Source organism: Oncorhynchus masou, chromosome 28 (genome assembly GCF_036934945.1).
Source record: "Oncorhynchus masou masou isolate Uvic2021 chromosome 28, UVic_Omas_1.1, whole genome shotgun sequence".
NCBI classification, from domain to species: domain Eukaryota; kingdom Metazoa; phylum Chordata; class Actinopteri; order Salmoniformes; family Salmonidae; genus Oncorhynchus; species Oncorhynchus masou.
The window spans coordinates 14,215,999-14,288,087 of NC_088239.1; the positions used below are offsets into that span (position 1 = coordinate 14,215,999).

Below are 72,089 nucleotides of genomic sequence, written 5' to 3' on the forward strand. Positions count from 1 at the left end.
GCCAAATCTGTGTACTTGGACTTTGATTGAGCTTTTACAGTATTGTAGCCATATTATAAGTTCAACATTTGCAAAACAGCCAGTTTTCATAACTTCATAACTCTGAATATTCTTATAATTTTTGTCCAAAAGGAAAAGGCATTTAGCCGTACAAGGTTATTAGCTACATGTTATGAGAAATACACGGTTTCCAGATACTCCCATAAAGCCCAGCTCATTGACTATCTAGCTAGCTTTGTTAGACCCCGATTGGTGCTTATTTGACAAAGTTAGAGTCGTTCAAGTGAAGACCGCCCGCATCATCGGCGTGCCATGAAGGCATCGGTCTCTGACCAAATATGGTGTCCTATAGGATATACTACACCCCTAATGATATAGTGAAGTCTGGTTAAGTTATCTCTGGAACCCTTTGGATGATAAATCGGAGCAAGATTTCAGAATGTAAGTACACATTTCACCTTCAGAGTTGAATTTATCAAACCTATCGCGGTGAAAAAAATATTTTTGTTGTTAGGAGCTCTCACACAATAGCATGGCAATTTTTCACAATAATAGCTACTGTAAAATTGGACAGGGCAGTTATATTAACAAGAATTTCAGCTTTCAGCCGATATAAAACACCTATATGTACCGTCATTTGTTGTTTCTCAAAATCTGCGATCATGACACAAGGCACTGATTTATAACTAGCCCGTTGACGGGACGCCTATCCCTAAGAAGTGCTTTAATAACGTAACATAATACAAAACAAGAAACCACAAGCAACATACAGACAGGAAACAGAAACAATGACACCTGGGGAAGGAACCCGAAGAAGGTTAAACCAAGGCCTTATACCTTTTAAATGGTTAATAAATTATGCTATGATAAACTGTAACACCTGTTTTGAGTGTTGTGACCTTCAGACACTATCAGAAGGTGTCTACATTCAGACTCCTCCTGTCTGGATCCCACCGTGGTTATCTGGTTGTCCAACAACACAAGGCTGCCACAGACCTAATGAAAAAAGACAGCTGTCAGAAGACGCTTACACTCGTTTACATTTTTATGACTCTATACTTGTGATGAAAGGTCAAGTTTCGGTCAAACCCACTTCTGAGTTTTTACTTGTTGATAAGATGTTTCCTGCTGTCAGGGGAGGTTAGATTTATTAAAATGTTGTTGCTAGGGAAAGTTACATAAGGGTTGGGGAGGCTATATGAGCTACAGGATGTCTTAGATATTTTGCAGAACTTGGGGAGAACTATTATATATTGTTATACTGTACTCTGTACCAACTTCTGCCTACAATTGTATTACTAAAACAAGTATTTTAATACTTAAACAAAGAGTCTGTGTTTCCTTTCCATTACTAATGTATGTTTGATAATTATGTAGACCTGATCATTTGTTGAAGAAATTGACCAACAAACCAAAGGGAGTGACATATAAAGGGCAGGTGATCAAGGAAGTGATGGAGTCCAGGTGAGTCTGACGACGCACAGGTGCGCGTAATCATGGTGACAGGTGTGCGCCATAACGAGCAGCCTGGTGACGAGAAGCCCGGAGAGGGAGCACACGTGACAAACGGTCATATCTCAGTTATTGTTTTCATATCTACAAAAAATAAGCTATTTTCTTTAATTTAGGAGTATGAGCTGATCAAGGGGTCAAAAATGTAGATATTGCTAGATGTATGTTCACTGTCTGAGGAACAGGCCATAGAAGCTTTATTGCTGGCAAAAGTGTCCATAACCAGAAGTAAACTGTTCAGTGTTCCTTTTCTCTATTCCTCGCCACCTGTCTTGTTGTACATGGAACTTGTCTCACATTCATTCATTAAAAAACCCTTAAGATGTCAGCTGCTAATTTTCAGATTTACACCACAAACACTCAGCCATTTTCACTGAACTATCAAGCCCCTGTTGCTGCCAAGTCATGATTTCCCTAGAGATTAGCCTTGCAATAACCAAGTGGTGAGACACAACGCTCTCTATGTTTAAATGTTTCAGGTACACTCAGATAGGTGTCTGTGTCACATACAGTCAGTAACCACTCACAGAGGCACACACAACTTGCATTTCTATAAACTCTGACCCAACTCAGTGTTCATTCTTCATGGAGGAAGACCACAGGACCACAGAGATTAGGACCCCCCCCACAAAATCTTTTATTTCTCTATTAGGGCGGAACGCTTATAGAAAAATAGCACAGATAGAGATGTAGTAGTCCCAGAGGTAATGATCCAAGGTTAGTTTTGCATTTCACCTCCTGATGATTATGATGACTGACCATGATAGAATAAAACCAGCCATTACTTAAATCATGTTTCTAGTCTATTGCATAGTTACAAAGTGTAATCATTTATGTCCCAGCCAGGAGCAGGAGTGGTAAACACTGTTGAAGTGTATAATTGTAATACATACATGCAGACACAGCATCATTCAAATAATAGAGTTTGATACACCTGGTATTGGATATGACTGAAAAATACTGTCTCACAGAGATTCATACCTGAACCCCACCTTTATTTGCCAAGGAAGAGTACATGATCAGTGAATATATTCAATGTACAGGCTATAATGTTGGGATCTCATGTGTGGTAATAACTACAGTAAATGTATATAGGACTTGCATCTTTGGCAAAATAAAGTAATATTCAACTCAATCCATAGGCTTCGTTAATGCCATTCAGATTTGAAGTCAATATATCAACTATGATATCTGAGGTTCATAGGTTCTGAACTAATATGCATACCAAATGTATTAGGGTCCATAAACAGATCGTCTACATACTGTAGCTACACATCCATAGGCATACAGTTATTTTCAACCTCAACTACACAATAAGCAAATAAATAGTTAGTTAGCTAAGTTACTTCAGCTGCATTGCATGGCAAATATCAGCAAGGCAAGCTTACACAATTGTACATTCAATTTGCAGTAAATGCTTTAGCTAGCTAGATTCTTTACATCCACTGTTTCACAAGACGACAGCCTGGTTTGCTGGTTTTCTCAGGAGTCCTTAAAACATGAAACAACACAAATTACAATTTCATACTCATGTTATAACACTAGCTATCTAGCTGGCTAATGTTAGCTAGTCAGCTAACTTGCTAAATATTTTCATAAATTAACTTTATGGCAAAAAAATGCTGGCCGTTTTCATCCAATCTACTCAATACTGCCCCTGCAGCCATTTGAAGTTAACTAACATATTCCTCTCAATTGTACATTTTTTGCTTGACTCGTTATGACGTTATAATTACTTATATTTGCTTCCACCATAATGTTTTGTCAGTCATCTTTACTGAAGAAAGTCACCAGCGATGAATGGCTCACGTCAAATTCGTCATTGGAACTACTCGATATGATTGGTCATATGTACACCTTTGGACCCAAATGCATAATGAGTACTCTAACTTCCCCTTGCGTTGGTCTGGAGCAATGAAGCCGTGACGCTGGATACCTCTAAGTCCCGCGGTGTAAGCTCGCAACTTTCACAGGAGGAACCACTGTACACACATACACACACAAACACACACAATGTGCTTGATCAGGATAATTACAATTCTAAATGAAGACCCTTGATTTAGACTTGAATAGTTTAATTCCAAAACACTATATCCACACATTTTTTTCATAATAAATGAATGCTTATTGTACTTTTGTGTGTGTGTAAAATATTACTGTTCTCATATTTTTTTATTCATGGAATTTAGATTGAAAAACAAATCTAAATTCTACTTATCCATTGTTTAGCTGGAATGGTATGTTGGTGTATTGTTAATTGGACTGTGATGTGGTTGTCTCACCTAGCTATCTTAAGATGGATGCACTAACTGTAAGTCAATCTGGATAAGAGCATCTGCTAAATGACCATTTATTTTTTGCAAAATGCTATTTATCCACCTCACTCTCAGAGAAATAAATGACTAAAATGTCAAATGTAAATGTTTTACATATAGATCTCATATTACTGTTACGACTCACAACGTTTCCCTTTTGGGTGTATATCGTGGCTTCCCCCCCTCTCTCACTCTCTTTCCCACCGCAGGTTTGTTGGGGAATAATCAGAATTAGGTGGTAACATAGGTAAGATGTTTTATATTCATCATATGTTTGTAAGTTACTTCTCATCAGAATGTTATTTTTGTATAATACTGTGACGGGGTTGCAGTATCTGTTATGTCAAGACTAAGTTGTTTGGGCCGGAGAGAGGGGAGAGGTCAAGCGTGGATCTCTTGGCTCCACAATGTCTGTGTGCCAGTCAGTGTGTCTCTGTGATCTTGTCAAGATAGGATGGATTTGATATATGCCTGTTGATATGGAGGATTGGTTTATGGTTCTGAGTTTGAGAAAAGAACATAGTTTAGGAGACAAAGCTGAACGATGAATTATGCCGATGCTGAGGTATCCTGTGTGTGTCTTTGCTATGAAGGATCTCAGTTGAAATGTGGAGGGGACTCTCAGAGAACTCATTGCTAGACACTGAATTGATCTGAGAGTCACAGGGTTGTGATAGATCTCATATACTTAAAGATGGACTTTGATAACTAACTCTGACTTGTGTGTGGTTTGCTCTCATGATTTGGTAAATAGAGGAAATTTCCACGACAGGTTTTACAACGGTCATAAATTCCTGGGAGAAACTCTCTTCGCTGCCAAGGAGTATTGAGGGAGAGAGCCTATGGAGAACAAAGACATTCTTCTTGACAAAAATACTAACACAATATTTATATTTTTGAGAATGTGGGAATGGTCCGTGGACACTTAGTGGTTGGAGCGTTGGACTGGTAACCGAAAGGTTGAAGTTCAAAACCCCAAGCTGACAAGGTACAAATCTGTCGTTCTGCCCCTGAACAGGCAGTTAACCCACTGTTCCTAGGCCGTCATTGAAAATAAGAATTTGTTCTTAACTGACTTGCCTAGTTAAATAAAGGTAAAATAAAAATAAAAAAGACAGTCGTGTAGAGTTTGTTTAATTTGGTGATCTCATTGAAGGAAAGGAAACACACATTAGTGTGTCTTTGGTTGTGTAAACATCTGATGGTTGTATAAAATATATTATTTAAAATGAAACTATTTGTGAGAAGATGTAATGTGATGTTGGCCTTCTAAACGAGATACGTGTTTAGATATTAAGTTTTAACTAGTCAGTGGCCACGCCCCCGTGATCCCAGACATTACATCAGGCGTCATGGAATCACCCTTTCTTCCACAGAGTATAAAAGCACTTGTGACAAAATGTACATTTTATGCCGAAGAGAGCCACGGTAAACCGTACCTCACGAATGGTTAAGAAATCTACAAACTAGAGTCAAGATAACGCCAGGACAGGGTCCCCACGTGGAAATGCCTAAACTCTGAAACTAATCAATCACTACCAAAGAAGTAAATCCTTGACCGTAACCTTTATCAGTCTGCAGCTGAAAATATGAGTAAGTCTAGGACGAGAATACCGAGAACCTTGGAAGCATCTATTCTAACAGAAAAACTCTAAGAACGACAGGGTACGCTGACATATCTATTATAACAGATCCACAAAGGACACGGCGACCAGCGTTAAACAAGCAGCGACTCTCTGATGAACTATTATCCAGCAGACGGACCGGCGATCGAAGAGAAGGACATCAAAGGCATACACTCGCAAATATGTAAATTGCAATTCATTTTCGAATGAGCAGTTGTTCATGTTAAAAGTATTAGCATTTCCATGAGTGTAGTTACAAACTCTGAGTTTCCTGCTCTTCAACTGTCCCCACCCCTTTCCTTTGTCTACAAAGGACACAGCGACCAGCGTTGTTCCTGTTCTTGGTGTCTTAACAGTCAGATTTGAGGAAGATGTCCTTGCAGATCGTTTCACACAGACAGAACATGCCTTATCTCAGTTCACTGGTCACGATGGCAACACCCATCCATAGCACGCGCTCCAGCAGGTGTATCTCACTGATCATCCCTAAAGCCAACACCTCATTTGGCCACCTTTCGTTCCAATACTCTGCTGCCTGTGACTGGAACGAATTGCAAAAATCCCTGAAGTTGGAGACTTTTATCTCCCTCACCAACTTCAAACATCTGCTATCTGAGCAGCTAACCGATCGCTGCAGCTGTACATAGTCTATTGGTAAATAGCCCACCCATTTTCACCTACCTCATCCCCACAGTTTTTATTTATTTACTTTTCTGCTCTTTTGCACACCAATATCTCTACCTGTACATGACCATCTGATCATTTATCACCCCAGTGATAAATGATAATAAAATTGTAATTATTCGCCTACCTCCTCATGCCTTTTGCACACAATGTATATAGACTCCCCTTTTTTTCTACTGTGTTATTGACTTGTTAATTGTTTACTCCATGTGTAACTCTGTGTTGTCTGTTCACACTGCTATGCTTTATCTTGGCCAGGTCGCAGTAGCAAATGAGAACTTGTTCTCAACTAGCCTACCTGGTTAAATAAAGGTGAAATAAATAAAATAAAAAATGTCTGGAACCGTGTGGTCACATGACTTAACACATGTAACATCACACCTAGAGCCTGCTCCCTGTCCCCTTGGCTGTTCCTCCTTGAAACATGTTGGTATTACAGACTCAAAACTATCAAAATAAGGAAAGTCACACACTCCATATATAAACTCCCAGCAATTCAATTTAATCATTATGACACACCCTACACTATTGTCTACATAACCTGGTTCAAGTATTCATGACATTACCCTGAGGAAGGCACAGTGATGCTGAAGCGTTGGTAAATAAAATTGTTGGGAGTTTATATATGGAGTGTGGGACTTTCTTTATTTTGATAGTTTATAGTTTATTTGCCGTTAGTCAGCACCTCCACACAAAATAATTTTCTGGGTGTGTGCCAGCTCATGTTTTTTAATCTAGTATTACAAACTCAGTCAGGGACTGGTGAAAAATGTCAGTGAAGACACTTGCCAGTTGGTCAGTGCATGTCCTGGTAATCCGTCTGGCCTGTTGACCGTAATGTCTTACTCAAATCGGATACGGAGAGCGTGATCACACAGCCATCCGGAACAGCTGGTGCTCTCATGCATATTTCAGTGTTACTTGCCTTGAAGCGAGCATAGAAGTAATTTAGCTCATCTGGTAGGTTTGTGTCACTGGGCAGCTCGCGACTGTGCTTCCCTTTGTAGTCTGTAATTGTTTGCAAGCCCTTAGTACGATTCAATCTTAGTCCTGCATTGACGCTTTTCCTGTTTGATGGGTTTGTTGGTGGGTATAGCGGGATTTCATATAAACTTCCAGGTTAGAGTCCTGCTCCTTGAAAGCGGCAGCTCTACCCTTTAACTCAGTGTGGATGTTGCCTGTAATGCATGGCTTCTGGTTGAGTATGTACGTATGGTCACTGTGGGGACGACGTCATCGATGCACTTATTGATGAAGCCAGTGACTGATTGGGTGTACTCAATGCCATCGGAGGAATCCCGGAACATATTCCAGTCTGTGCTAGCAAAACAGTCCCGTAGCTTAGCATCTGACCATTTCTTATTGACCGAGTCACTGGTGCTTCCTGTTTAGTTTTTGCTTGTAAGCAGAAATCAGGAGGATAGAATTATGGACAGATTTGCCAAATGGAGGGCGAGGGAGAGCTTTGTACGTGTCTCTGTGTGTGGAGTTAAGGTGGTCCAGAGTTTTTTCCCCTCTGGTTGCACCTTTAACATACTGGTAAACTCTCTCGGTAAATATTGTGGTCTACAGCTTATCATGAGATACTCTACCTCAGGGGAGCAAAACCTCAAGACTTCCTTAGATTTCGTGCACCAGCTGTTGTTTACAAATATACATAGGCCAATGCCCCTTGGCAGAAGCCGCTGTTCTATCCTGCTGAAAAAGCTTAAAACCCGCCAGCTTGTATGTTAATCATCGTCGTTCAGCCACGACTCAGTGAAACATAAGATATTAGTTTTGAATGTCCTTTTGGTAGGATAGACGTGCTCATAATGCGTCTATTTTATTATCGATTGATTGTACGTTGGCTAATGGGACCGATGGTAAAGGTAGATGACCCTCTCTGCGACGGATCCTTACAAGGCACCAGGACCACCGTCCTCGATATCTCAGTCTTTTCCTCCTGCGAATGACGGGGATGAGGGCCACGTCGGGCATCCGAAGTAAATCCTTCCGGTCCGACTCGTTGAAGAGGAATTCCTCCAGTACAGGGTGGATAATCGCTGCCCTGGTATCAAGAAGATCTTTTCAGTCATAAGACATGGTGGCAGAAACATTATGTACAAAATAAGTCACAAATAACGCAAAAAAACATACACAATAGCAGAATTGGTAACGGGATCGTAAACCAGCAGTCATCTCCTTCAGAGCCATATATAATCATGTGTCTGTCCTCTGATCTGACACCCCCAGACAGCCAAGCTGAGTTACGTCCACCGCCTGAGGACATTCTTGAACTGTCACATGCGATCTGCGTCTTTAATCAAAACAACATGCACACACTACCTGATGAGACAGAGATGGTAACCCACTTGTCTACAACACGCACAGCAGTTTATACAAGCAAGAAAACGGCAGCCTGCATGTGTGTTGAGGAATGTGTGTGTGTGTGTGTCCAGCGCTCTGATGTTCACCCAGACTAATTACCTGAATCAACAGAGTAAAGAGCAGTGGAGGGGCACTGACACACACAAACAATGCACACATGTGGGGTGGCAGGTAGTGGTTAGAGCGTTGGACTAGTAACCGAAAGGTCGCAAGATCGAATTCCCGAGCCGACAAGGTAAAAACCAGTCATACTACCCCTGAACAAGGCAGTTAACCCACTGTTCCTAAGCCATCAATGAAAATAAGAATTTGTTCTTAACTGACTTGCCCAGTTAATTAAAATAAAATGTGTGTGTATGTTTGGGTAGGTAAGGTAGTCTGAGACAGAGTAACTGATAGTGTGGCTCTCCCTACCCCTAGGGTGACAGGTTGGTTGAGTTTTTTTTATTTGATTAAAATCTGCACACATCCATAATCTTCATCTTTAGAACACTGGAATATAAAAGTCTGTTTCACTTTCCTGGAGATATGAAGTCCAGAAACTGTCTTTATGTCATCAGAAAGAAAGACATCTAAAACAGGAAGGAAGGCCACAGTGCGGGGTTGCCATAGAAACCTTGTATGCTCACACACACACTAACAGCAGGTGAAAGTGTTCCAGGTATTTTGAGTAGCGGGGAGTCAGACAGAGTACTAGTGAGGCTATGCCCTTGATCCAGAACACTCCAATCAGATAGCAGGAAACAAAAAAAATAAGCAAGCCTTTTCAACACAAACAGACAAGAGGGGATTGGAATCGTCTGTCATTGATGTTGATTTCTGGCACAAACTAGTTTGTCTGAACTCTGCCCCGGGATGATGTCACACTCTGGCTCCAGCGTGAGGTGACGTCATCAATATGCGCCGGGGAGGGTGAAAAGTCATTTAAATAAACTCCTCTTAATCTTCTCCACCTCCATCTGAAAAAGACAAACACCAAATGTAATGTATAGCTAAGATGAAAAATGTAGCAGCGGTAAATGAAATGTTGTTCAGCACTAGATGTGTTCACCTGCATAGTAAGGCGGAACCTCTTCTCCTCGTCCAGGTCACTGGACAACTGCTTCATCTCCTGCCTGGGACAAAGACACCAGTCACTCACACTATTAAACAAACAAACAAACAAACAAAACAAACACACACCTGTGTTGGCTCTTCAGCAGTTCTACAGAGGCTCTCAGCTCTCTCAGTTGTCCCCTTAGCTCCTCCAGGGTGGGTGTCGGCCTGGGCTCAGGGGAGGGGCTTATACATGAAGAGGTGGGTTTTGCGTATGAAGGGGAGGGGCTTATAGGGCGGAGGGCTAAGCCTTCTGTCGACGGTGGGTGAAGGACAGCAGGCTTGGGTGGCAGCACACCCTTACTGTCAGGTACCTGTGGGGTATGTCACAAATCAGGATTCATGAGTTAGCCAGCTAACTTACTTAAATGTTTGGAAATAACTTAAGGAACTTTTTAGGAAGATCTGCTTGAAATGGGCATGGATTGATTATATTGTTTCAACCAGCAACTCATACACAGGTCTAGGTTAATTAATAAACCAGAAATCCTTTTTTATTTTTTGCAAGCCAACTTGATGGTCCGGGAATACACAAACACACACAATATACTACACACAATATACTCTAATTACATTTTAGCAGTGAATCAAACACATTTAAATTCAACAAATTCTTACAGTGATGGTGGGAAGCGCTTTCCTCTGAGAGACATCTACTGTTCTAGGACACAAGGAGTCCTGCAGCTCCTCCTTTTCTCTGTCCTTCCCCCTTCTCTGCTCCTCTACCGCAGGAGAGTCCAGCAGGTCAATACTGGACAGAGAAGACTGCGAGAGAGAAGAGGAGAGAGGTGTCACCCAGACATGTTAAAGAAAAGAACGTGTGCGTGTGTGTGTGCGTACACTTACTGTGCTGATGATCAAGGAGCGTGGTCTGCGGATGAGGACTCTTGGTCGCATTGCGGTGGGATGGCTTAGTTTCTCTCTAGACAAGAACAGCGAGTCCAAATAAACCACATCTACACACAGACACACATTATATTGTTAATCCACAGTAACACATAACATCTTACCAGAGAACAGGCACAAACAAACACATAGTTCCCTGACCAATATGAAGGCTAGGGCAGCTAATTCCTCACATATGGACAGAGAGAGAGAGAGAACTGAGGATCTTTCATTCATATTCAAACGTCTCTGTCTCTTAAGTTAGCCAACTCCCTACTCTGATTGGACTAGTGTCCTGTCACATAACTGTCAAACTGCCTCAGGTCTGCCCCTTGTCCTCTCAGTCAAACTCACCAATGTCTTTTGACATGTCAGAGGCAGGATCTGGAGTCACAGCCCCACCCTCAGACTTAGGGCTCTCACACCTGAACAGGCAGACCAGTTGACAACTTTAGTGTGTGTGTGTGTGTGTGTGTGTGTGTGTGTGTGTGTGTGTGTGTGTGTGTGTGTGTGTGTGTGTGTGTGTGTGTACTGACGGTACAGAAGGAGGTCTCTCAGGTCTGTCTGGGCCTCGGGGAGGGAGGTGGGAGGAGCTGGTCTTTGGTGGGTGGGGCTTTTTTGGAGGGATGGACGGAAGGGCAGGCTTAGGGATCTCTCCAACCTTCACCTCCTCACCTACACACAAACACAATCACATACACGTATACGGACAGGATAAGTGGGGATGTCACATGCGCGCACGCACACAGTGTAGAGGTGAGGTGTGAGCCAGCTGAAGAGGTGAAGAGAGTTAAGGCAGGCAGGCTGAATAGGGCCATATAGGGTAGTATTCAGGCAGCAGCAAGCCGAAGCAGGCATTGTAGATGATTGTGGAATAGTGTAGTATAGTAATGGCAGTACCTCTGTTGTCATCAGATCTGTGAGGCAGAGTTAGTAGCTTTTTTATAGTATTATTGTAGTACCTTTGTTGTCGTCAGGTGGTCTGTGAGGCATGTGCTCTGGGCGCTCCGGGGGTACCTTCCTGACCTCTGACCTTTTATCTACAAGTCACATAGGGGTCAGCGGTCAACTGAGGGTGACATTATTGACACTCTTCCCTATAGATATCTTTATCTTTGATTCTCTCCCTGTTTAATTATCACCATGTGGTTATATGCCTGTTTAATTACCACTATTGCTCCTAGTTTCTATCTCTCTCCCTTACACACACTAACACAAAGCAGAGAAGATCAGAGACGGAGATAGAGAGATGATTGAGACACGCACAAAACGGTATCAGTGGCGATGGGGGATTACCTGTGGAGAGAGGAGATGGGCGGTTACCTGTGGAAAGAGGAGATGGGCAGTTACCTGTGGAGAGAGGAGATGGGCAGTTACCTGTGGAGAGAGGAGATGGGCAGTTACCTGTGGAGAGAGGAGATGGGCAGTTACCTGTGGAGAGAGGAGATGGGCGGTTACCTGTGGAGAGAGGTGATGGGCGGTTACCTGTGGAGAGAGGAGATGGGGGATTACCTGTGGAGAGAGGAGATGGGGGATTACCTGTGGAGAGAGGAGATGGGGGATTACCTGTGGAGAGAGGAGATGGGGGATTACCTGTGGAGAGAGGAGATGGGGGATTACCTGTGGTGTGTTTACCCGAAGGGACGCTGGGGGGAGGCGGCTTCTTTGGTCTCTGCAAACGCACACAAAGAAACACTAAGTGATTTTGCTCTCATGGAATGTCATTCCTTGAACACCATAATAACAGTACAAATCAAATGATATTTGCGCGTCTTACCTCTTTCTCTACATCAGGTATTAACAGCTTGACAAAGTTATCAGGGAAGACTCCCTTTCTCCCCCCTATCTCCCCCATCCACCACCCCGTGTCAGCACAGTCCTACAACACACAGAATCCACATACACAGGTTAAACACACTAGGCTTGGGCGGTATACCGTATAAACTCTATAACGGGGTATTTGGAAATAGCCATGGGATGGATGGCTTTTCAATACCGTTGAAACTATTTCAGTAATTTGGATATTTGTAGCTAATTTAAGTAAATACCTGCAGTCAACTTGTGCAATACATTAGGAGATAAAGCAGATGACATTCTTCATTTCACCTGTCACAGTATTTTACATTAGGAAGCTTAACGTAGTTCCACACAACAGTTGAGCCAGTCACGTGTTTGTGAGTCCAGCTGTGTATTGACAGGGGTCACGGTTTATATTGAAAGTCAACAGTGTTTTTGTTGCTACAATAGTGATCAGGGACGTGCAGCTATAGTTTCCCTTCACAGAAAATACATCAGTGCACCACATTCGGCAGGAAACTGCTTTATTGTCATCAGATGACTACAGAAGTGTGACGCTACGCGGCTGGCACAAGTAAATGAGCTTACAATGAAAAAGCAAGGTATTTCTTTGCAAAAAAGTATGCATGGCCATCATATTTCTAATGTTTATCATATAAAGAATGTAACCAGCTACATTTCCTAATGTTTCGCTTAAAGTTAATCTTGTATTTTACCGGGAAAAAAAATTGGCTGGCTACACCAAGAAAAGTACCAGAGAAAAGTAGCTCCACATCAGTCACAGCGCTGTCTGCTGATAGAATGCCAGTTCGTGAATTCTCATCCGAGTGGAGAAGCGCAACTGAAGCAAAATTAGAAATTACAATAAGAAGCAAGTTAGATCTGCGTTTAACAAACGCAGCAATATATTTCTTATGCATTTTATCTTTTTAGTTTATTTTCATTTGCGCTCGTTAGCATATTTAGCTAGCAGCCTCCATGGAAATTCACCTTTAGTTGTGCTAACTTTGTTAGCATTCTGGTAAAAGATGCCCAATGGGTATTTTGGCGCCCCCTCGTGTACCAAACTGGTAATACAGTCAATTCCAACGTGAGAGAAGGACAGTCTGAATACAACCCAAGCACAATACACACCAGGGTTGGGGTCAATTAAAATGTCATTACAATTACATTTTTGAATTCACTCATGAAGGGGAGCATTTATGTTGAATACAAAACAATCTTCCAGTTATGGAATTGGAATTGAATCTTTGGAATTGAATGGGAATTGCCCTATATGGATAGGCCTAAATTGAAATGTTTCTTACAGAAAAAATATGAAAAGCATATGCATAACCATGGCGGCAATTGAAAGGGAACAGTTTGGATATTATGGGATTATTATGATTTATTTTTTCATTTTAGGGGAGGATTAGCTTAATATTGCGGAAAGATTGTTGGTTCCATCGATGTAATTGTCTGCAGCATTTCCGATCCCCCGTACATTTAGTCCAATTATATGCACATATGCATACATATCCATACCTATATAGACATATACTTGTTTTTAGAATATACCTTTATTATTCCCCCCAAACCCTCCACCCCTCCCCCAACTGGAGTAAACTAATAAACAACAACACTTAGGCTTCTACATTCGGTTTATACATCGTATACACATTTTACAACTATCTATTTTACAGTAGGTATATTTTGTTTGTTTTTAGTCCTTCCTCTTTTTCTGATGTCCATCCAGTTTGATTTCTATTTGTAACTGTGCTATTTCACAAAATGTATGAACCTGTATACATTCTACAGACCCCGTATGTTTAACATTGGTTATCTTGTTATTAGTCCCACCCTTTAGCGCCATTCAACCCCTCCCATCTATCTCTTAACACCATCCATTTTGGATTTCTATTTGCCATATATTTTTCAACTGTACTGTGATGCTTCACAAACAAATTGAACCTTTCTATTCTCATAGCTTCTACAGATTGTTTTGGCTAAAATAATTATTATATTATTGATTGATTGACTATGGCTTTTCAAATCACCCAGGATTGCTATCTGCAGCGTTAGTTCTAGGCAAATGTTGCAATTCTTCAGCCATTCCTGTACCTGTGACCAAAAACGAGCTACATATGGACAATACCAAAATAAATGATCTATTTTGCTAGGATTTTCGCATCACAACCCTGAAGTGTAAGAGTCATTACAATTGTAACTGGCTATACTTATTCCATCATTTACCATAATGAGACACAACTTTCAATTCTATTCATCAAAATATATGTTTGTAAACGTAAAATAAAAAGTAACATGATGATTGAGTGTCTATATAACTGTACCATGATATTTGTATTGCTACTAAGTAAACCTCCAATTGGTCCTCACTAAAAGCCCTCCCCATCCCGAGTTGGGTTGTCATCCCAATGCCCGGCAGACCCCCCCCCCCCGACCCCACAGTGCCATTTACAGAACAGAAGTAGATCAACCGCCAGATGCATTTCCATCGCCCTCACCTCCATTTGTATTATATATAGCCATCAAAATATATATATATATTTTTTAAATCCTGTTTCTTATTTTCCACAATTAGCTATTAATATTTGTAGTAATGTAGGCAATTTATGCAAAGAATTACCTCTCACCAGTCTCACCATTATCAAAATTACATTATTACAAGCAATTATTATATTAGCAAACAATTATTGTGAATCATCCTATATTGTCCCTAACATCTTTCACTCCTTCGCAACAGTTGTGGGATACACACACACACTCATACACACCCCCACAAACACACTCATACACACCCCCACAAACACACTCATACACACCCACACAAACACACTCATACACACACACACACACAAACACACACTCAACCCTTTCCCCCCACACAACCATAGGCTCACATTCTCAACAGTTCCACCATCCCAGAGCCCAACTCAAGAAAGGTCTTGATTTACCAATGCATATACAGTTGCATGAGAAGGCCTGCAAGACTGTGCAGAAATGGGGAGATTTTATGAACCATTGTCACGTCCTAGATGATGGGAGGTCAAATGTACCCCTTTCCCTGAAACACGGTCCCTCGTATTGACCATAATTCCCAAGCATCTCCATGCAGTCAGACTTTTGATTTTGTACCACCAGGGCCATAATAATATACGCCTCTCTGAATGTCCGAGTGTGACCCCCTCCCCATGGGTTACTGCAGCTAGTGTTGCCAGCACTGCCACTGCCTGGGTGGGGGCACCCCACCGGAATCCCCACCGGCTAAGTACAAGGTCATCAAGGTTCTCATTAGCAGCTTTGAGAATTTCCCTGAATAGTATGCTCTCCCTTTAGGGGGCTTTGGCTTTGCAGGACCAACCCGGCCAAGCAGCCTCAGAATCTTGAGGGAGCAGTGCTGTTCTTGGTCTCGGACTCCATTTTGGCTGTATACATACCGCTTACAACAGGCCCATAAAACAGTTAGGGACTTCTCCTTAGTATCTGGGTCATTCAGGTGGGTGTCTAGGGTCTATACGGTTGTGGACCGTTCCATCAATATAGAATCATAAATAAATAAAGAAGATGTATAATTCATTATAAAAGTATATCCATCATCTGAACAACATTGAAAGCTCCCTCACACCCCCCCTCACAGAAATACATTGGTTCTGGGATATGCAACAATTTCCTTTCTCACTCAATGCCACACTTTCCCAAACATAACACAAAAACACACACTCCACCATCCACACATACTGTGCCTTCTGTTTACTGAGCTTTTATCTTCACCATGTTGAATTAGTGCTTTTGTGTTCCAATTAGTTATATTTGAAGATATATAGAAAAGCTATATTTGTTATTGTATTATTACAATCCATAACCGGGATAGAATTGTGTTATTATTTTCCTGGTCTAAAAGAACGTTGTCATTTTAAAAATATCCATGGAGTAGTCTTTGTGTCTCTGAACAACTGGTTATCAATATATAGTTTATTGACGATGAGAGCTACTCCTTTCAATCTAGTTTCCTTGAAAATTGGATACAGAACTTTACGCCGTTCTGCAATGTCCTTCAGGAACTGGTCATTCAGGTGAGGACACAGCAGTTCACCTGACAAGACTGAATCCAAACATTACACTGTTGACTGGGTGATCATTTTACATTTACTGGACTTTTTGCTGCATTTGTTGATAAAGAAATCTTAAAATGTTCTGGATATATTTGGGGTAGGTGCAATCTGGGTCAGGTGGGCATCATTTGAAGGTCTGTTCTATTGCCAACATGACTAGCTAAGTTATAAAATACAATATGAGATGGAATAGTCTTTGGTGCGTATAGAAAGGTGTGTATTCAGGTCCGTATAGGCTCCTCCTGTTCAGGACTCACAGGTGTTTGACTTGCTTGTATGACATCAAAGCGGTATTTATTATAATCCTCAATGTTTCATCTTTCAAAATATATAGTCCTTTTTTATTTACATATTTTCCCTCAGACCAAAAATGTGCAAAAGTTGCCCAGTTAGCAGGAGGGATGGGAGCAACTTCTTGGCGTGCGGTGCTCAAGTTCAAAACGGCTGTCAGTCAAAATCCACACAGCGCTGTGAACCCGAAGAGCCAGAGCTCTGACATCATGTATAGCATGTTACTGTATAGCAACTGTGTTCCAACGTAGGTGCTTATTAGTGCCCAAATCTGCCATTTTCATCCCGTATACGGGTAAGAGTAGAAAGAGCTACTTGAATTGAAATTCAATATTTATACATCTCCCCGTTAATGGATTTAATGCACTTCAAATAAAGAATTTACTCCAGAATTTGAATTAAATGGAATTTTGAATTTACAGGTAGAGAAAATTGAATTTGTGGAATTAACCCCAAACCTGACACACACATGCACAACCGCATGCATGGACACTCAGAGGTTAGACACACACACCCTGTTGATTATGGTGACAATCTCTCCCTCTTTCATTGACAGCTCATCTTCGTTATGGGCGTCGTATGGGAAGATGACCTTACACAGCTCACGGCCTGGGAACCAATCAGAATACAGACACTCACGTTGAATCCCAAAACTCAGTTATATTAAAGTAAATCAAGAGACTAAGCAGGTGTGAATCTTTATCTTATTCTAGGTGTGAAACAGGAAGTGAGAGACTGTCTAGAAGAACCCAGGTCCCTCCCTCTCACCTTTCACCATGCGTTCAGGTTCTGCCTTCATGGTTTCCAGGGAAACAGAGGGTGATTTCCTAACCTGTGTCTAGAGGAGAAGAGGGAAACACACAGGAAACTACATTCCCAGAATACTCCATTTGCGATCAATTCCAGACAGACTGGGCTCTGTCTATGTCACACACACACACACACACACACACACACACACACACACACACACACACACACACACACACACACACACACACACACACACACACACACACACACACACACACACACACACACACACACACACACACACACACACACACACACAGAGCCCGGTCTGTTTCAAACACACACACTTCTCTGTTTCACACTCAGAAGAACATCCCAAATCCTCTCCCCCCTGCCTCTCTCTCCCTCCCTCCAGTCCCAGTTCCCTCTCCCTCCACAACTTCCTCCCTCTCTCTGCAAAATATCGTACACACAACAGCAAACGCACACACAGCCTGACACATACTCAAACTCTCTCTCTCACACACACAAAAATGGATTATCACATGCATACACACGCTGGCACTGATCAATATACTCATACACAACAAACACTACACAAGACATACCCTAAACCAAACATGACCCTGCCATCATCCACACAGTCCCGTTATAAATCAGACTCCACTGTAATACAGCGAGAGTGTGACAAGAGAAAAGGAGAGAGAACAAACTAGAGAGAGAGAGAGAGAGAACAAACTGGAGAGAGAGAGAGAGAACAAACAAACTGGAGAGAGAGAACAAACTGGGGAGAGAGAGAGAGAGAGAGAGAGAGAGAGAACAAACTGGAGAGAGAGAGAGAGAACAAACTGGAGAGAGAGAGAGAGAGAGAACAAACTGGAGAGAGAGAACAAACAAACTGGAGAGAGAGAACAAACTGGGGAGAGAGAGAGAGAGAGAGAGAGAGAGAACAAACTGGAGAGAGAGAGAGAGAGAGAGAACAAACTGGAGAGAGAGAGAGAGAGAGAGAACAAACTGGAGAGAGAGAGAGAAAAATCATGAACCAATCAAAGGAATCATATTTACAACATTGGAAAAAATGAAACAAAATCTCAAAGCCGACTAAATTGCTATCTGACCCTAAACAGAGAATAAGAATTGGCTGATTATCTCTACTCTGTCAGAGATATGAAGCAGAGACAGATCCTTACCAAGTACAGGCTGAGTGACCACCGATTGGCATTAGAAACCGGCAGACATAAAAAGACATGGCTACCCAAAGAGGAGCGTGTTTGTGGTCACTGCATAACAGGGGAGGTAGAGACAGATGCATTTTCTCCTTTACTGTGAGAAATATTCCTCACAAAGAGATTCATTATTCACAGAAATGACTACATATATTCCAAATTTGTACAAATTGAACCCAGAGGAAAAACTAAGAAAACTCATGGGCGAAGGAGCAATGGCTCCTCTTGCAGCCAAATATGTATTTTGAGGGACACTGAATAATAACGTCTGCATAGTAAGCAGTAACTTACTTATTATTGCTATTATTGTTATTACTATTGCTGTTTATCATTCCAAATGTGGGTGGTAATGGTAGTGATAACAGTTTAGTGATGGTAGTAGTAGTCGTAGTAATGATGATTGTAGTTGTAGTACGGATATAAAGGAGAAGATGACCGTTATTTAGTTATAAGTTAGTTATAGTTTAATTTTATATTTATTACATTTCTACTATTGACTGTTACCATTTTTGTATTATTATTTACTACCATTTTATAATTTTGTTACAATGTATACATTGTTGCTTTGGCAATATTGACACAATGTTTTTCATGCCAATAAAGCAGCTTGAGATAGAGAGAGAGAGAGAGAGAGAGAATGAGAGAGAGAGAATGAGAGAGAGAGAGAACGAGAACGAGAGAACGAGAACGAGAGAACGAGAGAGAACGAGAGAGAGAGGACGAGAGAGAACGAGAGAGAGAGGACGAGAGAGAGAATGAGAGAGAACGAGAGAGAGAGAACGAGAGAGAGAGAACGAGAGAGAGAGAACAAAGTGAAAAGAGAGAGAGAACAAAGTGAAAAGAGAGAGAGAGCAAAGTGAAAAGAGAGAGAGAGCAAAGTGAAGAGAGAGAGAGCAAAGTGAAGAGAGAGAGAGCAAAGTGAAGAGAGAGAGAGCAAAGTGAAGAGAGAGCAAAGTGAAGAGAGAGCAAAGTGAAGAGAGAGAGAAAAGGAGAGATGTAGGCTTGTCTTATCCTAGTCCTGTGGTTCTAGACACATCCCTGTTACATCAGCCCTGTTACATCAGCCCTGTTACATCAGCCATGCTACATCAGCCATGCTACATCAGCCATGCTACATCAGCCATGCTACATCAGCCCTGTTACATCAGCCATGCTACATCAGCCATGCTACATCAGCCATGCTACATCAGCCATGCTACATCAGCCCTGTTACATCAGCCATGCTACATCAGCCATGCTACATCAGCCATGCTACATCAGCCATGCTACATCAGCCATGTTACATCAGCCCTGCTACATCAGCCAAGCTACATCATCCCTGCTACATCAGCCCTGCTACATCAGCCCTGCTACATCAGCCAAGCTACATCAGCCAAGCTACATCAGCCATGCTACATCAGCCCTGCTACATCAGCCAAGCTACATCAGCCAAGCTACATCAGCCATGCTACATCAGCCATGCTACATCAGCCATGCTACATCAGCCATGCTACATCAGCCATGCTACATCAGCCATGCTACATCAGCCCTGCCAGCCACAGTGACTCAGTGTGTGTGTGTGTGTACATGCCTCTCCCTCCCTCCTTCCATTACTCCCTGTAGAGCACTCCCACATGCCTTCATCATTGAACGGTGTGTGTGATATAATATGAGGTACTTCCTGAAACTGAAAGACAGGAAGAGGAGGAGCCTGGAATGGACTTCCTTCCTCCCATTTACACGTAAACACTGATATCGTATACAGATGTAGGCTCTTAACTTGTCGTGCAGCGTTTCCCAAACTCGGTCCTTGGGACCTCAAGGGGTGCACGTTTTGGTTTTTGCCCTAACACTACACAGCTGATTCAAATGATCAAAGCTTGATGAGTTGATTATTTGAATCAGCTGTGTAGTGCTAGGGGGAAAAACTAAATGTACACCGTTGTGGTTCCAAGGACCGAGTATGGGGAATTATTTTGTAGTGTATTTCAGGGTTAAAAAGGCTTCCAAACGTTTGTGATTTTCCCTTTAAAAATGTCAGACATGATTTACCCTAAAGAAAAATGTCCATTAATTATAATCCATATAATAATTCACCTTTCCTGCTGTTGAATAATTATTTTCCTGCTTTAGCAAACTAGCTCAAATTAAAATCCTACATCTGTATGCACCATTAAAGGGATAGTTCAGGCAGAATCTATATTTGGGTTGTGTCTGAAGGCCCATAGTGACAGAATCAACAATCGTCCATTGTTTCCTTCTGCCATAGCTAGGAGTTTACATAATTAGGATAATCTAAATTCACAAATTTAAACAGCTGGACTATTGTGGATTCTGTCACTATGGGCCTTCAGACAACTCAAGGTAAGGGTTATTCCACCCAAATATAGATTCTGCCTGAACTATCCCTTTAAGTTTGTGTGCGTGTATCACCTTCTCTCCCTCTGTGTCCATGTCTCCAGATGCAGGTCTCAGTCTGATGGGCTGGTCTTTAAAGATGTCACCGAACCCGAACCCTCGAACCTGGAGACACACGTTACCAGCACTATGGTTACCACGACAATACTGTTCTAACACATTACACTTATAATCATGAAACTGTTATTAAACTACACACACTCACCTTCTTGGGTTGAATCCCTCCACTCTCAGAGCGACTCTCTCCTCCATCACTCTCGCTGCCTGGACTGTCTTTTTACACACACACACACACACACACACACACACAATTTATGCTAACAATTGATTAGAAACCATGTTGAGTTCAGCAGAATCATGTAACAATGTTCTTTAATTGTGTTACATGATATGAATATTGATCTGCCATTTCATGCATATAAAGCACATTTGCTCAGTAACCAGGTTTCCATCCAACCGTTTTATGTGTGTAAAAGTACACGTTGGATACAAATATGTCACGACAGGCCTGACGGAAAACTTTCCAAATGTCAACAAAACTAAATCCACTAGACAAGGTGGTAAAATGGATTATTCCAGACATGATGGTGGAAACCTTTTTATACGCATTGATATAACAACCATCATATAGAAGTCAGCTTGGAGCCCTGCGATGGATGACATGTGTGGTCCTCCCACTACGACTCGTCGGGAAACCATGCAGTTTATTAGGCTACAGATTAAATAATTATGATTAATTTCACAGGGTGGTGAAAGTGCACGGTAATGAGCTTGATGCTGCTTTCCAATAAATATCGAGGGTCTTATTCTGGTGACATGATTGATGCTTGACTGCCATTTGACAAATAGAAATCCATAATCATCTCATCATGTAGACTAGACAACCCTCACAGCCTACCCGCACTGTATCTGCGAGTTGTTGGTTAGAGTAGAGTTGAAAAGGCGATAGAAACACATTGAATTTAATAATTTTTATTCGGTATGTGAAAATATAAGGCAAAAATGACTTTTTGTGTGCACTACCTCATCACGCACTGATTTTTATCCGTAACATGTCTCTTTGGTGGAAGCACACCACTGGTGGGAAAATGTGCATATTTACTTTATGCAGATTTTAGAATATTCGCATGAAAATCTATCACCAATTGGATGAAAACCTAGCTTGTAATGGTTTGTGCATGGTTGTGATGAGTGCGTGACTCACTGGTCTTGTTGCTGCGTAGCTCCTCTTGTGATGACCTAGTGGATGTGTCTAGTGAAGGGGGCGTGTCCTCCAGCTCTCTGGTGAAGTTGGAGGGAAACATCCCTGTCTTACCATTCAGACTGCCCTGCCACCAGCCCTCCTCCACCTGAACACATGAAACATCCCTGTCATACCGTTCAGACTGCCCTCCCACCAGCCCTCCTCCACCTGAACCATCCCTGTCACACCATTCAGACTGCCCTCCCACCAGCCCTCCTCCACCTGAACACATGAACCATCCCTGTCACACCGTTCAGACTGCCCTCCCACCAGCCCTCCTCCACCTGAACCATCCCTGTCACACCATTCAGACTGCCCTCCCACCAGCCCTCCTCCACCTGAACACATGAACCATCCCTGTCACACCGTTCAGACTGCCCTCCCACCAGCCCTCCTCCACCTGAACCATCCCTGTCACACCATTCAGACTGCCCTCCCACCAGCCCTCCTCCACCTGAACCATCCCTGTCACACCGTTCAGACTGCCCTCCCACCAGCCCTCCTCCACCTGAACCATCCCTGTCACACCATTCAGACTGCCCTCCCACCAGCCCTCCTCCACCTGAACCATCCCTGTCACACCGTTCAGACTGCCCTCCCACCAGCCCTCCTCCACCTGAACCATCCCTGTCACACCGTTCAGACTGCCCTCCCACCAGCCCTCCTCCACCTGAACCATCCCTGTCACACCGTTCAGACTGCCCTCCCACCAGCCCTCCTCCACCTGAACCATCCCTGTCACACCATTCAGACTGCCCTCCCACCAGCCCTCCTCCACCTGAACCATCCCTGTCACACCGTTCAGACTGCCCTCCCACCAGCCCTCCTCCACCTGAACCATCCCTGTCACACCATTCAGACTGCCCTCCCACCAGCCCTCCTCCACCTGAACACACAAGTCAATATTTTAATGCAACAGGAAGGGAGAGTGAAGTTGTCTGAAGATGAAAATTGAAAGCACAAGGTTCTGGTCGGGAGACCTGCATGTTCTCCATAGTGTAAGACAGCTAGCTCCCGTGGAGGAGCTAATATACATGACTGTGAACACAGGGTCACTACAGTATTATAATGTGGTTTAACAGATCTGTCATGTGGCCACCAGAGGGGGAAGTTACTACAATAAAGAAAAAGTTGAAAACGACACACACCCAAACACAGTGAATCTCCCCTCTCACCTCCTCCTGTGTGTCAGCCTCCCTTCTCACCTCCCCCTGTATGTCAGCCTCCCCTCTCACCTCCCCCTGTATGTCAGCCTCCCCTCTCCCCTCCCCCAGTATGTCAGCCTCCCCTCTCCCCCAGTATGTCAGCCTCCCCTCTCCCCTCCCCCAGTATGTCAGCCTCCCCTCTCACCTCCCCCAGTATGTCAGCCTCCCCTCTCACCTCCCCCAGTATGTCAGCCTCCCCTCCCCTCTCCCCTCCCCCTGTATGTCAGCCTCCGCTCTCCCCTCCCCGCTCACCTCCCCCAGTATGTCAGCCTCCCCTCCCCTCTCCCCTCCCCCTGTATGTCAGCCTCCCCCCGCCGTTCACCTCCCCCAGTAAGTCAGCCTCCCCTCTCATCTCCCCCAGCATGTCAGTCAGCCTCCCCTCTCACCTCCCCCAGTATGTGGATGACATCTCCTATCTTCAGCTCTAACTCATCCTCATTCTGGGGAACATAGCTGAAGGAAGCCTTACACCTCCTCTGGTGGGTCTGATTTCCTGGAACACACACACACACACACACACACACGTATATTATTTAACTATTTATTATGTTCACAAATATTATTTGTTGCCCACTGCACACATACTAACATTATATATAAATATACACACACACTACCGGTCAAAAGTTTTAGAACACCTACTCATTCAAGGGTTTTTCTTTATTTTTACTATTTTCTACATTGTAGAATAATAGTGAATACATCAACACTATGAAATAACACATATGGAATCATGTAGTAACCAAAAAAAGTGTTAAACAATATATTTGAGATTTGAGATTCTTCAACAGCCACCTTTGCCTTGATGACAGCTTTACACACTCTTGGCATTCTATCAACCAGCTTAATGATGTAGCCACCTGGAATGCATTTAAATTAACAGGTCGGCTTTCTTAAAAGGTAATTTGTAGAATTTCTTTCCTTCTTAATGAATTTGAGCCAATCAGTTGTGATGTGACAAGGTAGGGGTCCTATACAGAAGACAGCTTTATTTGGTGAAAGACCAAGTCCATATTATGGTAATAACAGCTCAAAAAAAGCAAAGAGAAATTACTTTAAGACATGAAATTACTTTAAGACATGAAGGTCAGTAAACGGAAAATTTCAAGAATTTTGAAAGTTTCTTCAAGTGCAGTCGCAGAAACCATCAAGCACTATGATGAAACTGGCTCTCATGAGGACCGCCACAGGAATGGAAGAGCCAAAGTTACCTCTGCGGCAGAGTCAAACATTTCGGGGAGCCTTCCACAAGCTTCCAACAATGGGTACATTTTGGCCCGTTCTGGTGTAACTGAGGCAGGTTTGTAGGCCTCCTTGCTTGCACACGCCTTTTCAGTTCTGGCCACAAATGTTCTATAGGATTGAGGTCAGAGTTTGTGATGGCCACTCCAATACATTGACTTTGCTGTCCTTAAGCCATTTTGCCACAACTTTGGAAGTATGCTTGGGGTCATTGTCCATTTGGAAGACCCATTTGCGACCAAGCTTTAACTTCCTGACTGACGTCTTGAGAAGTTGCTTCAATATATCCACATCATTTTCCTTTCCTCATGATGCCATCTATTTTGTGAAGTACACCAGTCCCTCCTGCAGCAAAGCACCTCCACAACATGATGCTGCCGCCCCCGTGCTTCACGGTGTGGGTGGTGTTCTTCGGCTTGCAAGCATCCCCCTTTTTCCTCCAAACATAACAATGGTCATTATGGCCAAACAGTTCTATTTTTGTTTCATCAGACCAGAGGACATTTCTCCAAAAAGTATGATCTTTGTCCCCATGTGCAGTTGCAAACCGTAGTCTGGCTTTTTTTAATGGTGGTTTTGGAGCAGTGGCTTCTTCCTTGCTGAGTGGCCTTTCAGGTTATGCTGATATAGGACTCGTTTTACTGTGGATATAGATACTTTTGTACCAGTTTCCTCCAGCATCTTCACAAGGTCCTTTGCTGTTGTTCTGGGATTGATTTGCACTTTTCGCACCAAAGTACGTTCATCTCTAGGAGGCAGAACTCGTCTCCTTCCTGAGGGGTATTTTATTCTGAAGTCTTGGCTGATTTCTTTTGATTTTCCTATGATGTTAAGTAAAGAGGCACTGAGTTTGAAGGTAGGCCTTAAAATACATCCACAGGTACACCTCAAATTGACTCAAATAATGTTAATTAGCATATCAGAAGCTTCTAAAGCCATGACATCATTTTCTGGAATTTTCCAAGCTGTTTAAAAGGTACAGTCAACATAGTGTATGTAAACTTCTGACCCACTGGAATTGTAATACAGTGAATTATAGGTGAAATAATCTGTCTGTAAACAATTGTTGGAAAAAATGACTTGTGTCATGCACAAAGTAGATGTCCTAACCAACTTGCCAAAACTACAGTTTGTTAACAAGAAATGTGTGGAGTGGTTGAAAAACAAGTTAAATGACTCCAACCTAAGTGTATGTAAACTTCCGACTTCAACTGTATGTATATATATATATAGTACTGTTAATATTGTGAATAATTCCTTTAGTGAACGGTAGTATCAGGAATGCGTGCACGTGTCTGTGAAGGACAAAGGATAACCTGACGCTAATGCCTATCACTCTAATAGGATCTGTGTATGAGCAGGGGGACATTAATCTACCTAAGGATGTGTGTGTGTGTGTGTGTGTGTGTGTGTGTGTGTGTGAAGGGGGGGGGGTACCTTTCCTGGCTGGTCGTAGGTCAGGTACAGGGCTTGTACTGCCATTGGACAAATCAGATTTAGGACCCGCCGCTCTCTTCACCTCCTTCTTCATCTCCTGGACAGAGAGAGAGAGTTTGAATGTTTGTTTTGTATCTCTGTGTGTATCTTGTCTCCCATCTATTTATCAGGTGCTGAAGTCATGGTAATGGATAAAATGTCTGTAACCCGAGTCACCTAACCCTTTATGAGCAGGAAGAAGAATACACACACACACACACACACATCTCTAACTTCATGTCCACCCACAAACGCTAATGCAGTTATTGTGTTTTGCCCTTTTTTTCTTATGGAAACTATCACAGGACACACACGACCCGAGTTACTGTGTGTTCGTCAGCATTGCCCTACCCGAGTTACTGTGTGTTCGTCAGCATTGCCCAACCCGAGTTACTGTGTGTTCGTCAGCATTGCCCTACCCGAGTTACTGTGTGTTCGTCAGCATTGCCCTACCCGAGTTACTGTGTGTTCGTCAGCATTGCCCTACACGAGTTAGTGTGTTCGTCAGCATTGCCCAACCCGAGTTACTGTGTGTTCGTCAGCATTGCCCAACCCGAGTTACTGTGTGTTCGTCAGCATTGCCCAACCCGAGTTACTGTGTGTTCGTCAGCATTGCCCAACCCGAGTTACTGTGTGTTCGTCAGCATTGCCCTACCCGAGTTACTGTGTGTTCGTCAGCATTGCCCAACCCGAGTTACTGTGTGTTCGTCAGCATTGCCCAACCCGAGTTACTGTGTGTTCGTCAGCATTGCCCAACCCGAGTTACTGTGTGTTCGTCAGCATTGCCCAACCCGAGTTACTGTGTGTTCGTCAGCATTGCCCTACCCGAGTTACTGTGTGTTCGTCAGCATTGCCCAACCCGAGTTACTGTGTGTTCGTCAGCATTGCCCAACCCGAGTTACTGTGTGTTCGTCAGCATTGCCCAACCCGAGTTACTGTGTGTTCGTCAGCATTGCCCAACCCGAGTTACTGTGTGTTCGTCAGCATTGCCCAACCCGAGTTACTGTGTGTTCGTCAGCATTGCCCAACCCGAGTTACTGTGTGTTCGTCAGCATTGCCCAACCCGAGTTACTGTGTGTTCGTCAGCATTGCCCAACCCGAGTTACTGTGTGTTCGTCAGCATTGCCCAACCCGAGTTACTGTGTGTTCGTCAGCATTGCCCAACCCGAGTTACTGTGTGTTCGTCAGCATTGCCCAACCCGAGTTACTGTGTGTTCGTCAGCATTGCCCTACCCGAGTTACTGTGTGTTCGTCAGCATTGCCCTACCCGAGTTACTGTGTGTTCGTCAGCATTGCCCTACCCGAGTTACTGTGTGTTCGTCAGCATTGCCCAACCCGAGTTACTGTGTGTTCGTCAGCATTGCCCTACAGCTGCAACATACACAGCCTTTTTATTCACACACACGGCTGTATATTTCCCAGTTCTTTAATGCATTCGTCAGGATGCAGTTTCATAATCCCTGCTCTGCAGCTAACAGACTGACGCAATAACACACACACATTCACACCTGAGTGTGTCAGAGTATAAGTGAGTGCGTTTCTCTATAGAAGGAAACCAAACTGATATAACAAAAGGAAGAGGAACAGATTTGCAATGTCAGAACAGGAAACACCGGCTTACTGTACAGTCGTGGCCAAAAGTTGAGAATGAGAATGACACAAATATTAATTTTAACAAAGTCTGCTGCCTCAGTTTGTATGATGGCAATTTGCATATATTCCAGAATGTTATGAAGAGTTATCAGATGAATTACAATTACTTGCAAAGTCCCTCTTTGCCATCAAAATTAACTGAATGCCCAGAAAACATTTCCAATGCATTTCAGCCCTGCCACAAAAGGACCAGCTGACATCATGTCAGTGATTCTCTCGTTAACACAGGTGTGAGTGTTGATGAGGACAAGGCTGGAGATCACTCTGTCGTGCTGATTGAGTTCAAATAACAGACTGGAAGCTTCAAAAGGAGGGTGGTGCTTGGAATCATTGCTCTTCCTCTGTCTACCATGGTTACCTACAAGGAAATACGTGCCGTCATCAAGTGCTTCATAGGCAAGGATATTGCTGCCAGTAAGATTGCACCTAAATCATCAAGAACTTCAAGGAGAGTGGTTCAATTGTTGTGAAGAAGGCTTCAGGGTGCCCAAGAAAGTCCAGCAAGTGCCAGGACCGTCTCCTAAAAAGTTGATTCAGCTGCGGGATCGGGGCACCACCAGTACAGAGCTTGCTCAGGAATGGCAGCAGGCAGGTGTGAGTGCATCTGCACGCACAGTGAGGCGAAGACTTTTGGAGGATGGCCTGGTGTCAAGAAGGGCAGCAAAGAAGCCACTTCTCTCCAGGAAAAACATCAGGGACAGACTGATATTCTGCAAAAGGTACAGAGATTGGACTGCTGAGGACTGGGGTAAAGTCATTTTCTCTGATGAATCCCTTTTCCGATTGTTTGGGGCATCCGGAAAAAAGCTTGTCCGGAGAAGACAAGGTGAGCGCTATCATTAGTCCTGTGTCATATGCCAACAGTAAAGCATCCTGAGAACATTCATGTGTGGGGTTGCTTCTCAGCCAAGGGAGTGGGCTCCCTCACAATTTTGCCTAACACAGCCATGAATAAAGAATGGAACCAACACATTCTCCTGAGAGTAACTTCTCCCAGCCATCCAGGAACGGTTTGGTGACGAATAATGCATTTTCCAGCATGATGGAGCACCTTACCATAAGGCAAAAGTGATAACTAAGTGGCTCGGGGAACAAAACATCGATATTTTGGGTCCATGGCCAGGAAACTCCCCAGACCTTAATCCCATTGAGATTTTGTGGTCAATCCTCAAGAGGCGGGTGGACAAACAAAAACCCACAAATTCTGACAAACTCCAAGCATTGATTGTGCAAGAATGGGCTGCCATCAGTCAGGATGTGGCCCAGAAGTTAATTGTCAACATGCCAGGTCGGATTGCTGAGGTCTTGAAAAAGAAGGGTCAACACTGCAAATATTGACTCTGCATCAACTTCATGTAATTGTCAATAAAAGCCTTTGGCACTTATGAAATGCTTGTAATTATACTTCAGTATTCCATAGTAACATCTGACAAAAATATCTAAAGACACTGAGGCAGAAGACTTTGTGAAAATTAATATTTGTGTTCTCAAAACTTTTGGCCACGACTGTACACACACACACACACACACACACACACACAGAATGTTACTGTCATGGGACACATCTAGTCAAACTCTCTTCCTCTGAGATGAACATTTTCCAACCCTGTTCCTGGAAAGCAGTTTTTTTTAAACAGGTTTTTGTTCCAGCCTAGAAAAAAACATACCAGCAGGGCCCATATCCATAAAGCATTACAGACTAGGAGTGCTGATCTAGGATCAGGTACACTCTGTCCATGTAATGTCATTCATTATGATCTAAAGATCAGCACTCTGCTCTGAGATGCTTTATGAATACCAAAACAGATCATAATAATCAAAATCAAATGTATTTATAAAACCCTTTTTACATCAGAAAATGTCACAAAGTGCTTATATAGAACCCCAGCCTAAAATCCCAAACAGCAAGCAATGCAGATGTAGATACACGGTGGCTAGGAAAAACTCCCTAGAAAGGCAGGAACCTAGGAAGAAACCTATAGAGGAACCAGGCTCTGAGAGGTGGCCTATTCTTGCTGTGCCGGGTGGAGATTATAAGAGGACATGGCCATTAAGGCCTCTTTTCAATTCATGATGGAGATGAACAAGTGCACACTTCAGAAAGATGGCAGAAGAGAATCATAACATTTGTAATTCTTGGCACAGCGAAGCCGACAAGGTGGTGCAGCTTGTTTGGGGAGAACCCCGCCATAGTGACCATACAGAGCCTTCTGAAAGAATATAACCCCTGACTTACTTCACACTTTGTTGCCACAGCCTGAATTTAAAATGTATTCATTGAATTTCTCTCTCATCCATCTACACACAATACCCCATAATGACAAAGTGAAAAGATGTTTTTAGACATTTTTACATTTACATCTCAGAATGAGTAGACCATATACTGTATCTAATGCTGTCTGGACCAAAATAGAATTGCATGTCATACTATTTCTGCCCAGGCCGAGATACATGGTCTATATGTAGAGGGGTGCTGTTTCACTCGCTTAGATGCTTTCTCCGGTGATGTAGTTTTAGCAGACAGGAAAAGGAAAAAGTGACAGGGCTCACTCTTACCCAAAGCTGTCCAGTATAAGTGCAATGCTGCTCTAGGGGTATAATGTGCAGACCTGTGTGTGGTGGAGGGGTGTGTGGCCAAGATATGGTATTCATTGTGTGAATTCTTTGCCCTTTGATGGTACATTTTTTTTATCAATTCCCCATTACATATGACTCACATAAGCCTAGTAAATGTACTGTTATGCTCTCATCATATGGTTACATACACTTCTATCAATGCATGTCTTAATTACAGTAATTCGCCGGTCTCATTCTCGGAGTGGAAACATTGTTTGCAGAGTTCACAACCTTCTAAACTTGTGAGAAACAAGTTTTGGTTTTGTCAATCTTGTCATTGCCTTTTGTTTGGAGCGCTCGGTGAGCAATGAGTATGTGTTCCCCTGTCCTGATAACGTTGAGGGAGCGAGTGCCCCTGAGCACGCATATAGAGTAGGCCTACCTGGCCTGCGGCATGCAAATACAGGATAATAATCACCAAGCCTCGGTGTGAAAGAGCAAAATATCATGATCTGATGACCCCATAAAGCCAGTGGAAATGTTATTTGAAAAAACAGCGGTCTGTCTAGAGCTCACTGGGTTGGAAACTCTGAGGGCCCAGAATAGGTTAGTTGATACAATGTTGCAGTTCACTAACAATAGCTCAAGTCAAGACAGATAGAAAGGGAGGCAGACAGGTGGAGAAGAGAGATGATTGTGATTGAAAGAAGCAGAATTTATCAGGTTATTTTCTACTGTTTTTATTTGTCAGCTTTACTTAGTTGAGATGGAAGTTACAGGCCTACTGCTGCATTGGCCTATAGGCTCGGAGTTCTATGAGCTCATTTCTTTAGCCGCCAATGGATCACAGTGTATCAATGTGTTCATATGGCAGAGGCTGCTGGTCTCACCTCAGTTCAATTTGAACTTTGACATTTTTATCATTTTATTTCAGATTTTTATGATTAACCACGTGACAATGACTGAGGAAATAAAATGTTATTATTGAAATTAAACTGTTCCACAAAAATGTGCATATAAAAGATGGGTAGAAATGGTAGGATAAACTGGAAGCTTCCCCAAACTTGAAACTCCCCAGCTGCCTATTCTCTTTACTAAAAGCTAAAGAGCACTCTGTAATGTTCACAATGACATATACTTTGAACTCGCGAAAAGTGGGAGATGTGGTCAAGAAAGTGGGAGATGTGGTCAAGAAACACTGGCATATTTTATCATCGGACCCAGCTTTGCCGGCTGAATTTAAACATCTACCATGTGTATAGGCGAGGTCGCAATTTACGCAATAAATTGGTTCATGCCAACTGCCAGCTGCAAAAAAAAAATGAGCCAGGCTCTTTTACACCCTCTACCAAATGGTAGCTATAAATGCAGAGGATGCACACAGTGCAACAACATGATGACGTGTGAATATTTCTCTGCCACCCACACACAGGAAAATAGTTCCAAATAAATTACATTATTACGTGTTCCACCACCCATGTTATTTACATTATTAAATGTCCATGTGGGCTCTGCTATGTGGGTAAAACCTCTCGTTCTCTCAAACAGAGAATTAGTGAACATAAAAGTTCAATCAGGAGAAACGACAGGGATTATCCATTCGCTGTACATTTTAATGACCTGAAGCAGGACATTTCCACCTTTAGATGTTGTGGCGTAGAGAAAGTTAAGATTTCAGACAGGGGAGGTGATATCAATAATACTCTGAGAAAAAAATAATGTTTGGGGATTTTCACCCTCCAGACTTTATTTCCTAAAGGACTTAATGATGAAACGTTATGTTGAACAGAATTTGAACAGGAGTTATGTCCCTATTTAAGATTACTCTGATGTTTTCCGTCGATGTACCCAACGATTAATGAAAACTTGCTATGTCCTCAGTGGTTTTACAGACGTGGTTGTTCTCATTGTGGTTTGCCACACTTTATTCTAATATATATGAAATGCATATGGTAGCACTTATTTGTTTTTCCTTTGCCTCCAACCCCCTTCGATGTGTGGAACGGATGTGGGTGGGGCCAGGTCTACATAAGGGTGCTAATTTTAAGATATTCACAAAAGCTCTGACGAAGGCCGTGAGGCCGATACTCAAGCTTATTAAAGACCAGTGATACTATCAAGAGCAGTGTGCGGTTTCCTTTTTCCTTCATCAGGTTATTGTCCTGCTGAAAGGTGAATTCATCTCCAAGTGCCTGGTAGAAAGCATACAACCAGATTTTCCTTTTCACTCTGTCAGTTAGGTTAGTATTCTGGAGTAATAAGTACAATGTTGTTGATCCATCCTCAGTTTTCTCCTATCACAGCCATTCAACACTGTAACTGTTTTAAAGTCACCATTGGCCTCATCTTCATATCCCTGACTGGTTTCCTTCCTCTCTGCAAACTGAGTTATGAAGGACGTCTGTATCTTTATAGTGACTGGGTGTATTGAGACACCATCCCAAGTGTCGTTAATAACTTCACCATGCTCAAACGGACATTCAATGTCTGCTTTTTTTTTGTTACACCCATCTACCAATAGGGGCCCTTCTTTGCATGTCATTGGAAATCCTCTCTGGTCTTTGTGGTCGAATCTGTGGTTGAAATGCACTGCTCTACTGGGGGACCTTACAGAAAGTTATTCCTCGGGACGCTCGGCATAATATGTATTATTCCTGGTGTTGAAACCTGAAAGATTCTCTGGAAAATATTCATCCCTAAAACTGACCACAAGGTGAGTGTAATCTGAGTCCACGAGGGGAGTGAACAAATACACATTTTATTCTGAAGAACAAGAGAATGATAACATGCATGACTCATGCACTCACAAACTGACCACAAGGTGAGTGTAATCTGAGTGAGCAGTGACATTCAACACAACAGTAGTTAAATAATGATTTTTAGGAGGAACAATTCAGCAGATGAATATCGTGTCTGTTCTATTCTAGATTGACTAGAAAGAAACACACAACAACACTGGGTTCATGTTTGCTTGTGTCATTTTTACTTCCTCTACTGTGAAAGGAAGTGGATGCTTCCCCCCGTACCACACAACCACACCACTGTTAGATACTGGTGTCAGTGTTTTTGCTGCAGCATCTGGTCTCCCATCCAGGACATTCAAAGAACAGGTTTGTGTTCTTTACAGATTCGCAGAACCAGTCATTAGGTTCATTAGGCTACACTGTAAAAAAAACATGAACCGTGACGTGTTTAAAACTTAAACGTTAGATATTTTGATTTGGCAATAGGTGTTCTCATACTAAACACAAGCCTTTAGAATGCAAGATTAAACATGAGTCAGCTTTTTCCAGTTAGTTTCCAACCAGTAGAATATTTCCTAAGTGTTCACATTTTAAACACTAGTGTTTACTTTCCCATAGTCCTGTTAAGAATGGATTTAGTCAATAGCAATGGATGTGACTTTCCATGCCTTCTATTCAGATCAGTGTTAGGAATGTCTGCCACATTTCCCTCTTCAGAAGGACCACAATGGAAATAAGCTGTTAAGATGTATTGTGTTATCCTTGATGATTTCCTTAAATTGTATGTGGAGGCTGGAGCTCCCTTATGCATGGATGTTACAGACTGTCAAATAAATTCAATCAAACCTACATTTCAGCACAACTGAACAAGACATTTGATTCAAGAAATGTTTCCATTCAATGCAGGTTGATTTTTTAGAATAGTTTGTTTTAATATCTATGTTTCCTCATGCACATTGATTGATTACTTGATTGTATACTATACAAAGATAAATAACTTCCATTTTTCTAAACTAATCCAATCTGTAAGGGGTTGGATTTATTACACCCGTTACTGAGATGTTGGTTCCAGTCAAGATGGTTAAGGTAGTATTGTTTGTTAAGTCCTTCACCACAGCAGTCATTCTGAGTGCAGGTTTGGGTGAAAAAAATATTTGCTTTAATATTTTATTTATTATATGTATTTTTTATAATACAAAATATCCACATACAAAACGACAACATGCAGATGCACACAAACATCCACGACATCACTCCTGCCAGGACCCAACTGCTTACACCCCTCATCTCCAGCGCCTGCATCACTCTCCGCCACATAGCATTAAACTGCACCATTTTGTTTCTCTCCATCGCCCACGCACTTGCAACCTTTAGATAGTAAAGCATTTAACCTTTGGTTGATTTCCAGTTTTCAAAAGCCGCAATATGTAACTTTTTTTTAGGCGGACCGACCAAATTCACATAGAAATGTGTGTTATAGATCTCAATGAAAGCAAGTCTAAGAAGAGGTAGATCTGTTCTATGTGCGCTATTTCTACACTTTCTGTTCTTAAGTTTAGTTTTTTTGCGTATTTTCACTTTCAGTTTTATACACCAGCTTCAAACAGCTGAAAATACAATAGTAATGGTTATGCAAATATATATTTGAGAGCGGTTTAGACAGTACAATGATTCTCTACGGTTTGTTTTGCCACATAAACTGAAATTAGAAGAACTTTTGGAATTCTAGCAATCAGGAAATGGTGGAGCGATTTCTGCATAGTGCAATCTTTAACTATATGTTTTCTTTCAAGATGATTGACGAGAAAAGTATCTCACTGCTCCCCCATATGCCATGTCTTAAGTGAGAAAATGAATTTTGGGGGGAAATTGTTGGATATACACCCTCTATCTGTATTCCAACAATATTTATGAATCACTTCACAAACCAGTGTAATGTGATTTGCAGGTCTGATGTGGCCCATGAGTCAAGATTTTCAGAACACATTATGGAGGACAACTAGGTCATAACTAAACGCCTCATGACATGTTTAATATGTGAATGGCCTTTAGTTATGGCCAAGTTAGAATATATTTTACTTTTTTTTTAAGTAACATGTTCACATATGGTCAATCAAGTTATTGAAATCAACAACAATGTGTCTCTCACCAACAAACACAGTCATCGGTGGGTCTTTCACATTCACTTGAAAGGCATGCTGGGAAATATGCAAACCGTGCTTTACACCATACACTGTTAAAACCTCACCCCCAGTGTTTAGTTTTTAAAACCTAAAACGCCTTGTGCTGAATACATATGTTAATGTGTTTAAAAAGTGTTACGGTGAATAAACATGTTGAGGTATTTACAATGTAAACACTGTGAAGCATTTTCATTGACATTCTAAATGCATTGACACATTTAGAAAATGCTACAGATCCTAAACACTTGGTTGTACAATGCTCTTAAAACACAATATGCGAACAACAACATTGATTTGAGCGTGTGTTGTAATTGTTACTCACTCTGACAAAGTTGTCTGGGAACAGCCCCCTCCGTCCGTCTATCTCTCCTTTCCACCACCCTCCGTCATCCTTGGTTACCTTAATGATGATGTCACCGACACGCAGACTCAACTCATCCTCCTGTTGGGCCTCATAGTCAAACTCTACCACCGCCTCCACTGGAAACACACAGAGACAGAGAGAAAGAGAGACAAGAGAGAAAAGACAAACAATTTATGACTAATGGCTAAAAGAACTTAAGCCTGGATCTTAATGTGAGAGATCTGTGCCGAAGTCATCAAGTTTTTGATTGACATTAATGCATCATTTAGTTCATGTTTAAAAAAAAAGTATGAATTGTAGTCATTTACTGCATTGATTGATAGGGTCTAGGAAGATAAGCATTTCACTGCCCCGCCATAACACCTGCTAAACCGTGTACGTGACCAATAAAATGTTATTTGATTTCCGCAATAGTTGAGTTGTGTTTGCATTCCAAGTCAGGAATGCGCCCAAAGAGAATACCTCAGTTTGTAAAAGGACACAAATAAACGGATCGCTGTCATAGTTGTGTGGGTGGTGGGGATGTAACTACGGGAATGGTGGAATGAGACGGAGGACTGCTATGACTCAATCCCCCTCCTCCTAGCTCCCACCCCCTAAAACAGCATCTCATTCTCTCCCTGTCTATCCTCATCTACCCTGTGCCTCTCTGTACTGAGAGAAAGAACAGAGGAACCATAGGAGTGTACCAACTATGCCTGCAGAAATAATACACTCCCAACTCAGTAGTAGAACACACACAATACTGATGAATATTCATATGTCAGCTGGCCACCAATAACAATCCCCATGGAGATGCTGCTGAGGTGTCTGGTTACCATGAGGACCAGGACTCCAACTGATGGTGCCAGGTGGTGTCTGTGTGTATCTGTGAATGAGTATATTATTGGTCACAACTAGGGGGGTGGTTTATACAGCCACTACAGGAATAGAATGAAGAGAGGAGAAGAAGAGAGGATTGAAATAACAGAGGGGGAAGAGAGGGGACATCTGGCCTCTGTCTGTATTACAGTGAAGATCATGAAGCTGTTTTCTCTTCCGGTCCTTCCCCTCCTCTCTCCCCCCACTTCTCCCTGGGGTTTACCTGGAGGAATCTATACTACCTATTAGTAACTCTACAACGAAACCCATTTAAACTCAGGCTATATTCGCGCAACAACGGGGAGAGGAAGAGCGAGATAGGGGAAGAGAGAGGACGGAGAATAAAAATGTAAACGTGTCAACATCTGTCGCACATCAATGTCTTCTTACTGTCTGCTGTACTCGCAACACACACGCAAGTTCCCCGCCTATGTATCGCGTTATGGTCATCAGGACACGCAGCTAACGAAAACATAGTTTAGACTACATTCAGCATCTGTACTGTAAAGTATCCAGGTGTGTCCAGTTGTGTTTAGGTTTTCTACTGTTACAACTATAAATTGACGCATCACAAAGGTTAAAAAAAAAAATCATCTTGTCTCAACTCACCCATCTGTTCCCGTGACGCTCAGCTACTGCTGCAGGGACTACCGTGTTAAACGGGAAAGGCAGGAATCCTGGTTATTCCGTGGACCAAGTACAAGCCCCAGCCGCCCGCACGAAAACTCCGTTATGACAGCGCTGCAGCCGGAGGGACGTGAGATGGAACCATATTCCTTCCGCTTTATCCCCTTATCACACCACACACCAGTCAAGATAGCGGAAAACCACTGATGTACAGAAAGAACTGCGCGCTCGCTTTCTCTTTGCCCTGAGCTGCATACCACGTCAGTAAAAAATATCGCGAGAAATCACGAATCTTCCCCCAAAAGATTGGGTGCGTTCCAGATACACAAACGATATATTTTTTTACAGGCCTATACAGTGGCGATCCGCCATTCGGGGCAGGTTGGACAGAGGCTTGCTTCGGTCCTTTAGTAGGGTAGACATCCAAAATGTCAGGCCTTTGGGTCCTATCATAGAGTTATATTAAAAGTGCTCTTCCAAGAAGGCTCAAGGTCATTGGCCACAGAAATGACGTCAAGTCACGTTATATGTAGCTTTGATTGGACTGATCATGTCAACATATTACTTTCACAATCTCAGCTAGCAGTCATCATCGTGAATCAAATCTACTGGCAAATCCTTCTTAATCCTTGTCAAATTAAGAGAAATAATGAAGAGAAATATAGATGAAATTTATCAGTGCTCATCAGCCATTGAACATAAACATTACGCAACAAGTTGGAAATCGCAAATTCAACAAAATTGTTTTGAAGGAATCGGTGACAGTGGATAATCGCAAGCATTGCAACTGGGAAGTCAGACTGGGAAAATATGTTTTGAACGGTCATCCAACTCAGAATTGTAAATCTTATTTTTTTTTTAAATGACAAAATTTGCCAAAGCTGGAATGCCGCGCAGAACAAAGTCAGTCCAAAAATGTCTTATATGCTGCTGCATAAATTATGTAATATGCCAGGAAAATATGGTCAGCCATAACAGCTATGTGTTTTTTTAAAGGCAGTAAACGAAGCTGAATGAATTGTTTCGCTGCCAGACAAGACTCCGCTGATCGCCTGGTGTAGCGGTGGTAAAGATTCACTCCATTCTGCTGGCAAGAGAGCTCTGCTGTTGGGACAGCTTTATGTAGGCCCTAAACGTTTGTGGGCACCGCTTGTCGCCGTTATAGTGCAATTCATGTATTGTTTAGTGTTGTGTAGTGGCTTTGCTGGCATGCATCTAAAAAAAAAAAGGGGAGTTTACCCCCACCAAGATTTACATACTAAAATCGCCACTGGGCCAATAATATTAATGTGGATTATCCGATGATAAACGTCCTCCGGTCATTGAAAATAAAGACTGGATAATCTGCGCAGGTTTGAACAGAACTTGGTGGCGTTCCATGCTGCCTACATTGCAGACATGTTGAGCAGATTATCACATAGTTCCTCGTATGTAGAGACCTTATATACATTTGATCTGTATCCGATCTCTGCAAATGTGGACGTTGTGTTTGACATGGCATATTGATGTATTTACACTGAACAAAAATATAAATGCAACAATTTCTAAGATTTTACTCAGTTCATATAAGGAAATCACACAATTGAAATAAATTAATTAGGCCCTAATCTATGGATTTCACACGACTGGGAATACAGATATGCATCTAATGGTCACAGATACCAACAAAAAACAAACGGGCATGGATCAGAAAACCAGTCAGTATCTGTAAGTTGCCTCATGCAGCATGATATCTACTTTGCATAGAGTTGACCAGGCTGTTGATTGTGGCCTGTGGAATGTTGTCCAACTCCTCTTCAATGGATGTGCTTACTTGTTGGATATTGGAAAACTCTGTCGCACACATTGGTCCAGAGCATCCCAAACATGCTCAGTGGATGACATGTCTGGTGAGTATGCAGGCCATGAAAGAACTGGGACATTTTCAGCTACCAGCAATTGTGTACAGATCCTTACGTCATGGGGCTGTGCATTATCATGCTGAAACATGATGTGATGGTGGCGGATTAATGGCCCGACAATGGGCCTCAGGATCTCGTCACGATACTTCTGTGCATTCAAATTGCCATCGATAAAATTAAAATTGTGTTCATTGTCTGTAGCTTATGCCTGCCCATACCATAACTCCCTCCCCCTCCACCAAGGGAAACTCTGTTCACAACATTGGCATCAACAAACTGCTCGCCCACACAACGTCATACACGCTGTCTGCCATATGCCCGGTCCAGTTGAAACCGAGAATCATCCATGAAGAGTACACTTCTCCAGCATGCCAGTGGCCATTGAAGGTGAGCATTTGCCCAATGAAGTCAGTTATGACGCCAAACTGCAGTCAATTCAAGACCCTGGTGAGGACGACGAGCACACAGATGAACTTCCCTGAGAAATTATTTGGTTATGCAAACCCACAGTTTCATCAGCTTTCCTTATGGCTGGTCTCAGATGATCCTGCAGGTGAAGCCGCATGTGGAGGTCCTGGGCTGGCGTGGTTGCACGTGGCCTGCGGTTGTGAGGATGGTTGGACATACTGCCAAATTTTCTAAAATTATGTTGGCGGTGACTTAAGGTAGAGGAATGAACATTCAATTATCTGGCAGCAGCTCTGATGGACATTCCTGCAGTCAGCATGCCATCCTGTGGTGTTCTGCATTAGCATCGAATAGTCCCCGCGATATGCAACTTTTCAGGGAAGTCAGGAACCAATATACTCAGTCAGTTAGGAAAGCAAAGGCTAGCTTTTACAAACAGAAATTTGCATCCTGTAGCACTAATTCCAAAAAGTTTTGGGACACTGTAAGGTCCATGTAGAATAAGAGCACTTCCTCCTGCCCACTGCACTGAGGATAGGAAACATTGTCACCACCGATAAATCTACGATAATTGATCATTTCAATAAGCATTTTTCTACGGCTGGCCATGCTTTCCTCCTGGCTACCCCTACCCTGGCCAACATCTCAGCACCCCCTGTAGCAACTTGCCCAAGCCCCCCCCCTCCGCTTCTGCTTCACCCAAATCCAGACTGCTGATGTTCTGAAAGAGCTAAAAAATCTTGATCCCTACAAATCAGCCAGGCTAGACAATCTGGACCCTCTCTTTCTAAAGTTATCAGCCAAAACGGTTGCAACCCCTATTACTAGCCTGTTCAAACTCTCTTTCATACCTTAAGGGAACATTGACATTTTCTGTATGGTTAGTGAGAAAGTCCATATTGCAAATGTACCGTCCCTTACTAGACGTCCGAAAACATTTGTAAAATTCGGGACGGCGTCGGGCCGAGCGGCAGGGCCAGACCTACCGGGAAGTCATCAAATTAACTTTGTCGGACATTCGGTTTTCGTTTTATAAAATAATCAAATTTTGGTCATTTTTTCCGCTATTCCGGAAAATCCCACAAGAGGGTATAAGCAATCATACTGCAATTTGACAAAACATCACGAATCACGATGGGGCCTTATCTCGAAAACTGAAAATATTTCAAAGCCGAAACTTGGTGAGCATAGGTTTGGCATAATGGGCAGTTGGCCCCGAACAAGATGGCGTCTAGGCCTCAACGGTTTTTGAGTTATGGCCATTTTTCTGGGATTAAAGGTCCAAAAGGAAAATAGAGAAATTATTTTTTCACTTTACGTCAAAGTCAAGGAGCCTCCGGTGTCAATAAAAAAAAATCAACCATTTATCTATCGTCAATTAAGATAAATCGTACAATGACAGATTGGTGATGTTCAAATATAGGTGTTTTTTTTTTCAACAGTTACAGATCCAGTTGCAGGGTGTTCATACAAATATTTTTAAAGTGTGCTGTGGAGCTCTGCGAGATTTCTGTGATTTTCTATGATTTTCTGAAATAACACATACTCACTAAACCCTCCGTAAATAACTCAGTTCTTAACGTAAAGACTTAAAACTCAGGATTCTGTAAAGGCACACCCCAATCAGGATATGGGTTTATTTATAGCTTCCTGTGCCAACAGGAAGTGCCTTAAATGGTGTCATAGTGGCTGTTTCCAAGGGTTAAAAATGTCAGATCTTTTCAAAACTTCATATGTGTGATTAGGCAACCCCCATGAACTGTAAAATCAGTCATTTCTCCCAACAGATGTCAAAGAAAAGCTCTCACACACACACACAGCAAGGATGGAGTGACAAAGCGTGGTGCTTAAAGACACAGAGAGCAGGCAATGGCATAAACGTAATCCCAAGGCCGTGCCGAGTTCAATGAGATATCCCGCTTGACCGTAGCTCGCTCGGTCTAAGCACAGCGACCATGAGAAAAGTAGACCCAAAATGAAGCCTGCACCACAACGTCATTTGATTTTGGGTGACAGCGGCGGAACCGTTAGGTTTAGAAGGACAATTCAAACAAAGGAATGTTCCTAAGGTCCTCCCGATCTGTGCAAGCCTAACCTTGACCGTTTGGCATTAACCCTTCACAGTTAAAAGAAGGTGTTTACATCAAACAGTTTGCATTGACTTCTCTCCCCATAGGAATACATTTGCCTGCTCCTCTAAATTCAACCTGAGGCCTATGTGGGTTATGAATGCCTTATGAACCTGTCTTTGATGACAGTCAATCAGGACACTATGAGGTCTACCTGTGTCGATTCTAAGCTTTCTGGACCAACCGGAAGTGCTTAAAAATCACCCAAAAGGTATTTGGATGTACATCACCAGCAAAGGTGAAAATGACTCTGCATTCAACCCTGTGTAGATAAGTCAATTCTCAACTTAAAGACTTAAAACTCAGGATTCTGTAAGTGTCTATGTCAATCAAGACATGTGTTTACTTATAGCTTCCTGTGCCAACCGGAAGTGCCTTTAATTGGGTCACACTGTCTGTTTTGAAGGGTTAGAAAAGTCACATCTCTCCAAAACTTCATATGTGTGACTAAGTAACCCTCCTGAACTGTAAATCAGTCATTTCTCCCAGCAGATGTCAAAGAAAAGCTCTCTCACACACACACAGCAAGGATGGAGTAAAAAAGTGAGGTGCCTAAAGACACAGAGAGCGGGCAATGGCATAAACATAATCCCTAGGCCGTGCCGAGTTCAATGAGATATCCCGCTTGACCGTAGCTCGCTCGGTCTGAGAGCAGCGAGCATTAGAAAAGTAGGCCCAAAATGAAGCCTGCACCACAACGTCATTTGATTTTGGGTGACAGCGGCGGAACCGTTAGGTTTAGAAAGACAATTCAACCACAGGAATGTTCCTAAGGTCCTTCCGATCCGTGCAAGCCTAAGTTTGACCGTGTGGCATTAACCCTTAACAGTAAAACAGGGTTTTTGATCTCATAGAATACAATGATATCTCTCCTCATAGGAATACATTGCCTGCTCCCCTAAATTCAACCTGGAGCTTATATGGGTTATGAATGCCTTATGAACCTGTCTTCGGTACCAGTCCATCAGGCCACTATAAGGTCTACCTGTGTCGATTCTAAGCTTCCTGGACCAACCGGAAGTGGTTAAAATCGCCCTAAACGTGTATACCCATACCCTGCCTGCAGTTTGATAGACATAGTGCATTCAACCCTGTGTAAATCAATCAGTTTTTATGGTAAAGACATAAAACTCAGGATTCTGTAATATAATACCACCAATGAGGATGTGTGTTGAGTTATAGCTTCCTGTGCCAACCGGAAGTGCCATAATTGGTGTCTCATGGGCTGTTTCGAGGGGTTAAAAAAAATCAGATCTTTCCAAAACTTCATATATGTGATTAGGCAACCCCCATGAACTGTAAATCAGTCATTTTTCCCATAAAATTTCAAAGGAAAACTAAATCACACACACACAGCTTGGAAGGAGGGACCCATTGGGGTGTGTAGAGACATACACTCTCTGCATTAGTTAACCTTGTTGGAACTTTTAAAGAACCGTCAGACCTAGAGTTCCGAAACTTTAGAATCCTGTTCTAGACCTCAGGTTGATAGTGCGTGGTGAGTTACGTCGCTCTAGAAGGTTCTCGGACCGAGAAACAGCCTCGTACATTTGCAATGACTTCAATTCATTTGGACCATTACGAAAATGGCGACATTTAGAAATGTCCCAGAGTCACAAGGCTAGGTGCATTGTGACCGTCTCGGCCCATAGAAACAGAACCCAACGTTTCTGTCCGATAGCTCATTCAAGGACCCCGTAGCAAGTAATTGAAAAAAGTGGATTTTCAGCACCAATTAGGGTTTTACTCGGACACCAAATTACCTATCGAGCCGAAACTTGGGTTTCGGGGTCGCCTCAGCTAGGCCTACACATAACACAAGAAAAGGACCCGCAGCTAGAACGTAACTACGTGTTTTATGTTTTTTTATGGTTTGAACCGAAGGCGTTGTGAATTTTGGGCCAGCTCTGAAGTATGTGATACTTGGCTACTAAACGAGTTGGGAAAAGTGGGTTTGGTGTCAGTTTGTATCCGTTTGGTGTCAGAATGATATCAAATTGACTGATGGACGGTGACTTGCTGGTGACTCTTGTCCATTTGCAATATGTTTAAACAGTGAGGTACCATCACCAAAAGTGACATTCTGAAATCAACCCTAACGAGCGATGGAGAGGTACCAGAATCACTGCCCAGCCATCCCGAGTTCATCGGGCCAGTCAATTTGGCATTCCTGCACGATTTTTATAGCATGACAAATTCGTGACGGTGAATGCCCAGTTAACCATATTGCAAATGCACAGTGACTTTGCAAGAGTGAGAAAACATAAACAAATGGACATTCTGAAATCAAACCTAACGAGCGATGGAGAGGTACCAGAATCACTGCCCAGCCATCCCGAGTTCATCGGGCCAGTCAATTTGGCATTCCTGCACAATTTTTATAGCATGAAAAATTCGTGATGGTGAATGCCCAGTTAACCATATTGCAAATGCACAGTGACTTTGCAAGAGTGAGAAAACATAAACAAATGGACATTCTGAAATCAACCCTAATGAGTGATGGAGAGGTACCAGAATCACTGCCCAGCCATCCCGAGTTCATCGGGCCAGTCAATTTTGCATTCCTGCACGATTTTTAAAGCATGACAAATTCGTGATGGTGAATGCCCATTGAACCATATTGCAAATGCACAGTGACTTTGCAAAAGTGAGAAAACATAAACAAATGGACTTGATGAAATCAACACCACAAGTGATGGAAAGGAACAACAATCACTGCCCGGCCATCCCGAGTTCATCAGGCCAGTCAATTTTGCATTTCTGCAGGATTTTTGAGCATGTCAAATTTCTTATGACATTTGGCCCCCACAAAACATATGCCTTATGCACAAGTAAAAATTAAAAAAAAAAATTATGATAATAAAATATGACGAAAGTATGTTGATACAGTTCTTATATGTGTGTAATTGACATAAAATACGAAAGAATTTCGAAAAACGGTCCAGAAAGCACTTTTTAAGGGTGTGTTTAGTTTTTTATAATATTTAGCTATTTTTGACTTTTGACTTCCTATGAAATCATATTCCAAATGGAGAAAACATATGCCTAATGCACAAGTTAAAAAAATAAAAAAAATAATGATAATAAAATATGACTAAAGTATGTTGATACAGTTCTTATACGTGTGTAATTGACACAAAATTCGAAAGAATTTTTTTGAAAAAAATTCGGTCCAGAAAGCACTTTTTTAGGGGTGTGTGAAGTTTATGAAATTTTGCAATTTTTGACTTTTGACTTCCTATGAAATCATATTGCAAATGGACAAAACATTTGTGCCTTATGCGCAAGTAATAAAAAAAAATTATGATAATAAAATTGGACAAAAGTATATTCATACAGTTCTTACACATGTGTAATTGACAAAAAAAAAGCGATCGAAAAACGGTCCAGAAAGTACTTTTTTAAGGGGTGATAAGTTTTTGACAAAAAATTCATTTTTTCAAAATTTGGCTTTTGGATGTTGACTTGGGGTCCATTTCCTATATGAAAAACCATGGTGGAGCGCACACGCCACCTGTTGGATCTTTGAAGTGTTACAACTGGCAATTGCCATATGGCATTTGCAAAACATTTTGCATGAATCAACGCCGATTTGGGTGGTATTGTCCATGGTTTGTACTATGCCAATGTTTTCCCATTCATTTTTGTCCATTTCAGGGGGGTATTCCCTTACATATCATCTGAGATCCCCAAAGATTGGAAAGCTGCTGCGGTCATCCCCCTCTTCAAAGGGGTAGACACTCTAGACCCAAACTGTTATAGACCTATATCCATCCTGCCCTGCCTTTCTAAAATCTTCGAAAAGGGAAATTAACAAACAGATCACCGACCATTTCGAATCCCACCGTACCTTCTCCACTATGCAATCATGTTTCGGAGCTGGTCATGGGTGCACCTCAGCCATGCTCAAGGTCCTAAACGATATCATAACCGCCATTGATAAAATACAGTATTGTGCAGCATCGACCTGGCCAAGGCTTTCGACTCTGTCAATCACAGCAATCTTATCGGCAGACTCAATAGCTTTGGCTTCTCAAATGACTGCCTCGCCTGGTTCACCGACAACTTCTCAGATATAATTCAGTGTGTCAAACCAGAGGGCCTGTTGCTCAGACTCCTGGCAGTCTCTATGGGGGTGCCACAGGGTTCAATTCTCGGGCTGACTCTTTTCTCTGTATATATCAATGATGTCGCTCTTGCTGCTGGTGATTCTCTGATCCACCTCTACGCAGATGATACCATTCTGTTTACTTCTGGCCCTTCTTTGGACACTGTGCTAACAAACCTCCAAACAAGCTTCAATGCAAGCTTTTTTGCACCTGTAAGTAAGCATTTCAACGTTGTATTCGGCGCACATGTCAAATAAACTTTGATTTGATTTGCTATACCACACTCCTCCCGAGGCCTCCAACTGCTTTTAAATGCAAGTAAACCTATGTGCATGCTTTTCAACCGATTGCTGCCTGTACCCTCCCGCCCGACTAGCATCACTACTCTGAACGGTTCTGACTTAGAATATTTGGACAACTACAAATACCTAGGTGTCTGGTTAGACTGTAAACTCTCCTTCCAGACCCACATTAAGCATCTCCAATGCAAAATTAATTCTAGAGTCAGCTTCCAATTTCGCAACAAAGCCTCCTTCACTCATGCTGCCAAACATACCCTCATAAAACGGACTATCCTACCGATCCTTGACTTCGGTGATGTCATTTAGAAAATAGCCTCCAACACTCTACTCAGTAAATTTGATGCAGTCTTTCACAGTGCCATCCATTTTGTTACTAAAGCCCCATATACTACCCACTACTGCGACCTGTATGCTCTCGTTGGCTGGCACTCACTACATATTCGTTTCCAAAACCACTGGCTCCAGGTCATCTATAAGTCTTTGCTAGGTAATGCCCCAACAAATCTCAGCTCACTGGTCACCATAACAACACCCACCCGTAGCATGCGCTCCAGCAGGTTTATTTCACTGGTCATCCCCAAAGCCAACACAAGCCTTTCCTTCCAGTTCTCTGCTGCCAATGACTAGAACGAATTGCAACAATCACTGAAGCTGGAGTCTTAAATCTTTAAGCATCAGTTGTTAGAGCAGCTTACCGATCACTGTACCTGTACACAGTCATTCTGTAAATACCCAATCCAATTACCCCCTCCCCATATTATTACTTACCCTCTTGCTCTTTTGCACCCCAGTATCTCTACTTGCACATCATAATCTGCACATCCATCACTCCAGTGTTAATGCTAAATTGTAATTATTTTGTCTCTATGACCTATTTATTGCCTACCTTCCTGCTCTTCTACATTTGCACACACTGTACATTGACTTTTTCTATTGTGTTATTGACCCAACGTTTGTTTATGTGTAACTCTGTGTTGTTTGATTTTGTCGCACTGCTATGCTTTATCTTGGCCAGGTCGAGGTTGTAAATGAGAACTTGTTCTCAACTGGCCTACCTGGATAAATAAGGCGAAATAAAATAAATACAAAATTGCACATTCTCTCTAAACTTGAGACATCTGTGGCATTGTGTTGTGTGACCAAACTGCACCTTTTAGAGTGGCCTTTTATTGTCCCCAGCACCAGGTGCACCTGTATAATAATTATGCAGTTTAATCAGTTTCTTGATAAACCACACCTGTCAGGTGGATGGATTTTCTTGGCAAAGGAGAAATGCTCACTAACAGGGATGTTCAATGTATAAACCCAAATGAGAGGTTTTTAAGCTACCAGCTGCCATATTTGTACTCCTCAAAAGGAGCAGTCCTCCATAGGAACAGATGGAATTTTACAGTATTTCAATTAAATGTCTCAAGGACAAATTTACATTTATGTATTGTCCTCTGCTGCCCTCCTCTGGTTGCAGCTCTCTCTCTAATTCTCTCTCTCTCAATTCAATTGAAATTAAAGGGCTTTATTGGCATGGGAAACATATGTTAACTGTGCCAAAGCAAGTGAACTAGATAATAAACAAAAGTGAAATAAACAACAAAAATGAACATGAAATCAAATCAAATTGTATTAGTCACATACCCATGGTTAGCGAATGTTATTGCGAGTGTAGCGAAATGCTTATGCTTCTAGTTCCGACAGTGTAGCAATATCTAACAAGTAATCTAACAATTACACAACAACTACCTACTAGCATTGACAGAGTGGCATAGCCAAGATGCAATAGATGGTATAAAATACATTATATACATATGAGATGAGTAAACATCATTATTAAAGTGGCATTAATAAAGTGACTAGTGATCCATTTCTTAGAGTGGCCAATGATTTCAAGTCTATATGTAGGCAGCAGCCTCTCTGCGTTAGTGATGGCTGATGGCCTTGAGATAGAAGCTATTTTTCAGTCTCTCTCTGTCCCAGCTTTGATGCACCTGTACTGACCTCGCCTTCTGGATGGTAGCGGGGTGAACAGGCAGCGGCTCAGGTGGTTGTTGTCCTTGATGATCATTTTGTCCTTCCTGTGACATCGGGTGCTGTAGGTGTCCTGGAGGGCAGGTAGTTTTCCCCCGGTGATGCGTTGTGCAGACCGCACCACCCTCTGGAGAGCCCTGCGGTTGTGGGCGGTGCAGTTGCCATACCAGGCAGTGATACAGCCCGACAGGATGCTCTCAATTGTGCATATGTAAAAGTTTGTGAGGGTTTCAGGTGACAAGTCAAATTTCTTCAGCTTCCTGAGGTTGAAGAGGTGCTGTTGCACCTTCTTCACCACACTGTCTGTGTGGGTGGACGATTTCAGTTTGTCCATGATGTGTATGCCGAGGAACTTAAAACTTTCTACCTTCTCCATTGCTGTCCTGTCAATGTGGATAAGGTGGTGCTCCCTCTGCTGTTTCCTGAAGTCCACGATAATCTCCTTTGTTTTGTTGACATTGAGTGAGAGGTTGTTTTCCTGACACCACGAGTGCCCTCACCTCCTCCCAAGAGGCTGTCTCGTTGTTGTTGGTAATCAAGCATACTACTGTTGTGTCGTCTGCAAACTTGATGATCGAGTTGGAGGCGTGCATGGCCACACAGTCAGGAGTGAACAGGGAGTACAGGAGGGGGCTGAGCATGCACTCTTGTGGGGCCCCAGTGTTGAGGATCAGCGAAGTGGAGATGTTGTTTCCTGCCTTCACCACCTGGGGGGTGGCCTGTCAGGAGGTCCAGGACCCAATCGCACAGAATGGGGTTGAGACCCAGGGCCTCAAGCTTAATGATGAGCTTGGAGGGTACTATGGTGTTGAATGCTGAGCTGTAGTAAATGAACAGCATTCTTACACGGGTATTCCTCTTCTCCAGATGGGATAGGGCAGTGTGCAGTGTGATTACAATTGCATCATCTGTGGACCTATTGGGGCGGTATGCAAATTGCAGTGGGTCTAGGGTGACAGGTAAGGTGGAGGTGAATTAATCCTTGACTAGTCTTTCAAAGCACTTCATGATGACAGAAGTGAGTGCTACGGGGCGATAGTCATTCAGTTCAGTTACCTTTACCTTCTTGGGTACAGGAACAATGGTGGCCATCTTGAAGTATGTGGGGACAGCAGACTGGGATAGGGAGAGATTGAATATATCCGTAAACACACCAGCCAGCTGATCTGCGCATGCTCTGAGGACGCGGTAGGGATACCGTCTGGGCCGGCAGCCTTGCAAGGGTTATCCACTGTTATCCACTGTATTGTAATGACCTCTGAACAGTCGGCCGTGAAACTCTCCTGACATTTTTGGGCTCAAGGGCTTTGACACCTCTCACTGCTAATTGCAGTCAGATATGTTCTGTCCTAGCAAGCTTGGTAGCCTTACCTTAGCATTCAGTCCTTATAAATAAAATATATAATTGTATTGTATTTTTCTTCTAGGCTTTAAAAGTAGATTCAGACTGGACATTACTCACTCAGTTCCAGGTTAGATGGTGTTTTCAGGTTTATGTTGTTTGTTTGCCAGAGCACCCTCTGTATAGCTTGGAAATAAGAGTCTTGGTAGTAGGAGGAATCCTTGGAATGGAATCCTTCCAGGAAATGTTTTCCAAAATCACATTGTAGGTTTGGAGTTTTGATTTGGAGTGAAGGTTATGTTGTGGAGGGTAGTATCCTGTAAATGTCCTTGCCGAAAAATTCAAGTTTATCTAACTCTAAATCGATCTTTATGTAAAAACACGATAAAAAATGTGGGGTCTCATCTGCTCAATTCAATTCAAGGGCCTTATTGGCATGGGAAACATATGTTAACGTTGCCAAAGCAAGTGAAATAGATAATAAACAAAAGTGAAATAAACAATAAAAATTAACAGTAAACATTACACAAGTTCCAAAAGAATGAAGACATTTCAAATGTCATACTTTGTCTATACAGTGTTGTAACTCTCTCTCTCCCTTTCCTCTGCACAAGCTCCCACTCATTCACTGATAACTCAGAGCCACACAGAATGTGATAGGGACAGCTGAAAGATAGGAGAGACGTGTGGAAGCGCAAAATTCAAGTCAAAATTATTTTTCTAATCCAGTTTTTAATACAGTCAAATATATCATCATCTGTGTGTACCTATGAATGCATAAATGAATATACATATTGTCACAGGTCTGAGCCCTCACCTAGCCTATAGATGCACCAAGTTAAAAGGCCTACATACAGGCCCATACACAAGTCATTTTCATTCATGTTCACCTCAGTTAGGCCTACATCATGCCGGTATTATGATACTGATGGTCTGTCGGGTCTGACAGGTTCTACCGTTGTGGCTAGATTGAGTACAGCTCCATCTAGTTGTTGCGTTGGGGACAACAGTTGTTGATAACAAGGATTTTACTAAGCCTAACACTAACCCTTTTCTCTAACCTCAAACTCATTCTTCTAACCTGCTACGTAAATTCTCCTACACTGATACTCAGTGGCAATTTTAGCATGTAAATCTTGGTGGGGCAAAAACAAATAAAAAAGTGGGATCCATTGCAGCAAAGCCACTACACAACAAAACACTAAACAATATATTATTTGCACTATAACAGTGACAAATGGTGCCCACAAAACACCTGCATAAAGCTGTCCCAACATCTTACCACTGCTACGCCTGGCTATCAGCGGAGCCTTGTCTGGCAGCGAAACAGTTCATTCAGCCTAATTTACTGCCCTTTAAAAAAAACATAGCTGATATGGCTTACTTGCTCAAACAAATGTGGTTTCTAATGACAATTGAGATGTACAAACTATGGCATAATGGGATGACAAGCGGATAAGAGGCAATCCATAATTTCGATTAAGACATTGATGAGCGAGCTAGGACAGACATAGTCAATATAACTATTTGTTTAGCACATTTGAAATGTACAACGACACAATTCAGAACATGGGCCGTTCTTACAGTGTTCTCCTTGTACACCAAGTCAGAACTGTAGGATAAATAAAGGGGCCATATAAACAGACAATGAAAGCTCTTACAATATTCAATGATTACATTTCTCTAAAACAAGTTATAGGCTACATGTGCACCACCAAGTTAGAACAGTAGGCAAAATTAAGAGGGGTAAAAATACCAAATTATTAGGGTGAGGCACATGGGCTACTAACATCTTATTACACAACATTATCTTAGTATTACTTTCTTAGCTACAGGATACATATCTCCCTGGCATATTGCATAATTTATGCAGCAGCATACAGCATACTCAGCTTGCTGTGCTGTACTCACTTGAACAGAAAGGTGGCGCGGAGGTCCTTCGTGGGCAAATTTCATCATCAAAGTCTGACATTCTCTGGATTTATGGTGCTTTCACAACAACTGGGAACTCTGAAAAAGTCAAATCATGATGACGTCATTTATCTTCAGGTCGGAGCTCTAGAAAGAGGCCGGATTTACAATTCCGTGTTGGATGACCGTTCAAAACATATTTTCTCAGTCGAAGCTTGTTTATTCCCGACTTCCCAGTTGTCTTGAACTCACTGAAGTCAAGTTATCGCAGTTCCGATTTAACAGTTATTTTGAATGTGGCACAAATCATGCATTGACATTCATTGACAGCATGGCATTGACAGCATGGCGAATGTTGAATGTTTATCATTTTAAACTTGGACCACACAGCCACTCCACTGAATAGCAGGTGAGTGATTGCTTTGCAATGCTTGCAGTTAGCCACTGTCACTGATTTCTTCCAAACCACTCATTGTTGAATTTGCAATTTCCAACTTGTTGTGTAATGTTTATGTCCAATGGTCGATGAGTACTGATACGTTTATCTATAATTTCCCTTTATTATTTCTCTTCATATGACAAGGATTAAAAAGGATTTGCCAGTAGATTGTCGACTTGATACATGATGATGACTGCTAGCTAAGATTTTTAAAGTATGATGTTGACATGATCAGTCCAATCAAAGCTACTGTAGATATAATGTGATTTGACATAATTTTATCTGTAGCCAATAACCTTGTGCCTTCTTGGATGGGCACTTCTAATGTAACTCTATGGCAGCACCCAAGGAGCTAGAATTCTCTAGCTCTACCCTTTGACTTGGTGGTGATGTAGTGTTCCCATGAGTGACAGAACACTGGGCCAATCACGATGCAACGCTGCACATTTTCTGCTGGCTTGCCGCACCACCACAGAAAGCACTGAGCTCAGCTGAAAGACCTGCATTTTGGAGCTGTATTAACTCAATGATATATATATATATATATTTTACATTGTTTAAAAAACTGATATGTGACACATATTAAAGGCAAAATTACATGCAAAACAGACAAGCCCCCCCTCCCACACAATTTTTTAAATTACATTTTCGGTATTTCATTTTTTTTTTAGGTATAAATGTGGGGCTCAAAACATCCCCACCTGCCTTGAATGACACGTCACCACTGATACAGTCAATTATCCAAACCTGATACATTAATTATCCTAACCTGTCACATTAATTATCCCAACTTGCCATGTTAATTATCCTAACCTGTCACATTAATTCTCCTAACCTGTCACATTAATTCTCCTAACCTGTCACGTTAATTATCCTAACCTGTCACGTTAATTCTCCTAACCTGTCACGTTAATTATCCTGTCACGTTAATTCTCCTAACCTGTCACGTTAATTATCCTAACCTGTCACGTTAATTATCCTAACCTGTCACGTTAATTATCCTAACCTGCTATATAAACAAACCATCAGACCCGACAACCCACAGTGTCAGCACGCTGGCAGATAGAGCATCCCACAATGCAGGCGATAGCATCAGGATAAAGTTGGTGAAGAACTGCAGCAACCTGCAGTAAAAAACTATATAAAAATGTTTTTGTTAACTTCATGCATTCGACATGTAGTCGCAAATCGGGCAATTTTTATTCCCGGAATGCAACACACGTTGAAAGGCAGTGATCAACGATGGTCACCTACTTGACAAAAGTAATCTGCTCGAACGCGCCCATTCACTAAGGGCCTAATTCCTAGAACTCATAAATCGACGCAATTGCCTCTCTCTTATCTTTCTCGATAATATGACTCGAGATAGGCCGAATTTCTCAACACTTTAACAATGGTTAGGGTACATGCACTCTTGAAACATTGTTAACACGTATTTTGTCGGCAGAGGGCAGAAAGAAAATACTGTGTAATACATTTATGATACAAAGTAGTTTGTTCCTTTGCTTACAACGGGAAGCCGGTCTATGATCAACATGGTGTCCGGTCTGCTGTTACGGAGAATATTTCTGACCGTTGCGGAAACCAGCAGCCGCGTTTCGCTCGGTATGAGAGGCCAATGGTGTGGTTTCACGACCTCAACAACCAGATTCAGCGAGTCCTCCTTGCCCAACCCCGGTAGGCTATAACGCTTCCATCTGTCACGGTCACCACTCTTCTTGAGGCCTGTCAATTTGGTTAGTCAGTTGTTCAACCTGAATCCAACATAGACCTAGTTGTTCAATGTGACTGCGCTATATAAACCCGTGCGTGCCTAAGTGTTACCAATGTCATCATATAGCCCAAGGCACATTTTGAGTATTAATTTAAAGGCAATCTGCGATTGATACAACAATTTTGGACGTTTGAATTAATTATATATAGCCTACCCATTGACAGTGCTTAAAATGTATGCACGTTGCAGAAATCACTCCGCTATTTCCTGGTTGCTAAAATACTAATAGTTTTCCTAATTTCAGTTTGTGACAGATCAAGCAACTATAGTAGAGAGTCATTGCACCATCTAAACCAATGTGAAATATATTTTCCATAACCAAAACTATTTTATATTAAGCTACTTGAAGCCGGTGTGCAAAACCGAAGTTCAAGATGCAAAACCTAAGTTTACGAAAGGGAAATATAGAAATAGCGCACTTAGACCGCTTCTTAGAGTGGCTTCCACTTTTCAATGTGAATTTGGTCAGGTAGCCCAAAAAGTTACATATTGCAGCTTTAATTTCAGCCACCTCTCAGTTTTGGACTGTTTTGTTCCAGGACCTATTGAATAATTTTCAATGCAATGTAAAAGTTAATTGGAATTGCCTTCTAGTAAAATTTCCTGCCCCCTAAAAAAAACTTAATGTAGATTTTCAGCCGCTGCCTGATTATTCTAAGACCTGATTCTGGGTGGGAGGCCTGGGTTTATGGTTTGTGCAACTTTGTGGACAGAATGGTGCCGGAGGGGGTGGCTGACATGTACTCCTAACCAACTGTGTGATTTTATTTTTTATTATTATATATTTTTTTGCGTTGTTTGTAATTTACTACTTTACTTATTTTGTACATAATGTTGCTGCTATTGTCACTTATGACCGAAAATAACTTCTGGACATCAGAACAGCGATTACTCACCTCGAACTGGACGAAGATGACATGGATACATACAGCTGGTGCAGTTTTCAGTCCATCGGCAAGATGGAACAGCTGCCTCCGGTAAGACAAGTGGTGGCGGTCTGGGTCTATTTGTAAATAACCTCTGGTGCACAATCTAATATTAAGGAAGTCTCAATGTTTTGCTCGCCTGAGGTAGAGGATCTCATGATAAGCTGTTTACCAAGAGAGTTTTCATCTATATTTTTCGTAGCTGTCTATTTACCACCACAAACTGACGCTGGCACTAAAACGGCAATCAACGAGCTGTATAGGGCCATAAGCAAACAGGAAAATGCTCATCCAGAGGCGATGCTCCTAGTAGCCGGACAATATTGCAGGGAAACTTCAATCTGTTTTACTTAATTTCTACCAGCATGTTAAATGTGCAACCAGAAGAGAAAAAAACTCCAGACCACCTTTACTCCACACACAGAGACTCATACAAAGCTCTCCCTTGCCTTCCATTTGTCAAATCTGACCATTACTCTATCCTCCTGATTCCTGCTTACAAGCAAAAACTAAAGCAGGAAGTACCAGTGATGCACTCAATAAGGAAGTGGTCAGAGGACACAGATGCTAATTCTGCTATGCCCTCCGACAAACCATCAAAGAGCCAAAGCGTCAATACAGGACTAAGATTGAATCATACTACACCAGCTCGAGTGTTCGTCGGTTGTGGCAGGGCTTGCAAACTATTACGGACGACAAAGGGAAACACAGCTGCCCAGTGACACAAGCCTACCAGACGAGCTAAATAACTCCTATGCTCGCTTCGAGGAAAGCAACACTGAATCATGCATGAGAGCATCAGCTGTTCCGGATGACTGTGTGATCACGCTCTCTGTAGCCGATGTGAGTAAGACATTTTAAACAGGTCAACATTCACAGGGCCAGACGGATTACTTGTACTCTGAGCATGCGCTGACCAACTGGCAAGTGTCTTCACTGACATTTTCAACCTGTCCCTGACTGAGTCTGAAGCCATTATTGTGATTATTGTTACTTGCTATTGTAATTGTTTGTAAGCTTGTGTAGTCTAAAATGCATCTATGATTGTATGCTATCCATTTATTGTTTGTATGCTGTTCTTTGTATGCCATTTTAATAATTGAGAATTAACCAATGATATCAGGCCACTCTTGGCCATGATTAGACACCTGTGTCTTTTGACACTATATAAACAAGTAATTCCGCAGTGTTTGTGATTATACCCTGATGACGGCTTGGCTGTCAACGTTGGTAATTCAATTTTTGCATCTGAGCTCCTAGAGTGTGCAGCTCTTTTATTTTCAAGTTTTGTACTCCGCTAGCCAGCACTTCACCTAAATAGGTGTGCGTTTTCTTTTTCTTCTAGATGAGTCTTTAATACCAACATGTTTCAAGCAGACCACCATAGTCCCTGTGCCCAAGAACACCAAGGTAACCTGCCAAGGTAACCATGAAGTGCTTTGAAAGGCTGGCTATGGCTCACATCAGCACCATTATTCCAGAAACCCTAGAGCCTGTCCAATTTGCATACTTCCCTAACAGATCCACAGATGAAATCTCTATTGCACTCCACACTGCCCTTTCCCACCTGGACAAAATAACACCTATATGAGAATGCTATTCATTGACTACAGCTCAGCGTCCAACACCATAGTGCCCTCAAAGCTCATCACTAAGCTAAGGACCCTGGGACTAAACACCTCGCTGTGCAACTGGATCCTGGACTTCCTGACAGGCTGCCCTCAGGTGGTGAGGGTAGGTAGCAACACATCCGCCACACTGATCCTCAACACGGGCTCCCCAGGGGTGTGTGCTCAGTCCCCTCCTGTTCCCCCTGTTCACCCATGACTGCATGGCCAAGCATGACTTCAACACCATCATTAAGTTTGCTGATGACACAACAGTGGTAGGCCTGATCACTGACAATGATGAGACAGCCTATAGGGATGAGGTCAGAGACCTGGCAGAGTGGTACCAGGATAACAAACTCTCCCTCAATGTGATCAAGACAAAGGAGATGATTGTGGACTACAGAAAAAGGTCTGAGCAAGCCCCCATTCTCATCGACGGGGCTGTAGTGAAGCAGGTTGAGAGCTTCAAGTTCCTTGGTGTCCACATCACCAACAAACTATCATGGTCCAAACACACCAAGACAGTCGTGAAATGCGCATGACAATGCCTATTCCCCAACAGGAGAATGAAAAGATTTGGCATGGCCCTCAGATCATCAAAAGCTTCTACAGCTGCACCATCAAGAGCATCCTGATTGGTTGCATCACCACCTGGTATGGCTACTGCTCGGCCTCCGACCGCAAGGCACTACAGAGGGTAGTGCGTGTGGCCCAGTACATCACTGGGGTCAAGTTTCCTGCCATCTATACCAGGTGGTGTAAGAGGAATGCCCCAAAAATTGCCAAGGACTCCCGCCACCCTAGTCATACACTTTTCTTTCTGCTATTGCACGGCAAGCGGTACCGGAGCTCCAAGTCTAGATTTTTTTTTGATCTTAAAACTGCATTGTTGGTTAAGGGATTGTAAATAAGCATTTCACTGTAAGGTCTACACCGCTCTATTCGGCACATGTGACAAATAACATTTTGATTTGATGTTTGAGAACAACACATGGCTGACTGGCCAATTGTTTGCCAATTGTGGTGAGATATGGCAGAATTGTAATTCGTAACATCATACGAAATGGATGATTCATTGAAATAAATTTGACAAAGTTATAGAATTACTGCAGTCTGTTCAGAAATAAATGAAACAATTTAGAATACTACACCAGGCGTAGGCTTATAACTTTGCCACAGAGGATCCTAGCGGTTGATTGTGTGTAGCTCAATCACAAGGCATAGCCTACAGTGGGGTACTTGCTGCAAATCTTTCAGTGAACAGCATACAGCCAAAACAGACCTTTCGCAATATTTCAAATACAATCACAGGAAAACACAGGTTGGAAAGCAAATGGCTCCTGCTGATCAAAGGGAAGACTTTTTAATCTGTAAATTTCAGAATGTGGGGACATGTCCCCCCTGTCCCATGTGAAAGTTGCGCCCCTGCATATACAGGTTAAAGGACTATTTTTACCCATGTAATACAGTGGTTTTGTTGTTTTCACTAGTCTTTTGTGGACACATTCACTATTTTATTTTAAAACAATGTCTGAGTCTAGTTATCTAGCTTTGAATGTCATGATCAGTCCTGATGTTCCCAATTCCAACAACTCCCAAGATTCCCCTCTCTCTAACTAGGTGAAGTGGGCGGTGTGTGGGTTGAACCTTGTTTAACACGTAGGTGTCAAAAGGGCTTCGAACTCATCAAATATAAAACCGGAGAGATTATTTCACAAATGTTTGAGTGACGAAAAGCAGCTCGCAGCCTTGCTCTGTGCTCTCACGTCTGGTCATTGAGCCCAAGCGGAGTTGCTGCTATACTCACTCAGAGCAGCCACGAGCAGAACACATGCAGAGCGAACAGCGCGCAGGTAGCGGGTGACACAGAGAAAAGCGGCTAATGGATTTAGGTGTACTAACAGGAAGTTATTTCTAGTTTCTTCGGGCAGAAGAAATCGTGTCTGGGTAGGGTCTTAACGTAGCAGGCATGGGTAGGGTCTTAACGTAGCATGCATGGGTAGGGCTCAGGCAGAGATCTAGTAAAAAATGGTCACAGAAGATAATTAGAATTAAACTCCAAAAAATCTGGACCCTATGATGCTAAAAATGTTCCATGTGTGGAATTTATAAGTGCCTCCTCTACTGCTCAGTGCTCTATGCCACGATGCAAATGCGGTGACATGTGCATTGCGTTATTTTGAAGGGAATTATTTAGGTTCCTTTGCCACCAGAGCTCCCAAGGAGAATGAAAAGACCCCCTCTCGCGCTCACTTTTTGTTCCGGCACCTCCTGATTTACACATTTAAGCACTACCCATTGATTGTTGAAGAATATAACTTATAAATGCCTCATGAACTTACTCATACCCCATACAACTGTCATGCCCCATCAGAACCCAAAATATAAGCTTGTTTTACTCCATTGTTTGTAATGTAGTTTTAACAGAGTTCGTTTACAATTATCATTTTGATCTCATGGTTAGTCAGTGCTAGCATCCATAACTATGTCTATGAATTTGAGAGTGGAAACATTTATCCAGCCACATCGCTCAGCTTTTAACCAATACTGTGGCGGGGTATCTGCTTTGTGATCATTTGAAGGGCAGATTTCCTCTTTAAGGAAACTAGTTAAAGGCTATTTAATTGCAGCATTTCTGCTGTAGCCATATTGGTGACTGGTTCCATAACATGCTCTTGTTTTCAAATGCTCACCTAGAGTAGCAAAACATAATTAGAATGGCCGATGAGTGGATTGGTTGGTTCGCCCAGATGTTAGGACTAACTGAAAAAAGGGTAATCAGCACTTTCCAGTAAAGTGTGTGTGTGAATGGATCTGCTGCCATGCAGTTTGTGATTGGGCCTGGTTCAAGTGATTCATTCATTGGCTTATTCATACTTTTCAACTATAGACTGTGTTTGGGGGTCCAGCACTATAGTCAACCTTTGTAACACAGCCTGCCTCTCATCCTCAATTAGTAAACCTCTGTCCTGAACAGTTTAGTTTCACTGAATTCACCACCAGTAGTATCCGTTTGGCTGAAATTGTTCCTGGTTTACGAGTCTTTCTTTCAAGCAATGGATGGTGAGTCCAGGTTTATCAAGGTTTTAACAACAGACAACAATGTATATTGATGGGACAGGGGATATGCTTATGGAATAGCAGTGAACCCATTATAGTGGTGTGTGTGTGTCTCAGATTCGGTGGTGAGCTACAAGCAGCTGAAGAACATGTTGTCCACTCATAACGTCCAGCTGGTTGATGTCCGCAACCAAGATGAGTTCATGGCTGGACGCATCCCGGACTCTGTAAACATCCCATGTGAGTAGAGCTACACATCATGGTGTATATTAACCTATCAAAGGTGTGTGTTTTTATGTGTAATATATCTGTGCATGCGCGCAATCTCTACTAATGTTCAGCGTGTATGTGTGGGTCTGTCAGTGAGCCAGCTGGAGGAATCTCTAAAGCTGTCACCAGAGCACTTCCAGCTGCAGTTCGAAGTGAAGGCTCCTGGGAAAGATGATGACAACCTTGTGTTCCACTGCCAGAAGGGCCGGAGGAGCGCCGAAGCTCTAGCCATCGCCCGACAACTGGGCTTCAACAGGTATAACACACTTTAACTCACCTGGCATACCTTATTAGGGTACATTAGTGTGGACATACAGTATTCTCATATACACATACTGGAAGACACCTGAAAGATCTCCCCCTCTCTCCTCCCCTTCTCTCTCTTAGGGCTCGGCACTATCAGGGGGGGTACAGTGAATGGGCCGCACATGAGGGAAAGTGAGTCACTTTACATCCATAACATGAAGCCTGTATTGGAGTGCTGGTCCAGCCCCATAACTCCTCTAGTCTGAGTACTGCACCAGAAAACCAAGACCCACATCGAAACACACGTCTTAGAGGACTCAAGTTTTCAGTTCCTGACTGATTGACCTCAGTTATCTATGACAACTAACTTACTTGGAAGAGGTTGTTCTGCATCCTTATTTCCTACCTCATTTGGCTGAAAGACTGTGAAATGTAAAAGGCAAGATCATGAACTGAGAGACTTCCTTCATCAATAAAGTCAATATTTAGGATTTATATGGTTGTATTACTGTTTATTTTATGCAGGAATTTTACATAAATTAACAATAAACAATGACATACAGTACTAGTCAAAAGTTTGGACACACCTACTCATTCAAGGGTTTCTTTATTTTTACTATTTTCTACATTGTAGAATAATAGTGAAGACATCAAAACTATGAAATGACACATGGAATCATGTATTAACCAATAAGTGTTAAACACATCAAGATATATTTTAATCTTTTAGATTCTTCAAAGTAGCCACCCTTTGCTTTGACAGCTTTGCACACTCTTCGCATCGTCTCAACCAGCTTCACCCGGAATGCTTTTCCAACAGTCTTGAAGGAGTTCCCACATGCTGAGCACTTGTTGGCTGCTTTTCCTTCACTCTGCGGTCCAACTCATCCCAAACCATCTCAATTGAGTTGAGGTCGGGGGATTGTGGCAGCCAGGTCATCTGATGCAGCACTCCATCACTCTCCTTGGTCAAATAGCCCTTACACAGCCTGGAGGTGTGTTGGGTCATTGTCCTGCTGTAAAGAAAAATGATAGTCCCACTAAACACAAACCAGATGGGATGGCGTATCTCTGCAGAATGCTGTGGTAGTCATGCTGGTTAAGTGTGCCTTGAATTCTAAATAAATCACTGACAGTATCACCAGCAAAGTACCCCCACACCATCAAACCACCTCCTCCATGCTTCACGGTGGGAACCACACATGCGGAGATCATCCTTTCACCTCAGCTCACAAAGACAGCGGTTTGAACCAAAAATCTCAAAGGACATATTTCCACTGGTCTAATGTCCATTGCTCGTGTTTCTTGGCCCAAGCAAGTCTCTTCTTATTATTGGTGTCCTTTAGTAGTGGTTTCTTTGCAGCAATTCAACCATGAAGGCCTGATTCACTCAGTTTCCTCTGAACAGTTGATGTTGAGATGTGGCTGTTATTTGAACTCAAGCATTTATTTGGGCTGCGATTTCTGGGGCTGGTAGCTCCAATGAACTTATCCTCTGCAGCAGAGGTAACTCTGGGTCTTCCTTTCCTGTGGCGGTCCTCATGAGAGACAGTTTCTTCATCAGCGCTTGAGGGTTTCTGCGACTGCACTTGAAGAAACTTGAAAAGTTCTTAATTTTTTGTATTGAGTGATATTCATGTCTTAAAGTAATGATGGACTGTAGTTTCTCTTTGCTTATTTGAGCTGTTCTTGCCATAATATGGAGTTGGTCTTTTACCAAATGGTACTATCTTCTCTATAGCACCCCTACCTTGTCACAACACAACTGATTGGCTCAAACGCATTAAGAAGGAAATTAATTCCACAAATTAACTTTAAACAAAGCACACCTGTTAATTGAAATGCATTCCAGGTGACTACCTCATGAAGCTGGTTGAGAGAATGCCAAGAGTGTGCAAACCTGTCAAAGGCGAAAGGTGGCTACTTTTTGAATAATCTTTTTTTGGTTACTACATGATTCCATATGTGTTATTTCATAGTTTTGATGTCTTCACTATTATTCTACAATGTAGAAAATAGTACAAATAAAGAACCCTGGAATGAGTAGCTGTGTCCAAACTTTTGACGGGTACTGTAGGTGTGCACCTCTGTTATCAAATCAATAGTGAAACAGTTGGCAATTCACCTATTCAGCCATAAGATGGCAGCAGTGTTTTATGTACCCCATAACTTTAACATCTCCACTGATAACCATGCTCTTCTTAGTCAATTATATTGTTGTTTATGATGGTCCCCTGAGCGTTCACGGCCATTGATGTTGTTCAAACCTCCATTATGCTGACAGGGATGCAGCTGGCAAATAACAGCCAGACTCAACAGCTGTCAAACACTGGGTCAGCTGTCAAACACGGGGTCAGCTGTCAAACACAGGGTCAGCTCATGATCTCTGCATCACCCATTCAGTAGGAAAGCTGCTCCAGCTCTTTTCTTCTCTCTCAGTCATTTCTCTTTTCTCAGTTTTTATTTTTCTCTCGCTGTTTTTCTTTCTCTCCCTCATCCCATTTTATGTGTCTGCCGGTGTGATTCCCCCCCCCCTCTTGTAATGTTTACTATGTTTACTAACTACACTGCTGATTTTTACTGGGGGGAGGAACATAAATACATATACTACTTAACTAAAACAATAATTGCCTGCCTCCCGGTTCTTCTGTCAGCGATTTGATCACTAAATGTATCAGGACATAGTAAACATTACAAACTACACTGCAGATTTTCCTGGGGGAGGAACAGGGTGTATAGATAAGGGGGGGGGGGTCACAATCTCACCATTTCAAGGATGTGATGATAGTCTCCCAGCTGGAGGGGAGCCAGGATAGATGCTGGTCTTGGTGACATGATGAAGTTGTTTTCCCTCGGCTCCGACTTGCTGTTGATTGAGCCTTTCATTCCCACAGTCTCCTGCTAGTCTGCTCTAATGCTAGCTGACACTGAGCAGCTTTGATAGTCCACAGTTCTGCAGAGATTCTATAAAGCAGAGGGAGAACCACCCTATCCACGCTATCATCCAGAATACGAGGTCAGTACAGGTGCATCAAAGCCGGGACCGAGAGATAGAAGCTATTTTTCAATCTCAAGGCCTTCAGACTGTTAAATAGCCAGCACTAGCTGGCTACCACCCGGTAACTCAACCCTGCACCTTGGAGGCTGCTGCACTATAGACATAGACATGGAATCACTGGTCACTTTAAATGTTTACATACTACTTTACTCATGTATATACTGTGTCCCATTCTACCGTATTTTAGTCATTGCCACTCTGACATTGCTCATCCTAATATATTTATATAGTTCTTAATTCAATTATTTTACTTGTGTGTGTGTATTGTTGTGAATTGTTAGATATTACTGCACTTGTTGGAGCTAGGAACACAAGCATTTCGCTACACCCACAATAACATCTGTTAAATATGTGTATGTGACCAATCAAATTTGATTTGATTTGAAAACCATGTTGGAGAAGATTGAGAGATTTCTCTCTGCATCTCTCTCTCGCTGCTTTGGGGGCTGATAGTCTACAGTAACATGTATCAAGTGTGGATCTGGCTCTAGACTCTAAAATGCCTTTTCCAATTCGCTTTTCTCTTTCCTTGGCTCCTGTCTTTCTCGTCTCACCTCCCACTCATAGACCACTGGTGTGCAGCATACAGCATAATTCATCATCAGGACAAAAGGCCTCTGAAAATATAATTAGATGCTGTCAATCTTTCTCATACCCATTCATTTAGGGTTGAAGCCTGCTCATTTCCTCTAATGCATAGTGATGGTGTGTAATAAGGGGGGGGGGGGGTGATTCATCATTTACTGCATGAGGTTGCAGGAAGTAGGGGTGCTGCGGGTGCAGAAACATTAAAATAAACATTTCAATTATTTATTTTTAGAAGAAAAAAATACAAGCAATGCACTGGGCCTTTTATTAGTCTTGAATTAGCGGACAAAAAATGATCAACTATTTGCTCTAGAGTTATACTGACGCTGCATACCCTGTTCTGTATGTCCTGAACAGACCTTGAGCTTTTCAGGTTGGCTACTTCTCTTGTGTTTCTAACAGAACACACACCAGACACAGACAGAACATTTTGCTAGAAGGTTCTGGTAACTTTTGTTTCCGGGGGGGGGCTGGTACAACTCAAGGTGTCGTGAAAAAATCAACGGCCTCCTCCCCAAATTGAACACCCTCCCCCCTCATAGAATTAACCAAAAATAATGTTTACGACCACAACTAATAATAACTGTAGCAACCCTTTGTTTATAAGTGTGGATATCTACTTTGCCTCTTCAGGATGCTTTTGCGGCCCAGCCGATGCCACGCAGGGCTACGGGCCAGAAGGTTGAGGGTTCGCCGACCACCACAGAAGAGCTCACTCTTACTGCATGTTTATTACACTACGATCAGAGCCAGTTGCAGACAATGATCAGCTCGGGGGAAATCAGATGTTCAACATTTTGATGCCATATTTATAATTGTGTAAAATATATGGAACAAATTTTCTACCAACAGATTTCTGAGCCAATGCACCACAAAACCAATAAACAAAGCATATTAACTTCGGGCACTTCAATGTCATGGGTTGTGTTTTCAACACCACAATAAGTTGTCTGTCAATCTGGACTAACAGAAAATACATCACTCCCGACCTTGTAGGCTTAGCCAGTATAGAAGGCTTGGCTTGACAATCTCTGAATGTCCTTAAACGTTCTGGTGTTTTGTTCCAGATGTCTCTTTCCATTAATCAATTGGCCGCTGCACAGTTTGGATTGATTGATTTCTTTTATTTAAGTGACTGGGATTGCACAATAAAGTCTGGGACTTATTTCCATTGTGATCCCTATTTGTTTTACATAAATACATATACAATTACAGAGATAAGAGACAAAAAAACTGCTCAACCTCCAGATGAGTATGAGCGGGAATTTAAGTACAATTCTTATAAGCTTTTTTAGTTGGAATCCTATTCTTAACCATGATGTGCAGGCACAATCAAAGTGACAGTGGACTAGCACACTGGCTTGGCGTGTCTATAGCTCGGTTTCCATCCAGTTGGCGACAGATTTTAATGTGCATATTCTAAAATCTTCATGAAGACAATATGCCATTTCAGAGTGTACTTTTGGAAAAGTTGGCGCCGGACAACATGACAGGGAAGATTTTAATTTACCAGACATTTGAGAAATGTTATGGGCATCCATATGCATTCAGATCCAACCTGGTGTAGCCAGCTTAATAAGAACACTATTCCTTGTGTTTCAATGTGTAATATAACTTTTTAGCCTATTTTTATTTTTTTGGTTACTTTCCTAAAACAATAATTGTCCACCTTACGGTTCAGCTGTCAGTGATTTGATCACTAAATGTATCAGGACATTACTTGCCAGGGCCTATAGGTTTCGGTGTCCACCACAGGAGGTTGGTGGCACCTTAATTGGGGACGACAGGCTCATGGTAATGGCTGGAGTGGAATAGTATCAAATCCACCAAACACATGGTTTCCAGGTTCCATTCCATTTACTCCGTTCCAGACATTATAATGAGCTGTTCTCCCCTCAGCAGCCTCCACTGGTGTATACTGTGTGATATTCCTATGTTTCTATATATATAGATAGATAGATAGATAGATAGATAGATGCAGGCTACAATGCCATCAGACATTTCTTTATGTCAGACGGCTACTAAGTCTGCTATGGGCAGCGTAGCCTAGTGGTTAGAGTGTTAGACTAGTAACGGTTGCAAGTTCAAATCCCCGAGCTAACAAGGTACAAATCTGTCGTTCTGCCCCTTGAAACCCACTGTTTCTAGGCTGTCGTTGAAAATATGAATTTGTTCTTAACTGACTTGCCTAGTTAAATAAAATATAGATAAAGACATACAGAAGGAGGGTAATTGGCTAATTTTCTATCTGACTATTTTGTATAAAGATAACCATTATTGTTAGATTATAGGAGTAACTCTGTTAGGTCTGAAACAGTCTTCCTCAGCTCAAATTAATCTGTCAGTCAGTTGAACACCGGTGTGCACTGCCTTCTTATCATAAACCTACAGTAGCCAAAGCCTAATAATAGCCATACCATACCAAACCATCACAAATGTTTCTTAACTTTTTTATGATATAACAAAAGTAAGCCAAGCCATTGTTTATCGGGAAAATATGAGCAGAAGAGCAAATGTAAACCCTCCCTTGTGCCCCCCCAAAACACGCAACCCTCTCCAAAGCCAAAAAATAAGTTTCACAACCCTCCCCTATTTTGGACCAGCCCCTTCCCCCACAGTACATTTCCATCTGGTCGTTACCTCTCACTACCTGTGAAGATTTCTTTGGGGGATTTCAATGAATCTGCACACTAGAGTGAAGTTTTATATATTTTTTTTAAAGATAAAAATACTCAATGGCTCACGCAGAACCGATTTCTTAACCACATGTTGAATGAGTTCGTCTCAGATAATTAGCAGATGCGCTTATCCATAGCGATAGGAAACGAGGAAACGAACCCACAACTCCGGCTTTGCAAACGCCACGCTCTATCAAGTGAACCACACCGGACATTTGCTCTTTAATGGCACCCGCACCAACAGTCACGCAATAAATGTCTCCCACGCTCTTTCCCCTAAAAAAAAAACGGGTGTCAGTAATGGGATGTTTGGACCTGCAGCCTGATGTCAACTAATGCATTTTTCCATCGACTTCTACACGGGCATTTGACTAATGTTTATGAATGTACTTTAGGCCCCCATAGGGCATTGTTCATTTTATGATTTGTTTTCTTCAATTCCAATAGCCTAATTAGCGTCAACCATATAACTGTATTACAGTTAGAAAATTTATATAGGCCTAAATAGTACATTTGCTTGAAAATGACTTGTAATGACCAGGTAGATGAACCACCACCACCATTGGCCTACTAATCACACTTTAAGCTCATTTTCATCGAGCCGAGTTGGCTACATCACGTTCAGAGACGCAGTCTCGTGCGCAACTCGAGAGATCAAAAGGGACAAGTGAACCAGTTGCTTTGCTAGAATAACTCAAGGGACAAATAGTCAATCGGAGTGGGTGAGTATTTATAGTCTTGTGCATTAATGAGGCTCCGTCTCTGGGCTCTCTGACTCAGAGCGCGCGGAGAATGGGCGCCTCACAGCCCTGGGTACGGTTGGAGTGCATAAAAACAGACCGGACAACTTTTACCTTTCAACCGACTGATTCCGAGATGGCTCCTCGTGCATTCTGCGCTGGAAAAGCCTAACAGGTAGGACTGTCTGTTTTTGGCGCACACATAATACAGGTTTGATTCATGTTGGGATTGTTATGGTCACCTGCCAAGTCTTGTTCTAATGCTTAAACGTTTTACATCCAGGATTGTTTTTGTGTTTGTTTATTCTAGCCCAGCCTAATTGATGCATGACTTTCAATGATTTTTAAAAACTTTATGCCGACTATTACCAATTTTCATTTGTATGTGTTCCATTTGGGTATGCATGTTGGCTTGATATACTCCCCACACGTGATTGTTGTTTAGGTATCAGGGACTGACCCCTTTTCAACGTCTTTTCCACGTTGGTTCTACGTAATTGCCGTGAAATGAAGTATTAACAACGTTGATTCAACAAGTGTGTGCCCAGTGGTTCACGAGAGGCGTATCGGAAGGTGTCGTCTGCCTTTCACGTAAAATGGAACAGATTTTCTCATTCACAAAAATTGAAGGAAAGGCAGCGTGACAACATTTCAATTGACATAATATGTATATTAACTGTAATATGTTATAATGAATTTCTCAGAGGTGTGCATATTTCTAACAGGCATGAGGATGTCTTAATAAACAACAGGAAAAATTGTTCAGATAAACATAAATTATTTCAAGAACTGCAGGTGGGAGGTAGCATCCCCAAATTGATTTGTACAGTCAAACTGATTTGATAGTTGAACATTTCCAGTGATACTGACTGATTAGGAGTCAATCATTGTGATATAGGCTGTCATAATAATGTGTAATGCCTTTATTTTTGATAACCAGATAACATATGTCTATTAGCAATGTATTATTGGATAAATGCTTTTGATGCCTACTGCTCTGTCAATCCAGTCATTCTTCTCAGGTCAAAACCTTTATGTAAACCTGTGATTGCAGTGTGTGTGGGCCGTCTGATGGAGGTCGGTGTTATTGCTACATGTCCAAGTACATTGGCACCTTAACCTGAGACAACAACAGGACAAACATGCACTGCTCTGTTCCCAAGCGTGTATTTGTGCGCTTGTGTGTGTGCGTGAATCCATGGGTGTGTGTGCATGTGTGTGAAAGAGACACACACTCTGCCAAAATATGTCTTTCTTTTTCTCGAACACACGCAGACCCACGCTGCATTGCTGTATTTTCATTCCACATTTCTCATGATAGAGGTGTTTATTATCAGAGAACAGGAAGTGTGCAGCCCCAGTCACCATGAGCACTCTGAGTCACCTTGTCTACATGCTGATGGAAGATCTCCCTCCAGGTAGACTCTGGTTGGGTCTGTTCAATCTCAGTATATGATCAGGAACTAGACCATAGACATAATTAAGTGATAAGGCGGTGTTTGGAGGATATATTTGCATGGGTCTTGTTAGGCTCAAGACGAAGTCGAGGGCTCGCAAACCGTGCCAATATATCCTCCAAACACCTGCTTTATTACAGCTGTAGAGACTAGCATACGCAAATATGAGTCTGGAACAGCAAGGCTAGTATGGTGAGGATGGGGAGTAATGGGAGCTCTGTGGGACAACAAAACTTGAGGAGAAGAGGGAAGGGAGAGAAGGGAAGAGGAGGGGAGGTGAAAGGAGAAGATGAGAGGAGGAAACAATACGAGGGGAGGGGAGGAAACAATACGAGGGGAGAGGAGGGAACAATACGAGGGGAGAGGAGGGAACAATACGAGGGGAGGGGAGGAAACAATACGAGGGGAGGTGAGGAAACAATACGAGGGAAGGTGAGGAAACAATACGAGGGGAGAGGAGGGAACAATACGAGGGGAGAGGAAGGGAGGTTAGAATATGAGGGGAGAGGAGGGGAGGTTAGAATATGAGGGGAAAGGAGGGGAGGTTAGAATATGAGGGGAAAGGAGGGGAGGTTAGAATACGAGGGGAGAGGAGGAAATAATACGAGGGGAGAGGAGGAAATAATACGAGGGGAGAGGAGGAAAGAATACGAGGCGAGAGGAGAAATAATACGAGGGGAGAGGAGGAAACAATACGAGGGGAGAGGGGAGGTTATAATATGAGGGGAGAGGAGGAAACAATACGAGGGGAGAGGGGAGGTTAGAATATGAGGGGAGAGGAGGAAACAATACGAGGGGAGAGGGGAGGTTAGAATATGAGGGGAGAGGAGGAAACAATACGAGGGGAGAGGGGAGGTTAGAATATGAGGGGAGAGGAGGAAACAATACGAGGGTAGAGGAGCGGAGGTTAGAATACGAGGGGAGAGGAGATAAGAATATGAGGGAAGAGGAGGAAACAATAAGAGGGGAGAGGAGGAAACAATAAGAGGGGAGAGGAGGAAACAATAAGAGGGGAGAGGAGGAAACAATACGAGGGGAGAGGAGGAAACAATACGAGGGGAGAGGAGGAAACAATACGAGGGGAGAGGAGGAAACAATACGAGGGGAGAGGAGGAAACAATATGAGGGGAGAGGAGGAAACAATACGAGGGGAGAGGAGGAAACAATACGAGGGGAGAGGAGGAAACAATACGAGGGGAGAGGAGGAAACAATACGAGGGGAGAGGAGGAAACAATACGAGGGGAGAGGAGGAAACAATACGAGGGGAGAGGAGGAAACAATAAGAGGGGAGAGGAGGAAACAATAAGAGGGGAGAGGAGGAAACAATACGAGGGGAGAGGAGGAAACGATACGAGGGGAGAGGAGGAAACGATACGAGGGGAGAGGAGGAAACGATACGAGGGGAGAGGAGAAAACGATACGAGGGGAGAGGAGGTAAGAATACGAGGGGAGAGGAGGTAAGAATATGAGGGGAGGGGAGGAAACGATACGAGGGGAGAGGAGGAAACAATACGAGAGGAGAGGAGGAAACGATACGAGGGGAGAGGAGGGGAGGAAACAATACGAGGGGAGAGGAGGAAACAATACAAGGGGAGGGGAGTAAACAATACGAGGGGAGAGGAGAGGAGGAAACAATACGAGGGGAGAGGAGGGGAGGTTAGAATACGAGGGGAGAGGAGGGGAGGAAACAATACGAGGGTAGAGGAGCGGAGGTTAGAATACGAGGGGAGAGGAGGAAAGAATACGAGGGGAGAGGAGGAAAGAATACGAGGGGAGAGGAGGAAACAATACAAGGGGAGGGGAGTAAACAATTCGAGGGGAGAGGAGGAAACAATACGAGGGGAGGTGAGGAAACAATACGAGGGGAGAGGAGGAAACAATACGAGGGGAGGTGAGGAAACAATACGAGGGGAGGTGAGGAAACAATACGAGGGGAGTAAACAATACGAGGGGAGTAAACAATACGAGGGGAGAGGAGGCAACAATACGAGGGGAGGGGAGGAAACGATACGAGGGGAGTAAACAATACGAGGGTAGAGGAGGAAACAATACGAGGGGAGGGGAGTAAACAACTCGAGCGGAGAGGAGGAAACAATACGAGGGGAGAGGAGGAAACAATACGAAGGGAGAGGAGGAAACAATACGAGGGGAGGGGAGGAAACAATACGAGGGGAGAGGAGGAAACAATACGAGGGGAGAGGAGGGGAAGTTAGAATACGAGGGGAGAGGAGGAAACAATACGAGGGGAGAGGAGTAAACAATACGAGGGGAGAGGAGGCAACAATACGAGGGGAGAGGAGGCAACAATACGAGGGGAGGGGAGGAAACGATACGAGGGGAGGGGAGTAAACAACTCGAGCGGAGAGGAGGAAACAATACGAGGGGAGAGGAGGAAACAATACGAGGGGAGAGGAGGAAACAATACGAGGGGAGAGGAGAGGAGGAAACAATACGAGGGGAGAGGAGGGGAGGTTAGAATACGAGGGGAGAGGAGGGGAGGAAACAATACGAGGGTAGAGGAGCGGAGGTTAGAATACGAGGGGAGAGGAGGAAAGAATACGAGGGGAGAGGAGGAAACAATACGAGGGGAGAGGAGGAAACAATACGAGGGGAGAGGAGGAAACAATACGAGGGGAGAGGAGGAAACAATATGAGGGGAGCGGAGGAAACAATACGAGGGGAGAGGAGGGGAGGTTAGAATATGACGGGAGAGGAGGAAACAATATGAGGGGAGAGGAGGGGAGGTTAGAATACGAGGGGAGGAAACAATACGAGGGTAGAGGAGCGGAGGTTAGAATACGAGGGGAGAGGAGGAAAGAATACAAGGGGAGAGGAGGAAAGAATACAAGGGGAGAGGAGGAAACAATACGAGGGGAGAGGAGGAAACAATACGAGGGGAGAGGAGGAAACAATACGAGGGGAGAGGAGTGGAGGTTAGAATACGAGGGGAGAGGAGGTAAGAATATGAGGGGAGAGGAGGAAACAATAGGAGGGGAGAGGAGGGGAGGAAGGAAGGAATACGCGCAGAGAGGAGGGTAAAATATGAGTGGAGAGGAGGGAGGAATATGAGGGGAAAGGAGGAAGGAATATGAGGGGAGAGGAGGATTGAAGGGGCATCACCAGGAAGGAGACAAGTTGTAAGTTTCCAACTTCCAATCCACTCTCTTTCTTCTGCCCTTGTGCACACCCCCTGCTGATCTGAAATGTCTGGATAGGTTAAATGAATATAGCTGAAAGGTTTTTATAGGTTAACTTAATCTACTTACCACTGGGCCAGGTACAAAAAAGGTACTTCATGCTTGGAGTGTGTATTTGGACTCCACAGGTGTAGGCATTACCATTTTGCTGAGAGAGAGAGTGAGAGAGAGAGAGACACCGCCATCTAGGGCGTGATTAGCTCTCTCTGATGGTGAGGATTTACCGTAACAGGCCAAAGGCAATAAGACATGACTGTTGGGGATGAGTGGGAAATCATCATTTTTTTTAAATTAAAAAGTGAATAGTTTCAATAAAATGAGATTTATGATGGTGCCAACCAACTGTGTCTGCTGCAGTGGTTCAGCAGAAAACAATAACTTAACCTCTTAACCTCTACCAGCCATCATCAAATACACATCTCCGACATTAAGCTGTTAAACTGCCGGAAATATAAAGTGAATAACAACAGTAACGTTTTATTGTAAAGACTGAGAACTCATTTATTTTGTCATTAAGACGATAAGATTTATTTCTGCTGGGAGTCTGAGATTACGTCCCTCTGACAATGGCCTGTCATTCTCTGGAGGATATTGTGTTTTGTGTTTGCTGCGATGGCCTCATTGTGTAGGTGACACTATCATATGTGATGGCTTTATATCAGATGTGAGAGAGGGATAGTATGTTCTGAATGGGGAATGGTTGCC

General features: G+C 42.7%; 2 protein-coding genes across 4 annotated transcripts; one reads left to right on the top strand and one right to left on the bottom strand.

The window, feature by feature from the left end:
* Window positions 1-8,895: 8,895 nt before the first annotated feature.
* Window positions 8,896-37,479, bottom strand: LOC135517216 (SH3 domain-containing kinase-binding protein 1-like). 3 transcript variants are annotated; one of them, XM_064941318.1, is made up of 19 exons: window positions 37,199-37,479; window positions 35,687-35,844; window positions 26,190-26,286; window positions 23,897-24,003; window positions 22,267-22,411; window positions 21,268-21,335; window positions 21,078-21,167; window positions 17,455-17,524; window positions 17,201-17,295; window positions 12,264-12,365; window positions 12,080-12,158; window positions 11,449-11,526; window positions 11,023-11,161; window positions 10,841-10,911; window positions 10,448-10,557; window positions 10,220-10,366; window positions 9,689-9,915; window positions 9,558-9,621; window positions 8,896-9,465 (listed from the first exon to the last, which is right to left on the bottom strand). In XM_064941318.1, the coding sequence occupies exons 1-19, from the start codon at window positions 37,200-37,202 to the stop codon at window positions 9,427-9,429; spliced, it is 1,890 nt and encodes a 629-aa protein (XP_064797390.1). In that variant the 5' UTR covers window positions 37,203-37,479; the 3' UTR covers window positions 8,896-9,426. The 3 variants fall into 3 exon arrangements, with proteins under 3 accessions (XP_064797390.1, XP_064797391.1, XP_064797392.1); XM_064941319.1 differs by having other exon boundaries at window positions 12,107-12,158; window positions 37,199-37,478; XM_064941320.1 differs by lacking the exon at window positions 11,449-11,526 and having other exon boundaries at window positions 12,107-12,158.
* Window positions 37,480-53,106: 15,627 nt separating this feature from the next.
* On the top strand, window positions 53,107-60,160 carry LOC135517217 (thiosulfate:glutathione sulfurtransferase-like). Its single transcript, XM_064941321.1, has 4 exons — window positions 53,107-53,456; window positions 59,267-59,389; window positions 59,513-59,675; window positions 59,807-60,160. Exons 1-4 carry the CDS (start codon window positions 53,306-53,308, stop codon window positions 59,859-59,861), a joined length of 492 nt encoding a protein of 163 aa, XP_064797393.1. The 5' UTR covers window positions 53,107-53,305; the 3' UTR covers window positions 59,862-60,160.
* The last annotated feature ends 11,929 nt before the right edge of the window (window positions 60,161-72,089 follow it).

What these genes read in the sequence shown, in the direction of transcription:
- LOC135517216 (XM_064941318.1), bottom strand. An exon ending in CCTACGACCAGCCAGGAAAG is followed by an intron (nt 24,004 to 26,189) that starts GTACCCCCCCCC and finishes TGTGTGTTCCAG; the next exon opens with GAAATCAGACCCACCAGAGG. An exon ending in GAGGGATTCAACCCAAGAAG is followed by an intron (nt 21,168 to 21,267) that starts GTGAGTGTGTGT and finishes GTGTGTCTCCAG; the next exon opens with GTTCGAGGGTTCGGGTTCGG.
- LOC135517217 (XM_064941321.1), top strand. Translation starts at nt 53,306, where the DNA reads ATGATCAACATGGTGTCCGGTCTGCTGTTACGGAGAATATTTCTGACC. An exon ending in GTCCTCCTTGCCCAACCCCG is followed by an intron (nt 53,457 to 59,266) that starts GTAGGCTATAAC and finishes TGTGTGTCTCAG; the next exon opens with ATTCGGTGGTGAGCTACAAG. An exon ending in CGACAACTGGGCTTCAACAG is followed by an intron (nt 59,676 to 59,806) that starts GTATAACACACT and finishes TCTCTCTCTTAG; the next exon opens with GGCTCGGCACTATCAGGGGG.